At 36.3% G+C, this 72,089-nt stretch overlaps 4 protein-coding genes across 5 annotated transcripts; all 4 read left to right on the top strand.

Annotated features, from left to right (window-relative positions):
• Nucleotides 1-1,703: 1,703 nt before the first annotated feature.
• Nucleotides 1,704-5,490, top strand: LOC139843753 (elongation factor G, chloroplastic-like). The gene is made up of 4 exons (XM_071833900.1): nt 1,704-2,014; nt 2,507-3,921; nt 4,569-5,081; nt 5,171-5,490. The coding sequence occupies exons 1-4, from the start codon at nt 1,756-1,758 to the stop codon at nt 5,339-5,341; spliced, it is 2,358 nt and encodes a 785-aa protein (XP_071690001.1). The 5' UTR covers nt 1,704-1,755; the 3' UTR covers nt 5,342-5,490.
• Nucleotides 5,491-8,518: 3,028 nt separating this feature from the next.
• Nucleotides 8,519-47,976, top strand: LOC139839680 (hsp70-Hsp90 organizing protein 3-like). 2 transcript variants are annotated; one of them, XR_011757025.1, is made up of 8 exons: nt 8,519-9,542; nt 10,091-10,379; nt 11,262-11,347; nt 12,011-12,234; nt 12,416-12,482; nt 12,584-12,643; nt 12,734-12,915; nt 47,954-47,976. XR_011757025.1 is itself a non-coding variant. In XM_071829813.1 (7 exons), exons 1-7 carry the CDS (start codon nt 8,619-8,621, stop codon nt 12,845-12,847), a joined length of 1,764 nt encoding a protein of 587 aa, XP_071685914.1. In that variant the 5' UTR covers nt 8,520-8,618; the 3' UTR covers nt 12,848-12,923. The 2 variants fall into 2 exon arrangements, 1 of the variants encoding a protein (XP_071685914.1); XM_071829813.1 differs by lacking the exon at nt 47,954-47,976 and having other exon boundaries at nt 8,520-9,542; nt 12,734-12,923.
• LOC139839681 (vacuolar-processing enzyme beta-isozyme-like) lies at nt 14,393-45,719 on the top strand. The gene is made up of 9 exons (XM_071829814.1): nt 14,393-14,563; nt 14,812-14,976; nt 15,452-15,608; nt 15,706-15,791; nt 15,895-16,094; nt 44,804-44,852; nt 44,933-45,133; nt 45,246-45,437; nt 45,537-45,719. The coding sequence occupies exons 1-9, from the start codon at nt 14,393-14,395 to the stop codon at nt 45,717-45,719; spliced, it is 1,404 nt and encodes a 467-aa protein (XP_071685915.1).
• LOC139840690 (uncharacterized) lies at nt 46,679-47,513 on the top strand. Its single transcript, XM_071830939.1, has 2 exons — nt 46,679-46,865; nt 46,963-47,513. Exons 1-2 carry the CDS (start codon nt 46,679-46,681, stop codon nt 47,511-47,513), a joined length of 738 nt encoding a protein of 245 aa, XP_071687040.1.
• Nucleotides 47,977-72,089: the final 24,113 nt, after the last annotated feature.

Below are 72,089 nucleotides of genomic sequence, written 5' to 3' on the forward strand. Positions count from 1 at the left end.
TATATATATATATATATATATATATATATATATATATAATATAAATTGTAAATATAAATACGGAGTATAAAAATATATACTTTGGGCCTTTGAATTAAAAAACAAAAAAAAATAGATTGGGCCTTTTAATGAATATGTAAAACTCTTTTGATAGTAACTTTTTATAGCTAAACATAAAATGAAAAAGAATTCTTATGGAAACATTTTAGATGGGGCATGGGTCGGATTAAATAATTGTTATGGAAACATATTATATGGGGCGAATTAATTCTAAACAATTAACGGATCTTGGAGTTCACCTAAACTTCTATCTATAGTTTCTATTATATTGCTATGATGATATCATTATTAGGCTAATTTCTTTGTTAAGAAAAAATCAAAAAGAAAAAGAAAAAAATCTAAGCATGGTGAGTGATGTCATTAATCTAAATAATTTTGAATTAAAATTAAACCTTATTAATTAATTAATTATTATTAAATCTTATTAATAATTATAATTCAACATTTATATTTTAATATTTTAATTTACACTTTTAAAATAAAATGACAATCAATATTATCTCTTATGATTGGATGTGGATTGTTAAATATGTATTTTAGGTGTTTGATGAAATGTTCAGCTGACGAGTTTCTTAGTCGGACTATGTGGTTTCACGGGTCATTAAACTAAATAACTTTAGCATTTACGTTCACTTAATACCTATCATTAAACTGTTTCGTTTAAACAAACCCGTGGTTTCACGGGTCATTTCACTAGTTTTCTCTCATTTCACAAACCATCATTCTCTCTCCCAAACACCCTTTCTCATCCGTCTTCCATTTCTCTCTACACCGTCAATGAAACTCGCTATCATCGGAGCATCTCCGGCGCTGGAAATGGACTCGAAATTATGGCGCAAACTATCGATCGAACTCCTCGAACGAATTCTCTCCTCTTTACCTCTCAAAATCGCTCTCTTCAACAACCACTCACTTTCTTTCACCATCAACCACCGCTACCTTTTGTTTTTCCGATCAATCGTCGCTACCTTTTTTCCGATCAAAGTGTCGTATGTTCAAATATTTTTTCCATACTCCGTATCTATTTATTTATGACTTTCATAGTCTCCTAACTTTAATTTTTTTTATCGTTTCGTTTTACATGTATTTTCTGTAGGTCGGTATAATCTGAGTGTAAGCTCTTAGATCAGAAGTTTTAATCTTTATTTTCAGATTATTTTTTTTTATAAATCTGATTTTTTAGATCTTGTTTTTTATGTTCATGTCTCATTTTTATGTTAATAATAAGCATGTTCATTTTTTATGAGGTTTAGTTTTTTCAGATCTGAGTAGTTGTGGTGGTTGCCGGCATAGATTGTTGCAGGATGTTGCTGGTGAAGGCGGTCTGTTGCCAGATTTTTTCATATCTGAGTGCTTATTATTTGTTTCAATTTTTTTTTTTTGCAGTTTATGGGGTGTGAAAAGACAAAAATACCCCTGCATGTTACTGTTATACTGTAGCTACTGTTATACTGTAGCAATTTTGATGAGGTGGCGATATATTATTGGGTACCGTTGACCATATATATAAATAAATAAATAAATAAATAAATAAATGTAAACTTATCAAATTTATCATACAATATTTTCCTACCACAAAAAATATATCCATTTTAGTTTCTATCCAAAACACAATCCCCCTTCTTATATTACCACTTCAAACTTATCCCCTTCCATAATCTTCCAGTGGCGGAGATTCTTTTCTGATAAATTATAATGGCGGCAGAAGCTGTTGCTCTGTCATCAAACGCCGCCGCAGCTTCAATTTGTAATTTCTCCGGTAACAATGGTGCTTCCTCTACCAGACCACCTATCCGTCGCCTCTTTCTTTCTCCGGCCACCTCCCTCCGTCGCCAACAACAGCGTAATCTTACATCATCATTCTTTGGAACACAACGGTTCAATCCAACCAAATCAATTTTGCGTTTCCAAAAGAAAAACCTTTCGGTTTTCGCCATGGCTGCTGGTTCCGAAGGTATTATAGTTGTTAAATTTAATACAGCACAATTGATTTCGTTGATATGATAACTTAATTAGGTTAATTTTACTTACAATTATCTATTTTAGGGTCTCTATTTATCTTGTTGCCTCATGAATTAGAAATAAAAAGGGCAAATTGTGTTATAATGTATTCAACTTGCACCTTTTGCTATCCTATGTAGTGAATTAACGTATTTTTGACATTTTGTATGTAATAAACTTCCAAAAGTTTTATTTGATGTATCTAGTGAGCTCTTATCAGGTAACGTGATTTTTGAGGACGTGGCAGCAATATATGATGCCACGTCAGCATATAGTGCCATGAGCAACAAGAACATGTGTGAAGTTGAATGCAATCAGTAGTAAATTGACCATATATAAGTGGGAATTTTGATTCTGAATGACTTTAATGAAATTGTTAACAAGATTCTGAATGTAAAAGTTAAGGACTAAATGCTCCTATTTTGTTGATTCTTGTATTGAGTAGATGGAAAGCGTACGGTTCCATTGAAGGATTACCGCAACATCGGAATTATGGCTCACATAGATGCAGGAAAAACAACCACAACCGAACGAGTACTTTACTACACTGGCAGAAGTTACAAAATCGGTGAGGTACATGAGGGTACAGCAACAATGGATTGGATGGAACAAGAACAAGAACGAGGAATCACCATAACTTCAGCTGCAACCACCACATTTTGGAACAATCACCGTATCAACATTATCGATACACCTGGCCACGTAGACTTCACGCTTGAGGTAGAACGGGCCCTACGGGTTCTCGATGGTGCCATTTGTTTGTTTGATAGTGTTGCTGGGGTCGAACCCCAGTCCGAGACGGTTTGGAGACAAGCTGATAAATATGGTGTACCGAGGATCTGTTTTGTGAATAAAATGGACCGGCTCGGTGCAAACTTTTTTAGAACGCGTGATATGATAATTTCAAATTTGGGTGCTAAGCCACTTGTGTTACAACTACCGATTGGTGCGGAAGATACGTTTAAAGGGGTTATAGATCTTGTTAGGATGAAGGCTATAGTTTGGGGTGGGGAAGAATTGGGTGCTAAGTTTTCGTATGAAGATATACCTTCCGATCTTCAAGATTTATCTGAAGAATATCGAGCAACGATGATCGAAATGATTGTTGAATTAGATGATGAGGTTATGGAAGGGTATCTTGAAGGGGTTGAGCCCGATGAAGAAACCGTTAAGAAGTTAATTAGAAAGGGTACCTTAGGTGGTAATTTTGTACCGGTTTTATGTGGGTCAGCTTTTAAGAACAAAGGGGTTCAACCGTTGCTTGATGCCGTTGTTGACTATTTACCGTCGCCACTTGATGTGCCACCTATGATCGGTACCGACCCGGATGATCCAGAAATTGAAATTTCCCGGGTCGCAAGTGATGACGAACCGTTTGCCGGGTTAGCTTTCAAGATCATGAACGACCCGTTTGTCGGGTCGCTTACATTCGTTAGAATATATGCAGGGAAGCTAGCAGCTGGATCTTATGTTGTTAACGCAAACAAAGGGAAGAAAGAAAGAATTGGGAGATTACTTGAAATGCACGCGAATGCAAGAGAAGATGTTACGGTAGCGTTAACTGGCGATATTGTGGCTCTTGCGGGGTTGAAAGATACGATTACGGGTGAAACGTTATGTGATCCTGATAAGCCGATTGTTCTTGAAAGAATGGACTTCCCTGATCCCGTCATTAAAGTTGCTATTGAACCCAAGACCAAAGCGGATGTTGATAAGATGGCTAACGGTTTAATCAAGCTTGCACGAGAAGATCCTTCTTTTCACTTCTCACGCGATGAAGAAATCAACCAAACGGTAATCGAAGGGATGGGAGAATTGCATCTCGAGATTATTGTCGATAGGCTCAAGAGGGAATTCAAGGTTTGTTTTCTTCATTATTGTGTAATTAACATTAGAGTAAACCATACCAATTGTCCTTTTGATTTACATTAAATTTACACCAACCATCCTTTTATTTTTCATGATTACACCAACAGTCCCAATAATTTTCATTAAATTACGTCAATCGTCCTTATCTTTTAAAAATTACACTGATCGTCCCTCACTTACCTAAAAATGTATGTGGATTCCTTGACCACTTTAAGACAGATCGATCTTAAGAAGATCATTGCTGGTCCCTCCTATTAATGCATACTTTGAAAGAGTCAGGGACCATCCACCTACACTTTTATTCATGTTAGGGACCATCAATGTACAGTTTTATTCATGTCAGGGACGATCAGTGTAAGTTTTGAAATATAAGGACGCGTGGTTTAATTTCATTAAAACCACAGGGACGACCGCCATAATTTTCAAAAGATAAGGACGTTTGGTGTAATTTCATATAATTTACTCTTAAAAATATTTCGTTATGTTACTAATCCCGTCTAATACTTTTTGTGTGCTATATATGCACATAAAAGAAGATCAATAGAATTTAATTTAATTTAATATGACAATATATAACGACTAAAACAGTTGGAATATGTTTAAACATTCATTACAACTTGTTGCTTAAAAATTTTCAGGTGGAAGCAAATGTAGGTGCACCACAAGTGAACTACCGTGAAAGCATTTCACGTGTAGCCGAAGTGAAATACACTCACAAAAAGCAGTCAGGTGGACAAGGTCAGTTTGCCGATATAACCGTTCGGTTCGAGCCATTAGAGGCAGGCAGTGGGTACGAGTTCAAGAGCGAGATTAAAGGAGGTGCGGTCCCACGAGAATACATCCCTGGTGTAATAAAAGGGCTAGAAGAGTCGATGACTAATGGAGTACTCGCTGGGTTTCCTGTTGTTGACGTTCGTGCAGTATTAACGGATGGGAACTACCATGATGTTGACTCTAGTGTATTAGCGTTCCAGCTGGCAGCTAGAGGAGCTTTTCGTGAAGGTGTTAGGAAAGCGGCTCCTAAAATTTTGGAACCGATTATGAGAGTTGAAGTTGTGACACCTGAAGAACATTTAGGTGATGTTATTGGTGATCTTAATTCCAGGAGAGGACAGATTAATAGCTTTGGTGACAAACCTGGTGGTCTAAAGGTATGTTTCTTTTACTTCTGTTACGTAACATAAAGCAACGTTTATATCGAACTAGGTTAGCGGCATATTTATGTTTCATTGCACTGCAGGTAGTGGACTCGCTAGTTCCGCTAGCAGAGATGTTCCAATACGTGAGTACGCTAAGAGGAATGACGAAAGGTCGAGCATCGTACACGATGCAACTAGCCAAATTTGATGTGGTACCTCAACACATTCAGAACCAACTTGCGGCTGGAAAAGAAGAAGCAGTGACAGCTTGATCTATTTTTTCCAGTTGTTTTCGTTTAGTGTTTGTAATTTTTTACTACACATGTTTAATAGAACGATACATAAAGCCTCCAATTTTTCATCAGAAATTATACCATGCAATTATGCAACATAAGCAATGTATTAGTTGCTTAATTATCCATTCATAATTTGTGCACATTTCAATTTTAAATACTAAAATAAAATTTACATTATCTATGATCTACTATGATCTATTTTTGGGTTCGTTTACTTGATGTGGCGAGGGATGTGGCCAACACTTTGGTTGGATTAAAGCAACTTGGTTCGTTTGGTGTGTTCGATGAAAACGAATGTGGATCGTATTCTTGGTTTTGTTGCTTGTGGATCATATTCTTGGTTTTCTGGAAGCTGTTAAGGTGGGTTCGGCTAACGAGCCGTGTGGGTTGAAGAGGTTTCAGATTTGAATTCCCTTGATCAAATCCACGATGACGGCATTTAGATTGAGATGGTGGCTACTTCTAACATGTCGGTTCTCCCCAGACCCCGGTAAGGAGTGCACAAAATTTCTTTAGGTCTTCGAGTTGGCTTCATGGATCAAGAAGCTCGATTCAAGAAGCTCTCGACTCTCTAGGCACCAAACTTCTTTAGGGTCTTCGAGTGGGCTTTATGGATCGCAATTGACCGGGGTAGTTTGGATATTAATGTCCCTGTTGTCGATGCTTCCCTTTCGGATGTTGGTGATGCTCATTTATCGGGCTTGGGTTCGGGCAGGGATTGCTCATGTTGTGATGAGTTTAGGATCAATGTTCGAGCTGCTCATAAGGCGTGTCGGATTGTAGAAGAAGAGATTAACGTGTCTTCTGATGTCCCTTAACCTTTCAAGCAGAAGTTAAGTTTTTTAAACACGGCTCCAAGAGCAAGAAAGCTTCTTTAGCAGCGAAGAACCACGACTTTTTCATAAAATAAGCTTGATGGCGTTGCAGGTACCTCAAGCTAGCTTGTGGTTTCCGAGATTCGGTGCATTGTCTTTGGGTTAGAATTTGGCCAGGTTCATTTTCTTGGATTTTCTTTGGTTAGGTATTTCCTTATTTGACGTGTAGTTTGTTTTGTTAAGTCACTCCCTGTCATAACTAAACTATTCATCCTCTTAACCTTTCACATCAGCGCCACATCAACACCAATATTCTATAACTAACTCATAACTAAACACTCCCTATAATGGCTAAAACAATACTCCTATTAATATACAATGTACAAACAATAAAACATCAAGTCCAAACAATAAAAAGTCATTGGGACACACAATTGCTATAACTAACATATCTACTTCCGTTAAATTCATGGTGAGTGCAGGTAACTAAGGCGGGTAACTAATCCGTGCCTATGGTTCATTACGGGTAATGACGGATAACTAGCGGGTAATGAGCGGGTAATTGACTATAGGAGTGGTGGTGTCTTTTAGTTGATTGTTAGGGTGAGGTGTGGTGCTCGGTTGGATAGTTTTGGGGTGGTTTAGGTCCTTTTGTTATGAGTGATGATTCTCACATGTCACTTTTTGATCCATCTACAATTTTGTCTCATGAATTCACAGTTATATTTCTAGAGAGTTGAACTTATATTATTTTATTATTCTAAGTATAATTAAAGGTATAATAGTAAATTAAATGGAATAAAAAGTGGTGTGTGAGGATCAACTTCCGTTTGTTTATTGAATTAGATTCTTTTAATTTTTTAATAAAAATTCCTCTTTTAATTAATTTTTTTTTTCAAAAAATAAAACTCGTAGTACTGATTTTCTTTTTGTTAGTAAATCATAAAAACATACAACAGATCCTTAGATAACAAGTAGTTGCAATGCCTTTAGTTATTGAGGTACCTGCAACGACTTTAGTTACTGATTCGGGCACTATTGATTTAGATAAGGTGGCTCATTTTAATTTAAATTCAGCACCGGTTATGGATGAAGACGATGTTCCTGTTGTGGTCATGGAAGATGTTGGTATGGTTAGTGATAAGCCAACTCATGAAGATGTTTTTGTTATGGGTGTTGCTTGTGATAAGTCAACTCCTGTTGATGAGGTGGTTGTACATCCACAGGGCCGTCTCAGCAATTCAAAGGCTCTAGGCGAAAACAAAAATGGACCCTCACACACGTTTAATTTTTTAATACATATAAAAAGATAATACTTAAATTTATCAATTTGTATATACTTACAATGCATTTAACTATTTAAAATAACAATATTACAACTTTAAATAAAATTTTGGACCCTTCAAACTTTTTGGGCCCTAGGCGATTGTCTATCTTGCCTATGTCCAAAGACGCCTCTGTACATCCTGTGACCAAATCTTTAAAATTACGTTCTAAAAGAGGCAAGAATAAAATAAAGTCTTCAACGGTTGTTCCTTCGATTTGTGAAAAGTACGAGGCGGGATCTTCGGGCTCTAATCGTGTAGGTTTTTTTCAAGATTTGGCAGATCAAGGCTTGATTTCCCAACAAATGGGTGTTCTTATTAGCGATAAGTCATCGGATGTTTTGACCTTGTCTTTTCCAAATCGGCAAGGCAAATGTCGTCGTATTGATAAGATCGATGGGATAACGACAAGGTCGGACGAAAGAAATCAAAAGAGTGCTTCCATGCCCGCTAATCCAGCTTATTTGGTTTCTATTTTCGTTGCTTATTATTATTTGACTCGTATGCTTTTATTTTGTTCGATCGTTTGTGGGTTGGCACGTTTGCTAGGTTTCTCTTTTGTGATTGGTTTGTGATTGGTGTTGTGTTTCCATTGTGGCTTGTTTAGAGTTAGCTAGGTCTATGTTGACTTTTCATTCTACCTTATTTTCTTTTCGCGAGCCATATTTTTGTTTGGTTTCGTTGTATCGGTTTTTGCTTTTATTTATTGACGAAGGATCCTAACTTTAATAGTAATCGTTATTTAAAAAAAAAAAGAAAAAAAAAAAAGATAACAAGTAGAACCGATCCACTCTTTAAAATCCAACAAGTACCCAATAATGTTTTTCAAGTACGGAGTAGTTAATCAATTCTTGTTTAGTAATTTTAATTTTTTATATTATTTTCCATAAATAATACGGAGTAATTACTTTCTAATTCTAATTTTAATTATAATTTAATCTAATCTAATGATGGTGGCCAGAACTCTCTAGAATCTTACAAACGAAAGCTCTCGTTAGTATATAAAACCCTAATTTCTTATTATATCTCCAATCGCCCAAATCGACTTCTATCTCATCGACTATACAAAATTACAACAAATTTACAGTCATCAACTGCCGGCAACATTATCCGATGGCCGACGAAGCGAAAGCAAAAGGTAACGCAGCGTTCTCCGCCGGTGATTACACCGACGCCATCCGTCACTTCACTGACGCAATCAATCTCGCACCAACAAACCATGTTTTATACTCCAATAGATCAGCTGCGTACGCTTCGTTAAATCAATTTTCTGAAGCATTAACTGACGCCAAAAAAACCGTCGATCTGAAACCTGATTGGTCAAAAGGCTACTCTCGGCTCGGCGCGGCTCATCACGGCTTACGTCAATACGACGACGCCGTTTCAGCTTATAAAAAAGGTCTAGAAGTTGATCCTAACAATGAAACATTGAAATCTGGATTAACTGATGCTCAATCAGCAGCTGCTGCATCTAGGTCACGTGATTCGGCACGTGGTGGACCGGCTAATAATCTATTTGGTGATGCGTTTGGACCGGATATGTTGGCTAAGTTGACTGCTGACCCGTCTACACGGATGTTTATGCAACAACCGGATTTTGTAAACATGATGATGGATTTACAACGAAACCCTAGCAATTTGAATTTGTATTTGAAGGATCAGAGAGTGATGCAAGCGTTGAGTGTGCTGTTGAATGTGAAGATGCAAAGTCCTAGTGGTAGTGGTTTTGGAGATGATGTGGAGATGCCGGATTCGCCTCCGAAAGAGCGGAAACGGCCGGCATATGAAGCTGAGCCGGTGAAGGAGAAGAAGCGGGAGCCTGAACCGGAGCCTGAACCGGAGCTGATGGATGATGAGGAGAGGGAGGTTAAGGAGAGGAAAGCGCAGGCGCAAAAGGAGAAAGAGGCCGGTAATGCTGCTTATAAGAAGAAGGATTTTGATACTGCTATTGAACACTATACTAAAGCTATTGAATTGGATGATTGTGATATTTCGTTTCTTACGAATAGGGCTGCTGTATACTTGGAGATGGCTAAGGTATAACTTTTCTTAATTTTTATTTGTTATTTGCTTTTATTTTATTTGTATGTGTTATATGTGTGTGTGTTGATTTGGCTTCATGGTATAATTTGTTATCAATTAAATGATGTAAACATTGGGACCTTTGTGATACATCTGGTAGTGTGCAAATACGGTAGTATGGGATGGAATTTACTATTTACTATTAGTTAAAAAGGAGCCTTTTTCTGATGATCCAATTTTTTTTTCAGTAATGGTTACGTCATACGTGTTATCTTTTCTGATTATACGCGGTAGTTTGTGGTGCACAGATTTGTTTTTTGGTTTGGTACATCAAATCTTCTTTCCTATGGCTGATTCCGTACTTTCTGTTTACTACTCCTTACAACTTTATATGTTCGTTGACCTTATGTATAAAATAATAGGCATTGCTGTTTCTTTGTTCTATTCTTTTTGTGACATTTTCCATCTGTCTTTAATAAAATGTGATTTACATTGGCTTTTGCTATAAATGTGATTATACATCGCTTGGTAGTTATTCAGTAGTAACTTTCTGTTTTTTGCAGTATGATGAATGCATAAAAGATTGTGAAAAAGCTGTGGAGAGGGGAAGGGAGCTTCGGTCAGACTATAAGATGGTTGCCAGGGCTCTGACTAGAAAAGGAACTGCTTTGGTTAAGATGGCTAAAACATCCAAAGACTACGAACCTGCAATTGAGACCTTCCAAAAAGCCCTTACGGAGCATCGCAACCCAGATACCTTGAAGAAGCTAAATGATGCAGAAAGAGCAAAGAAGGAACTGGAGCAACAAGAGTACTATGACCCTGAACTTGCCGAAAAAGAGCGTGAGAAAGGTTAGCATATTATTACTGTAGGTGGTAATTTTGACCTGCTTACTTAGGAAGGGGTTGATACAAAATGGGTTAGTTGGCAAAGCATGGAAAAGCTTAAAACGTAATGTGTCATGCACTCATATTAATCAGTAGTGACTTAGGAAGGGGTTGATACAAAATGGGTTAGTTGGCAAAGCATGGAACAGCTTAAAACGTAATGTGTCATGCACTTATATTAATCAGTAGTGATTTTCAGTGCATTATTACTCGTTGATTTTAGTGCTCAAGTTGGTCTTAAGTTGTGGATTTTTTCAAAAATTGGTTGCCCGTAGGGTATTTCTAGCAAGATTGAAAAGAGTCCGTCTTGACTTTGAGATGGCGTCGAGACTGTCGTTGACCAACGTTTGAGTTTTTAATAAAAATAAATCAGTTATAAATATTATAACCTTAAATATTTTACGCATACGTTTTTAAAATGAATGATAAAAGAATAAGATGGCTTGGTGTTAGTTTAAATAATGTATAGGATAGGATTTTTGTAATGTTTTCTTGATTATAGTATCTTTATTACCTACTATATAAGTAGGTGTATATTATAGCTAGTTTTTTAAATGAGCTTGGGATATTTGTTTACACTAGAACAAGGCTAGACATTTTTGGGCGAAACGGGATGGACTAGTCAACAAACCGTCACATCAGACTTTGCAACCATGTTTTCTAGATCGACGCTACCTAACAGGGCTAATTTAAGCTATGTCAAATAGCACCAGATTTTATCTCTACATGTTTGAGATCACCCAACCTGCTATTCACCTTGTCATCTTACACGTCTAATTTCCTACACATATAATATCACCTTGTCCTTGCATGTTCATGGTGTTTAAATTTACAAATGTTTCTCAGGAAATGAATACTTCAAAGAGCAGAAATACCCAGATGCTATTAGGCACTACACCGAAGCTTTGAGAAGAAATCCCAAAGACCCAAAGGTATTTGTTTCTTTTGACCGGTTTTATATAGTGCTTGTTTTTTGTGTGGCTTAAACTCTAAATTTCATTTAGAGTGTCATTTTCAGATTAGTAGGTGTTTGATTTGAACTCGTGAATCACGATTGGTATAGGCTTGATGGTAATAGACTTAGGAATTGAACCCATCTCCCATTGTGGGTTTACAAGAGCCTCCATTTTGAGGGATTGAAACCCTAATTTGAAACCCCTTCATTTACACCAAACACGTTGGATCATTTCTGTTCTCATTCCTATAAACCCTCAGCTGTGGACGTACGTTGTACCTAGCAGTTGATAGTTGTTACCACTCAACTTATTGTAAAATTAGTGAAATATTATTGCTTCTTTAAGGGTGTTATTAATCATTTTTTGAAGGTGCACCTTAACTATGAAATAAACTTTGTAAATTATGAAGTGAGTCTAGCTTCAAATTTTTTGTTCTACCATTATCCGGGTTCGCCGTTGCATATCCCTATACCAAACACACACGTACTTAATAGTTTTTTCCTGATCAATTGCATATTGTTTCAAAATTTGTGTAAGCGATCAAAATAGAGTCCCTTTGATGACTTATAAAAGAACCTTTTGTGTATCTTTGTTATATGACCATTTTATTATTTGTGTTGGTTGTGGTCTGCTTAATAGGCATACAGTAATAGAGCTGCTTGCTACACAAAACTCGGTGCAATGCCAGAAGGTCTAAAAGATGCCGAAAAGTGCATAGAAATTGATCCAAAATTCTCGAAGGGGTACACCAGAAAAGGTGCCATCCAGTTTTTCATGAAAGAGTTTGACAAAGCCTTGGAGACGTATCAAGAGGGATTGAAACACGATCCTCAAAACCCAGAGTTGCTAGAGGGTGTCAGGAGGTACCCCCACAAACTATATCCTGTTTACTTTTAAAAGTGGTCGATTTGAGTTATATATATATACACTGTATATTTCTTAACGATAAAGGACACGTATGTATAAATAATCTGTGGCCTGTTTTTTCAGATATATCTTGATTCATCTTTGTTTTATGCTTAACTTGTTTGCATGTCATTTCAGCTGTGTGCAACAAATTAACCGAGCCAGCCGTGGAGATTTGACACCTGACGAGTTGAAGGAGAGACAGGTTTGTTTTTATGAAATACATAATTTTTTAAGGTAGCAAACATAATATTCTCTAGTCTTTATAACCATTTTTTTTTTTTTTTTCTTTTTTTTTTTTTGCAGGCGAAGGCTATGCAGGATCCAGAAATTCAGAATATTCTTACAGATCCTGTTATGGCTCAGGTATATTTTGTATTTTTAGTTATGGGTTAGAAATTGGTATCGGACTATTAATATATTGGAAAATGTGTTGACGTTTTTTTGGTTTGACAGGTTTTGAAGGATCTTCAAGAGAACCCCAAGGCTGCGCAGGATCACATGAAGAATCCATCTGTGATGAACAAGATTCAGAAGCTGATCAGTGCAGGAATTGTGCAGATGCGATAATCTGTTTTACTTGTAACATTTTTTTTGCTTGGATATGTTTGGTAAAGAACACGTTAATTGGCTGTGGTTTTGGTGAATCATAGGAATACATGGTTTTTGCGTCTGTTTTGATTATGTTGTGCTTTTATCCTTGAGATCACGTCCAAACAGTCATCTCATGCAATCAAGTATGCTACATCTTACATGATTAGTGAGATTTCGGTATCAACTATGAAGTAAAGTTCAATTCTCGTCCTTATATTGTAGATAGACTGCCATAACATTACCAAGTAATGCTCAAAAACGAGTTATTGTGAACCTATTTTGGCTTCTATAAAGTTTATAGTAGTGGTTAGAGGTGTCCCAATGGCGCTTGTACTCGACACATCCCTTGTGCTCCGTATGAGAATATCTTCTGAAAGTCCTTGGGGCTGCTTTTGGCCATGCCGTGAATGAGAGTCCAATCCTTTATATGTTGTATCCTTTGCATTCGCTTCATCCTCTACTGCACAAAGAATTGGATCCCCTGTTACCAATGACATCATCTATGTCCTCATCTGCCCTCACTGTTCCATGATCCAATCACTTTTTCACGATCCACTTTCTGATTATTACACATTTGAGGAAGAAAGTTTTTCACATTCACTTTGTACATATAATTTTCAAACTGGCGCTTATGTGATAGTCTAATATGTGAGCAAATTTACGATGATTCGGGGTGGTCTTAGGAATGTTACAATGTCATATTTGAAGCCTTGAACTGTATCATTGGACTATGCTTAGAATAGTGTTTAGTGAAAACAATATTCTGAAGAGTCTTACCAAATGGTTGAGCGGTATTTAAGTGAGGTGCCCTTTGCCTTTCAAAATTTTCTTTTTAGGCAAGTCTTTATAACGATTTTTAGGATTTAAATTAGTGCGCTATAATTCTAGTCTAGCACACCCTACTTTAATTTAAAAAGAAAACACTATTTTTACAAGGTTGCAAATGGGACGGTAATGTATCGAAAACCCCACCCAGAATGACTTCCATGACGTGTAGGGGAGTGGAGCGACAGGAATGAGTGTACTTCCATATGTACAAAACTTGTAGCTGCAAGGTAATTTACAAATTATGTACTCGTATATATTTAAGTGGCTAGAGCACTAAGGTTAAATTATGTTGCTCTTGTTATTTCTTGTTAGCCGTACAATATATTACGGAGCATTTACGCAACAATGAAGTAGCTCGTCCTATTAAATATTACCAAGATTAATTACTCGCCAATGGAATAACACGTTTAAGAAAAAATCCAATTGATATCTGTTTCCTTTTGGACATCGATACAATCGTACTTAAAACATCATACTAGAAACAAATAATAATCATTGGAAACGGTCTTTCTTTTATGATATGTTTTGTTTTCAGTTGCATGTATTAAAATCTTTGGTCTCTGAAAACCTTAAAAAATTTAGGGACAGCTAACATTTCTTGTTCGAGTTTTCCTAAACAATATACCAGCATTTATTTAGATGTAGTATATATATGGAACACTTTGAGCTCACTCAATTCATACTCTAATCCCCATGGCTGCTTACCACTTCTTCGTGTTACTACTAACCTTGCTCGTGGTACAACTCTCCGAAGCTTCACGTTCCAGTTTGTTTTCTTTCACCAATGATCAATCGCCTTCTAATAGCACGAAATGGGCCGTTCTTGTAGCCGGTTCAAGTGGCTATTACAACTATCGTCATCAGGTATATGTATATATATATATATATATATATATATATATATATATATATATATATATATACATCCTTGATCATGAGTGTTTGTTTACTAGTATGCATGTAATGTAAACTAATAAGTCATAATTAAGTTAATATATATATATATATATATATACATCCTTGATCATGAGTGTTTGTTTACTAGTATGCATGTAATGTAAACTAATAAGTCATAATTAAGTTCACAAACTTCACGCTTGTATCAATTTCAGGCTGATGTTTGTCATGCGTATCAAATACTAAAAAGGGGTGGCTTGAATGATGAGAACATAATCGTCTTCATGTACGATGACATTGCTAATAACACAATGAATCCAAGGCCTGGTGTCATTATTAACAGCCCGAATGGCTCCGATGTTTACCATGGTGTACCAAAGGTACGTATGTAAACTAGTTTGTCACCAGTTTACGTACGTGCCTATCTTATATTAGCATTAGCATATATAGTAAGTAAAAGTTGGCTTGTGTCACCTAAGTATCTGTAACGACAAATAAGTCTGTTATAATATGGCTGTCACTTAGCATGACTTAAAAGTATACCTGGCAAACGGGTCAAGCTGGGTCGGTTTGGGTAAAGGGTCAAAATGGTTTTGGGTTGAAATGGGTCATGGGTCAAACGGTCAATTTTTTAAATGGGTCCAAATGGGTCAGGATGGGTAACGGGTCGAAACGGGTCCCAGTGGAGCTTTTTTCAAGTTTTGAATTACATTGTCAGGCCTAATTTTTCTCAAGATCCAATTGACTCGAAAGCTTGACCCAATTGACCCAAATTTTGAGAGTATGGGTCTCAATTGCCGGGTATATTACAGAGTATAAGACATCAAACAACAGATTGATTATACACCATTTTAGGATTACACTGGAGAAGCTGTGACAGCAGCCAATTTCTATGCTGTGCTTCTTGGAAACGCGTCAGGCGTGACAGGGGGAAGCGGGAAAGTTTTATCAAGCAAACCTCAAGATAAAATCTTTGTGTATTACACCGATCATGGCGGCCCTGGAATACTTGGTATTAGATTACCACAATTAATTAATCTGATTTCGCTCGTTATACATCAATATACTACTTCATTACTAACATTAGATATTGGTGTTAATTATGATAGGGATGCCTACCTCAGCTTTTGTTTATGCTAATGATTTCATAAATGTTTTGGAAACAAAGCATGCAATGGGTACCTATGATGAGATGGTATGTAGGAATGAACTTATAGATACATTTAAATCTTCATTTATAGCTAACCATCAACAACTACGTACGACGAAATTAATCATTAAAGTATTATAAAACGTAGGTTATATACGTAGAAGCATGTGAAAGTGGAAGTATTTTTGAAGGTCTTATACCCGAAGATCTGAACATTTATGTAACAACTGCATCGAATGCAAACGAAAGTAGTTGGGCCACATATTGTCCGGACATGACCCCTCCCCCACCACCCGGTTTCGACACTTGCTTAGGTGACCTGTACAGTGTTTCTTGGTTAGAAGACAGGTATTTTTTAGTACTTCCTTAATCCCAAAATAAATGTTTCAGTTTGACTTTTGAGGTATTTTCTTTTCAACTTCGACTTTCAAATATTTTTGTTTGTGTTATATATAATATTTATTAGTGCATAGTTTACCAATGAAAAACACATTTGAAAACTAGTCTATTCGTATAAATTTCATCAGAACTTATATAAAACAATAAAAAATATTTAAAGTCAAAGTTGTGAAAGAAAGACTTTAAAAAGTCAAATGCAACAGTTAATTTGGAACAACGGGAGTACATTTTATTTTTAAGGACAGACATTATATTGGCTTCATGAAATTAAGTCTTCGGATAGCTACGATCGCTGACTGTATTTTTTGTAACTTTATTCTCTTAGTGATGCTGAAGATTTAAACACTGAAACACGCTTGAGTGCAATAGAGGAGGGTTTTATTAGTTCAGCGGCGTTAACCTCCGGTCCGGTTACCGTGATAAACCTAGCCGAGATGATGATCTCGGGAGGGTGGCTAACGGCCGACCGCCGGCCAATGGACGACCCCGATTGGCGGCCAAGGGAAAAACCCTACCGAGAGTGGTAGGTAAAATACCCTAGCATAGAATGTGTCCCTAATTGATGGATGTCCCCTCTATTTATAAGAGGGAATTAGGGTTTGGAGGAAGACTTAATAGCGGCCCATGGACCAAGCCCAACTACTAGGCTCGATGGGTACCGCCCATCATCAAGTCCCCCAAGTTCGGTGTGACATATTAATGTCATATCGAAGTTACAGATATGCCACCGCAAATAACCCATCACATAATCTACCCTGGATAGTAACTATCCTGCATTGAAGCGAGTTGCGAATCCGCGAAAACTCATGCAGTAACGTGTCATATACTCGTGCGATGCGCAATCACAACTGTGAAGTCATGCACAATACACGATGAAGCCATGTAGTAATGTGATGACGCGGTGTAATAAGTCCTTGCGCTTAATGCAATGTTAACCACAACTTACAACCACACATCCTTGCGCTTAATGCAATGTAGCGATGTGAGCATGCTAACTTCCACTACCATCCGCGATGCACAAAGCAGCGATGTAGCAAAGACAAAACTGAAGGGATGCTGATAGTATACCATCACTCCCCCCAGTTCGGTATGAAATGTGAAAACATGTCATGGCGCACTATAAATAAGACCACGTTAAAGTGACATCATGTAACAAGTAGCTGATCAGAACTCGTAGTTGTATTCAAGGCATCTCAGACTCGCGGAGTCCGATCTCAGAGTCATACTGAGGCATCCCTACCACATATTTGTGGGGGGTATCAAGTAACCATGCGCTTACGCAGCGTAATCATGGACATTTATGCATTTGATTGTAATTGCCTATGTAATGACCCGGAAATTTCCGACCAAATTTAAACCTTAATCTTTATATGTTTCCGACACGATAAGCAAAATCTGTAATGTTGAGTCTTGAAAAGTTTGAAACTATATTCATGTAATCAGTTAACCATTGACCATCCATTTGTCCGACGATTCACGAACATCATAACTTGTATTAATTATATACTTATGTATATATACGGATATATATGGATTATATCTATCTTGAATATATGATAATTAAGTATCTCATTAAATATATTAACAATGGATTATATACATAAAATGAGACTGCTAACTTAAGGACTTCGAAATGATATATATATATATAAAGCTTAACGACGTTATAACTTCTAACTTAAAATAAATATATATGTATTGTATTAAGATGTATTTACTATTGGAATATACTAGTAGGAAAACATCATTTTCAACCTTTTATCATGGAAAATGACATCTTTGTTATTATATATGATTCATGAAACATCTTTATATATTTTATACCCGTATTATACTCATACTATACACAGCTTCTAGAAGTATTTACTATTGGTATATACCAATAGAAATCTTCAATTATTTGTGTAATATGTCATTCATGACATAATATATTTTAACTTATCTTAGATATTTTCACTAAAAACCAAATTTCTTATTTTAACTTTTAAGATTTACTTTTAATAAAAATACAAAATACTTTTTCTTATTTTAACTTTTAAGATTTACTTTTAATAAAAATACAAAATACTTTTTCTTATTTTAACTTTTAAGATTTTACTTTTAATAAAAATACAAACTACTTTTTCATATTTTAACTTTTAAGATTTTACTTTTAATAAAAATACAAACTACTTTTTCATATTTTAACTTTTAAGATTTTACTTTTAATAAAAATACAAACTATTTTTTTCTTATTTTAACTTTTAAGATTTTACTTTTAATAAAAATACAAACTACTTTTTCATATTTTAACTTTTAAGATTTTACTTTTAATAAAAATACAAACTACTTTTTCTTATTTTAACTTTTAAGATTTACTTTTAATAAAAATACAAAATACTTTTTCTTATTTTAACTTTTAAGATTTTACTTTTAATAAAAATACAAACTACTTTTTCTTATTTTAACTTTTAAGATTTTACTTTTAATAAAAATACAAACTACTTTTTCATATTTTAACTTTTAAGATTTTACTTTTAATAAAAATACAAACTACTTTTTCTTATTTTAACTTTTAAGATTTTACTTTTAATAAAAATACAAACTACTTTTTCATATTTTAACTTTTAAGATTTTACTTTTAATAAAAAATACAAACTACTTTTTCTTATTTTAACTTTTAAGATTTACTTATTTTATTTTATTTTATTTTTACCTAACATTTTCAACTATAAATACCACATACATTTCTCATTTCAAACTTACACCTTAATCTCTCATTTCTCTCTCAAAATACTCTTAACTTCATACTTGATCATCTCCAAGCATTTTCTCCATCATTTAGCTTCAAAAACAACCCTTAATCATCATAAGAAAAATCACACAAGAAAACTTCAACAATCCTTCCAAAAATACAAGTTTGCTTCCAATCTTCAATCCAACTCCACCATTCTTTTGGTTCTAGGATTTTTCTCATCTCTTACAGTAACTTTGTCCAAGAAACTTGAGGTAGTAACCTTATTCATAACCTTATTCAATTCATATTTATATAGCTATCTTATTTTGTGTTGTAAAATTTTAACAACAAGAACATAGTTTGAATGATTTCAAGCTTGTTCGCAAACAAACATAATCCTTCTAACTTGACTTTTAAAATACCTCAACACATGTATTATGACAGTATGTCAAGCTAACATAAGGATATAAAACTTGTAAACACGAAGAACACCTTAAAACTGAACATACGCCGTCATAGATCAACGGGGGCTGTTTTGGGTTTGATTTTAAAAACCTATCCTAAACTTTGAATTAAAAGATTTCCTTTGGTGAAAAATCTTATTTTATATGGATATGAAATATATCCAAAACCCATGGTTAAACTCTAATTGGAAGTATGTTTTTCAAAAGAGTCATCAAGATGTCGTTCTTACGACGAATATGACTATCTTTTTGTATTTGACACATAAGCTGTATTTTCGACTATAAACATATTCTTTTTCTGTTTAGATTAATAAATAACGGTTCGATACAAAACTATGGCAAGTTGAATCATTCAAAACGGAATTGTAACGAAGAAATTTTGGGTAAAACAAAATTGGATATTTTTGTTTATTTTTAGCTACGATTTTGATTAATAAAAATGGACGCTAACCTTATCCTAGCTAACTTACCTTGTATCCTACATGTATCTATACATTTCTTGATCCCGAACTTATGGAAATACAATTTATGATAGTCGTGATTAAGTTCTACGATAATATATTATAGTCTTAATAAAAATCGTAAGGCACCATATATATATATGACTTGATCTTAATTGTTAAATAGATATTGACCAATATATAAATATATAATGAATTAGGTTCGTGAATCCGAGGCCAACCTTATGTGTGTTCAGTGATGTTATATGTATTTTTACTACAAAATGCAGTATGGTGAGTTATAGTCCCATTTTTACTATCTAAATTATTTTGGGATGAGAATACATGCAAATTTATAAATGTTTTACAAAATAAGCACAAGTTCATGAAACTACATTCTACGATTGTTTTGTTATACCGGATATCTGTACTTATTATTATTATGCTTGGTAATCTAATAATTAGTGAAAAACACTAATTGACGCGAATCCTAAAGGTAGATCTACGGGCACCAACCACCCCCATTTTCGAATAGTGGAAATGCTTTAGTACTTCGAAGGGTCCTTGTCATACATTTGAATAGTGGAATGTATGATGCCAGATATCTTAAGCGCTCTATGTTAAGGTCGGTTACCAGGCGAATCATCGTATGAATGATTTTTGCAGTTGTAATGATCCTGCGCATTTAAATGAAATCTTGTGGCTTATTAAATGTTATGATTGTTATATAGAAACTAAACCTATAACTCACCAACAATTTTGTTGACTTTTTAAAGCATGTTATTCTCATGTACGAATTAAGTCTTCCGCTGTGCATTAGCTCATATTAAGGATATTATTTGGGGCCATTCATAACATATATCAAAAGACGTTGCATTCGAGTCATTGAAGTTCATTAGAGATTATTATTAAGTAAATGGCATATTAGGTCATTTGGATATTATGAAATGTTAAGCAAACATGTCAACTCTTGATGTAATGATAGATTGCTTTTTAAGAATAAATGCAACGTTTGTAAATTGTATCATATAGAGGTCAAGTACCTCGCAATGTAATCAACTATTGTGATTCGTTTATAATCGATATGGACTTCGTCCGGATGGATTAGGAGCGGTCATTTCAGTTGGTATCAGAGCGGTGGTCTTAGCGAACCAGGTCTTGCATTAGTGTGTCTAACTAGTAGTTGTTAGGATGCATTAATTAGTCTGGACTTCGACCGTGTTTGCATGTCAAAAGTTTTGCTTATCATTTTAGTCGGAAATCATTTGCTTATCTTCTTAGGAAATTGCCTGCTTATCATTCATAAGTCTAGACACGTCTTACTGCATTGATAGTGTATAGACAAAATTCATATCTTAGCGTATCTATTACTATAGACTTTGCCTGACAGCTTCCGTAGATTCTCCGTAATTTATGGGATTTTGGTATTATATATACATATGTTAATTATGTATTGAAGAGTACCAAACCCAACACCTACAATCTATTCCATGCCAAAAATTCATTTCCCCGACTATACGAGATGGATTCCCCATCTAGTTCAAATTCCTCAGACTCCGACAACTACGCCGATATGGATTTTCATTCGAGCTCCGAAGGCAGCGTCACCGGAATGGATCAACCAATTTCCCATCATCTATTTTGGATGAATTGGGGATGGGTTCGTAGTATACTAAATCACTGGAGACAAGAAGAAGGTGATCCGTTCCATCCACCAAATTACCCTCTTGACGATGAACCTGAAACGTTTACCGGCGAACCTGTTCGAGAAACTATTTTCTCTCTCATTCCTAGAGTATCTCGTCACGATTACATACTACTCCCTATTTCGAATCTTATTCATCCGCTCGCTTCAACCGTCAATCATCCCGATGTACAACCAGAAGCTAACAAACTTCGCGCTCGCGTAACGGATTTGGAAAAACATTGTGCGAAGGATACCAATATTAGCAGCAGCATCGACAGCATGACCAGTACCGCCAGTAACATCGACTTCGCCATCTTCGGTACCAGCATCATTACCAGCATCATCACCAACATCACGGCATCACCATCATCAACGCCGACAGTACCCTTATCACCCTCAATCACCACCGTGTCGTAAACCTCAACATCACAATCTGTACCTCGGATATCAACATCACACACCTCAATATCACCATCCGTACTTCAAGTATGATCTTTGTTCTATATATTGTTCTACATCGATTACCTTCGCTTTACGTAAAGTTCTATCTCATTTATCTTCGCTCGACATGGCGATTATATAATTTCTAAAGTTTTAGAGATTATGTAATCTAGCGTTAACAATAAATCAAATTTCAAATGAGTTTAATATTCTATTGACTCATTAAATTCATAATTACATCCGAAGAAAATATATATGCAAGTATATTTTCATAAAGTTTGTAATTAAAAATTCTTTCGTACAAACTGTTAATGATGAAAAATATTTTAACGGGTAGGTAGTACCCGAGAAATATTTAGATTTCACATTAATAAGTTACACTGTACATTCTTCGAATCTGATTAACGGTCATTTGCTATCCTACTTACAATCACCAATATACGTATCCGTTCACCCCAGATTAACCATTTCCATTTAAATTTCATATTTGGATTTTGATCTATCAGAATCCAACAAGTGGCATAAAGAAGAAAACATTGGACAAAATAAAACTTGTTAGAAACAGACGAATTAACTAATTGAAATATTGTTAGGAATCCACGCTAACTGTTCCGGCTAACTGTTCCCAGCTAACTGATTAACATTTATTTTATCGCAATTTACATTCTCGCAATTTTAATTTCTGCACTGTACATACTGTCGGGACACATGTACAACAATACGTCGGATTAATTCTGAGACAACACGTTGTATAATGGGTCATGATATATTTATTTATTTTACGCATTTTAAATAACGGGACACGTATACAAGGTTTCAACTTATCATATTGACCCATCTATATACATATTTTGGAACAACCGTAGACACTCTATATGTGAATATGGGAGTTGGCTATACAGGGTCGGAGTTGATTCCAAAATATATATATACTTTGAGTTGTGATCGACACTGAGACCGGTACACAGGTAACGATACGTATTAAGTAATTCGAATACTATATATCTAATTTATATATGAATTTATCGGACTATTGGACTGCTAACTTTAGACAATTAAAATGAGTTAAAATGCTGATTATAACATATGAAACTAAACAATTCTTCAAGTTTGCCACTTGATTCTATTTTAAACCTCATTCGTATCTTGACGACTACAATTCGCATCCACAACTTTTCATGATTCTTGAAAACACCTCGATCGAGAAGTTGAACCAGCCGCCCTTTGTCTACGAAAGAAAGATTTATGCATACAGTTATGCATCTGAAAAACTTTCGAAACCGAAGTTATAGTTAAATCACATCCGCGTCGAATTCCTTATCATCCATTAGCAAAAACAATCATATGATTCCTTTTCAAGAAGCTAATTTTGTCACAGCTCCACTTCGACTTCTCAGTGAGACTACTCCTATTATAACCTCGATATTTATACCTTGTCCTTTTGCCGTCATTACCAGAAAACCTTTTATATTACACAACATCATCAGCAGACGTACCAGCAACTCGTTATCTCTTTGGCGAAATCCGCAATTAGTATTTTGAAAATCTCGCAGAACTTCTCCAGTTATACCTATAGCGTCTATCCCTAAGAATTTCATACATCGAATGTGAAGTTTCTGAAAAACACCCTAAACTGCGAACTAGTTCTTGAAATGCTGATGAAGCAGCAAAAACCGTAAACGACTTTAACAGTCAAAAGTTTGACGATGGTTGGTAAGCTCAGAAAAAGAGAAGGTTTGGAACTGAAAAACAGATTGAGCAAAGTATGAACGAGGCCATGGACAAATCGTGAAAACTAAACCTGACTTCAAAGAATCCAAACGATTCAGTGCCTGCTGAAATCGTTAGCAAGAACCTTATTCCTTATCCTAAACCTTTTCAGATGATATTCTTCATCATCATCTTATTTTAGATATTATAAAATATCTTCCTATCTTCAGTTATACACATTCTCCATATTTCTGGAAATAATTTCACAACTACTCTCATATGAGATCACGTATTTCTCCGTAACATCTGCGTTACAACATAAAAGAAACTGTGTTAGTTTCTAAGTTCTAAAACCTTCGAGTTTAAATATGAATGTTTTGAAGTAGTGTTGGGAACTGATGCATGAATTAGTATAATATAATGAAACTTGATCAACTTCATTATATTACAGTAAGTCATGTTAAGTTTCTAATAGAATGTGATGATTCACAGTACCATCATCATGTGCTATGTTACACGGCTCTTACATTCTATCCAATCTCCAAATATATTAAGAACATATCATCTTGATATTTCTATCTTTCCAGGATATTCTGGTAATCTGACAAACCAAAAATCGTGCCATTACCATTTCTTTCTGAAAGCATTAGCTATGTTCATTCCAAATTTCATACCTACGAATTCCGGACTATTGCTTGCTTGACTCGAGGACGGGAAGAAGAAACGAAGGGACAAAGCCCCGAAATAGAAATTGGAGTGTAAATCGCAGTAAATAGGAAAGAGCATTAACTATGAATGACAATGATTATAGAAAACCGAAGCAAGGACATCGAAGTATAAGGGAAGATATAAAACGCAACAACCACCCAGAGACTACAAATCGTGTATATCAATACGTATTGCAACGTAAAGACACGGGAGAATTAGAAACATTATAATTCCAAGGAAATCATAAAAGTGAATAGATTCTTCTGGCGGCAGATGAAAGAGAAGAATGAAAGATATGAAAGTTAGAAGTATAATAAGAATCAGGATTGGATGGAGCATATTAAGGAAGGAGTAGAGAAAGAAAGAATAGAAGGTGTAAAGAATAAGGAATGAAGGGATGAATTTATAGAGAAATAACCGACAGAGAAATCGAAACAGATTGCCGCATTAAATCAAAGAAGATCCTGATCGCCGAAAAACCAAATCTTATTACATAAGATTTTCTTTAAATCCCTTAAATCCCGAATATCAATCCTAACCACGTCATTAGTTCAAACAATTCCATATTACTCATTTCACTCTTTTGTGATAGCTTAGCTCGTATGCTTCACATGATCGAAACATTTTATCTATATCTATTAATAATGATAAAACTCCATTATCACCTCATATTCGTCATGAAAACATTCTTATTGTTATCCATGACAACCTCTATCAAATTTCGGGGACGAAATTTCTTTAACGGGTAGGTACTGTAATGACCCGGAAATTTCCGACCAAATTTAAACCTTAATCTTTATATGTTTCCGACAAGATAAGCAAAATCTGTAATGTTGAGTCTTGAAAAGTTTGAAACTATATTCATGTAATCAGTTAACCATTGACCATCCATTTGTCCGACGATTCACGAACATCATAACTTGTATTAATTATATACTTATGTATATATACGGATATATATGGATTATATCTATCTTGAATATATGATAATTAAGTATCTCATTAAATATATTAACAATGGATTATATACATAAAATGAGACTGCTAACTTAAGGACTTCGAAACGATATATATATATAAAGCTTAACGACGTTATAACTTCTAACTTAAAATAAATATATATGTATTGTATTAAGATGTATTTACTATTGAAATATACTAGTAGAAAAACATCATTTTCAACCTTTTATCATGGAAAATGACATCTTTGTTATTATATATGATTCATGAAACATCTTTATATATTTTATACCCGTATTATACTCATACTATACACAGCTTCTAGAAGTATTTACTATTGGTATATACCAATAGAAATCTTCAATTATTTGTGTAATATGTCATTCATGACATAATATATTTTAACTTATCTTAGATATTTTCACTAAAAACCAAATTTCTTATTTTAACTTTTAAGATTTACTTTTAATAAAAATACAAAATACTTTTTCTTATTTTAAGTTTTAAGATTTACTTTTGATAAAAATACAAAATACTTTTTCTTATTTTAACTTTTAAGATTTTACTTTTAATAAAAATACAAACTACTTTTTCATATTTTAACTTTTAAGATTTTACTTTTAATAAAAATACAAACTACTTTTTCATATTTTAACTTTTAAGATTTTACTTTTAATAAAAATACAAACTATTTTTTCTTATTTTAACTTTTAAGATTTTACTTTTAATAAAAATACAAACTACTTTTTCATATTTTAACTTTTAAGATTTTACTTTTAATAAAAATACAAACTACTTTTTCTTATTTTAACTTTTAAGATTTACTTTTAATAAAAATACAAAATACTTTTTCTTATTTTAACTTTTAAGATTTTACTTTTAATAAAAATACAAACTACTTTTTCTTATTTTAACTTTTAAGATTTTACTTTTAATAAAAATACAAACTACTTTTTCATATTTTAACTTTTAAGATTTTACTTTTAATAAAAATACAAACTACTTTTTCTTATTTTAACTTTTAAGATTTTACTTTTAATAAAAATACAAACTACTTTTTCATATTTTAACTTTTAAGATTTTACTTTTAATAAAAAATACAAACTACTTTTTCTTATTTTAACTTTTAAGATTTACTTATTTTATTTTATTTTATTTTTACCTAACATTTTCAACTATAAATACCACATACATTTCTCATTTCAAACTTACACCTTAATCTCTCATTTCTCTCTCAAAATACTCTTAACTTCTTACTTGATCATCTCCAAGCATTTTCTCCATCATTTAGCTTCAAAAACAACCCTTAATCATCATAAGAAAAACCACACAAGAAAACTTCAACAATCCTTCCAAAAATACAAGTTTGCTTCCAATCTTCAATCCAACTCCACCACTCTTTTGGTTCTAGGATTTTTCTCATCTCTTACAGTAACTTTGTCCAAGAAACTTGAGGTAGTAACCTTATTCATAACCTTATTCAATTCATATTTATATAGCTATCTTATTTTGTGTTGTAAAATTTTAACAACAAGAACATAGTTTGAATGATTTCAAGCTTGTTCGCAAACAAACATAATCCTTCTAACTTGACTTTTAAAATACTTCAACACATGTATTATGACAGTATGTCAAGCTAACATAAGGATATAAAACTTGTAAACACGAAGAACACCTTAAAACTGAACATACGAGGTCATAGATCAACGAGGGCTGTTTTGGGTTTGATTTTAAAAACCTATCCTAAACTTTGAATTAAAAGATTTCCTTTGGTGAAAAATCTTATTTTATATGGATATGAAATATATCCAAAACTCATGGTTAAACTCTAATTGGAAGTATGTTTTTCAAAAGAGTCATCAAGATGTCGTTCTTACGACGAATATGACTATCTTTTTGTATTTGACACATAAGCTGTATTTTCGACTATAAACATATTCTTTTTCTATTTAGATTAATAAATAACGGTTTGATACAAAACTATGGCAAGTTGAATCATTCAAAACGGAATTGTAACGAAGAAATTTTGGGTAAAACAAAATTGGATATTTTTGTTTATTTTTAGCTACGATTTTGATTAATAAAAATGGACGCTAACCTTATCCTAGCTAACTTACCTTGTATCCTACATGTATCTATACATGTCTTGATCCCGAACTTATGGAAATACAATTTATGATAGTCGTGATTAAGTTCTACGATAATATATTATAGTCTTAATAAAGATCGTAAGGCACCATATATATATATATGACTTGATCTTAATTGTTAAATAGATATTTACCAATATATAAATATATAATGAATTAGGTTCGTGAATCCGAGGCCAACCTTATGTGTGTTCAGTGATGTTATATGTATTTTTACTACAAAATGCAGTATGGTGAGTTATAGTCCCATTTTTACTATCTAAATTATTTTGGGATGAGAATACATGCAAATTTATAAATGTTTTACAAAATAAGCACAAGTTCATGAAACTACATTCTACGATTGTTTTGTTATACCGGATATCTGTACTTATTATTATTATGCTTGGTAATCTAATAATTAGTGAAAAACACTAATTGACGCGAATCCTAAAGGTAGATCTACGGGCACCAACCACCCCCATTTTCGAATAGTGGAAATGCTTTAGTACTTCGAAGGGTCCTTGTCATACATTTGAATAGTGGAATGTATGATGCCAGATATCTTAAGCGCTCTATGTTAAGGTCGGTTACCAGGCGACTCATCGTATGAATGATTTTTGCAGTTGTAATGATCCTGCGCATTTAAATGAAATCTTGTGACTTATTAAATGTTATGATTGTTATATAGAAACTAAACCTATAACTCACCAACAATTTTGTTGACTTTTTAAAGCATGTTATTCTCAGGTACGAATTAAGTCTTCCGCTGTGCATTAGCTCATATTAAGGATATTATTTGGGGCCATTCATAACATATATCAAAAGACGTTGCATTCGAGTCATTGAAGTTCATTAGAGATTATTATTAAGTAAATGGCATATTAGGTCATTTGGATATTATGAAATGTTAAGCAAACATGTCAACTCTTGATGTAATGATAGATTGCTTTTTAAGAATAAATGCAACGTTTGTAAATTGTATCATATAGAGGTCAAGTACCTCGCAATGTAATCAACTATTGTGATTCGTTTATAATCGATATGGACTTCGTCCAGATGGATTAGGAGCGGTCATTTCAGCCTATCATCGCGAATTAAGACAATTTAGACAAAGTGCGCATAAGTTAACCAAAACTTATGCACAATTTCGGGTGCTGCGTAAAATAAACCAATATTTTAACAAAAAGCCCGTGTGCGAGTCCGCACGAAGCGTGTTTATACTCATAAGTTACATCATCACTTGCTCTGTCACGTACTAGGGGTGCACTTAGTTGTGTGTGTCATAACCCATCCTTAACCCTAAGAACGAGTTAGATAACGTATGATTTCATTGCGAGGTATTGACCTCTATATGAGACATTTTTAAAAGAAAACTGCATATATTTTACATTACAAACCACAAATCTTATTTTTGATACAAGCTTTAGACGATAGAAAGATGATTATCGTTTAGCGATAATCTTCGACTTACAAACTTTACAAATAATGATAACAACACGATTTCTAGTATATTTTACAACACAAATCCTCGGGTATGCAGTTTTATTTTTGACACAAATATGCGTACGCAAGATCCTGCTCAAATTCAACATAATGCAGCGGAAACTTCTAATTATCACCTGAGAATAAACATGTTTAAAACGTCAACATAAAGTTGGTGAGATATAGGTTTAGTGCCGGCAGCAATATATATATAGACCACAAGATTTCATATATAAACAGTTTAATAAAAATATTCTAAGTGGTTGAGCACTTGGTAACCATACTTAACATTTAATCACGTCGCATATTCCCTTTATTATGAAATCTTACTACACCGTACCAAGTGTAGTCACGAAACGAAGTACTGTGCAACCGTTGAATACTGGTCGTCCAGTCCGGTTGGGGTTGTCAGGCCCGATAGATCTATCAACAGGATTCGCGTTTACAATACCGCTGTAAATATTAGTTACCAAGCTACAGGGAAGTATGCCAGTGGTACAACTCAACGTAGAATATATTTTTCAGTTACTTGTGTCCATAACGTAAAACATAAAATATATGTATTCTCATCCCGAAATATTTAGAGTTTAAAAGTGGGACTATATACTCACTTTCGTCTTGAAGATATGTAATTTCGACTTGGTCTCCGATTGATATCACGAACCTATCCATATATAGTTTATCAATATATTTCTATTTTAAACAATCGTCACATATATATACTTTTTATACTTTTAATAGTTTTAATAATTTCTTAGTCCGTAGTTAGCAGTCCGATGTTAGTAATTCAATTTTAATGGTTCATTTTTAGGTGTTTAATAAACCCCCAATGAAATAAATAAAAACCCCCATCGTATATGTATTGGTCGAGATTAATCTTGACCCATGGTACCGGTGTTGTCAAATGACGTGTTGCGTACATAAAGTACCGGTGTTGTCAAATGACCTGTTGCGTACAATCATGGGATCTTATGATTAATCTTCTCGTATTGTTTACGGGTGATCCTGAACCATATAAAATTAAATTATGAGTACATATATATAAAATATCATGTTATTTTAAAAAGATGTGATTTATTTAATTTTCTCCAATTATTTTCGTAGCCAAACTAGTCTTAGATATCCGATCTCGTTTTGGTCATAGTTTCTTCGTTACAACTCCGTTTTCGTTGATTCAACTTGCCACTTCCTTGGATCGAGTCCCTCTTTAAGACTATGAACTGTAAATACCTTAGTTTGTATTCGAAATCACAGGTCATAGGTCAAACTTTAGTGAAACTTATGAAGTTAATCATTTTCCATCATGTAAACAACCTTAAATGATTATTTTTCTAAAAATACTTATACTTTGAGTTAAATCATGAAATTTTTATGTGTTATCATATTCATAGTAAAAATCATTTTTCCAGTAAATAAACCTCCAATTCAAAGTTTAAGATGGTTTTTAATTATCCAACCCAAAACAGCCCCCGGTTGCACTCCGACGTCATAAAAACAGTTTTTAAGGTGTTCTTTGAAAAACCAAGTTATACCTTGTTAAATTAGCATATTTTTAAGTTATATTACAGGTCTTGAAGTATTTTAAAAGTTAAGTTAGAAGGATCTATTTAGTTTGCGAACAAGTTTGAAATCATTCAAACTATGTTCTAGTTTATAAACTCTTATATATATAGCTATAAATATATGAATTGAAAAAGAGTTGAAGTAGAGTTTTTACCTCAAGTTTAAAATGTAAAGTTGCTGGAAAGAAGTAGTAAAATAAAAGTTGAGAGAGTTCTTGCAAGTGTGTGTGAAAATTGGAAGTAAAATTTGGAAAATGAATGTGTAAAAATGAGTTAGAAATGGTGCTTATTTATAGGCTTGAAAATTTGGTTTTTAGTGAAAATATCTAAGATAAGTTAAAATTTATTATGTCATGAATGACATATTATTCCAATAATTGAAGATTTCTATTGGTATATACCAATAGTAAATACTTCTAGAAGCTGTGTATAGTACCCTAGATATACGTATAGGATTATTGAGGAAACGGAACGAGAATTCAAATATAACTATCTTTTGTAAATATACTTATATTGTTTTATGTATAAAAGCCCTTTAAAAATGATTAAATACATTACTTATACGATATATGTATAAACATTATAAATCATCAGTATTTATGTCAAATAACGTTACGTATGGTTATTGTTTTGAAAACTTAAGTTAGTAGTTTCAAAATATACTTATGAATTTTTGTTATTAATACAAAATGAGATATTAAAACATCCTTAGATCATGTTAAATATGTATGTATAATTATCATATATTGTATAGTTCGTGATATCATCGGTCAAACTAGACGGTCAAACGTTGTGTAAAACTCTTTTCAAAAACATAAGTCTCAACAATTTGGATTGCTTATCATGTTGGTAAGGTTTAATTTATGTAAATATTAATCTCATAAGTATAGAACGATCGGAAAAGTGCGGGTCGTTACAGTACCTACCCGTTAAATAAATTTCGTCCCGAAATTTTAAAATTGTACCTATTTTGCGTCATCGAGAAACAAGTGTGGATACTTTTGTTTCATCTGATCCTCTCGTTCCCAAGTAAACTCAGGACCTCTTCGAGCATTCCAACGAACCTTAACGATTGGTATGTTGCTCTGCTTGAGCTGTTTAACTTCACGATCCATGATTTCGATTGGTTCTTCGATGAATTGTAGTTTCTCATCGACATGGATTTCTTCAAGAGGAATGGTGAGGTCTTCCTTTGCAAGACACTTCTTAAGGTTTGAGACGTGAAAGGTATTGTGTACTCCGGCGAGTTGTTGCGGTAACTCGAGTCGATAAGCTACCGGTCCAATGCGTTCGATGATCTTGAACGGGCCTACATATCTTGGGTTCAGTTTACCTCTTTTACCGAAACGTATTACACCTTTCCAAGGTGACACCTTTAGCATAACCATGTCCCCAATCTGAAACTCTAATGGTTTCCTTCGGACATCGGCGTAGCTCTTTTGGCGACTTCGGGCTGTTTTCAATCTCTCTTTGATTTGTACTATCTTCTCAGTAGTTTCGTGTATGATCTCGGGACCAGTTAATTGTCGATCTCCTACTTCATTCCAACAGATAGGAGATCTACACTTCCTTCCATACAATGCTTCGAATGGTGCAGCTTTAATGCTTGCATGATAACTATTATTATACGAAAATTCTGCTAACGGTAGATACTTATCCCATCCGTTTCCAAAATCGATCACACATGCCCTGAGCATGTCTTCAAGAGTCTGAATCGTTCTTTCACTCTGCCCGTCGGTTTGCGGATGATATGCGGTACTCATATCTAAACGAGTTCCTAGTGCCTCATGCAGTGATTGCCAGAACTTTGAGGTAAATCTACTATCACGATCGGATATAATGGAAATAGGTATTCCATGCCTTGAAACAATTTCCTTTATATACAATCGTAATAGTTTCTCCATTCTATCCGTTTCCTTTATAGGCAAGAAATGGGCAGATTTGGTAAGACGATCAACAATCACCCAAATGGTGTCGTATCCCCAGGCAGTCTTTGGTAACTTCGTGATGAAATCCATGGTAATACCATCCCATTTCCATTCTGGGATTTCTGGTTGTTGAAGTAACCCTGATGGTTTCTGGTGTTCTGCCTTGACCTTGGAACAAGTTAAACACTCCCCAACATATGTTGCAACGTCTGTCTTTAAGTTAGGCCACCAATAATGTGTCTTAAGATCTTGATACATCTTTCCAACTCCAGGATGTATCGAGTATCTTGTCTTATGTGCCTCGTTCAATATCAACTTCCTTAATCCACCCAACTTCGGTACCCAAATACGGTTTGCAAAATATCGAATTCCATCTTCCCGTATAACGAGTTGCTTCTCATACTTCTTCATTATTTCATTTCCTATATTTTCTTTAGTAAGTGCTTCTCGTTGAACTTCTTTGATTTGTGAGTTGAGATTCATGCGAATTTTTATGTTCATCGCTCGTACTCGAATTGGTTCTCGTTCCTTTCTGCTTAGTGCGTCAGCCACCACATTCGCTTTCCCGGGATGATAACGAATTTCACAATCATAGTCGTTTATTAACTCGACCCACCTACGTTGCCTCATGTTCAGCTGTTTCTGATCAAAAATATGTTGAAGACTTTTATGATCAGTAAACACAGTGCATCTAACCCCATATAAGTAGTGTCTCCATATCTTTAACGCAAACACGACTGCTCCCAGTTCTAGATCATGCGTCGTATAATTCCGCTCGTGAATCTTCAATTGTCGAGATGCGTATGCAATAACTTTCTTTCGTTGCATAAGAACACAACCAAAACCTTGTCGCGAAGCGTCACAATATATTTCAAAATCATCGTTCCCTTCAGGTAACGATAAAATAGGCGCCGTAGTTAACTTCTTCTTCAGTAATTGAAATGCGTTCTCCTGCTCCGAGGTCCATTCGTATTTCTTCCCTTTTTGCGTTAATGCTGTCAACGGCTTAGCTATTCGGGAAAAATCTTGAATAAACCTTCTATAATAACCGGCTAAACCCAAAAATTGGCGTATCTGCATTGGTGTTTTAGGAGTCTCCCATTTTTCAATGGCTTCAATTTTTGCTGGATCAACCTGAATTCCTTTGCTACTAACAACGTGGCCAAGAAATTGCACTTCTTTCAACCAGAAAGCACACTTAGAAAATTTAGCGTATAGCTGTTCTTTTCTCAACAACTCTAATATCAACCTTAAATGCTACTCATGCTCTTGCTCACTCTTGGAATAGATAAGAATGTCATCAATGAAAACGATAACAAACTTATCTAAATACGGACTACAAACTCGATTCATGAGGTCCATGAATACAGCTGGCGCATTCGTCAATCCAAACGGCATGACCAAAAATTCGTAATGACCATAACGTGTCCGAAAAGCAGTTTTCGGAATGTCCTCTTCTTTGACACGTAGTTGATGATAGCCCGATCTTAGGTCGATTTTCGAATAAACACATGATCCCTGGAGTTGATCAAATAAGTCGTCAATTCTCGGTAGTGGATACCGATTTTTGATAGTTAACTTATTTAATTCACGATAATCTATACACATCCTAAAAGATCCATCTTTCTTTTTAACAAATAGAATCGGAGCTCCCCACGGTGAAGTACTTGGTCGTATGAATCCATGATCCAGTAATTCTTTTAACTGACTCTGAAGTTCTTTTAACTCGGACGGTGCAAGTCTATATGGAGCACGAGCCACTGGTGCGGCTCCTGGTACTAAATCTATTTGAAATTCTACAGATCTAAATGGAGGTAATCCCGGCAACTCTTCCGGAAAAACTTCAGGAAAATCTCTTGCCACAGGCACGTCGTTGATGCACTTCTCTTTTTCTTTCTTTTCGACTTTATTAACATGTGCTAAGATAGCATAGCACCCTTTCTTCAAGCACTTTTGAGCTTTCAAATAACTAATGAGTTTTAGCTTTGAGTTACCCTTCTCTCCATAAATCATCACCGGCATTCTATCCTTACAAGGAATGCGAATTGCCTTCTTGGCACACACAACTTCAGCTCCTACTTTGGACATCCAGTCCATGCCGACTATTACATCAAAACTTCCTAATTCTACGGGTATTAAGTCAATTTTAAATGTTTCTCCGGCTAAATTTATTTTACAATCACGGCAAATTTTATCGGCTTTAATTAGTTTACCATTAGCTAACTCAATCATGTACTTAGCATCTAGAGGTAATGATGAACAATTCAATTTAGCGTAAAAGCCTCTACTCACGTAACTTCTATCGGCACCAGTATCAAATATAATAGATGCGGATAAGTTATTAATGGTAAACGTACCCGTAACAAGCTCCGGGTCTTCACACGCCTCTCTAGCATTAATAACAAATGCTCTTCCACGTGCAGATCCATTATTCTTCTCTGGATTCGGACACTGGCTCTTATAGTGACCTTGTTTTCCACACCCATAACAAGTAATGGTAGCCAAAGCAGTTCTATTTGCATTGGTGGCAGGAGTCTTGGTACCATTTGTATTTGTAACGAGAGCCCTACAATCTTCAGCAAGATGACCCTTTCGATTACATTTGTTGCATACCACATTACAGTAGCCAGAGTGATGTTTGTGGCATCGGTTGCATAAAGGATTTTGTCCTTTGTAACCAAAGCTTGAACCACCACCTGCACCTTGTATGGTTTCTTGTTTCTTAAAAGATTGTTGTTGGTTACCTCGATCATAATTTCCATTCCACTTTCTTTTGTTACCTGATACCTTCACATCAGTATTGGATGCTTTCTTATCCATGATGACCTGATCCATTAGCTCGTTTGCCATGGTTATAGCTTCATGAATTGTATTAGGTTTCGATGCTGTAACGTTTGCCTTGACCTTTTTGGGCAAACCATCTTTGTACATTTCAATCTTCCGTTCTTCGGTTGGAACCAATTCAGGACATAGCAAAACTAATTCCATGAATCGCTGATTGTAGTTGGTGATTTCAGTACCAATAACCTTCAGACTTCGTAACTCATCTTCCAACTTCCTAACCTCGTTCCTTGGACAATATTCGTTGATTAACATTGTTTTGAATTCTTCCCACGGAGTATCATAAGCTACATCTCCTCCTACAGCCTTCACATAATTTTTCCACCACGTGAGTGCACTATCTTGTAAAGTGCACGATGCATACATGGTCATGTCCTTTTCAACACAACCACTGATTTTAAACACAGTCTCCATCTTTTCTATCCACCGGGTTAAACCGATTGGTCCTTCTGTTCCACTGAATGATGAGGGCTTGCAAGCTTGAAAAGTTTTGTAAGTGCACCCCACACGAGGATTTGGGTTAACTGCAGCACCTCTTGCAGCCTCGACCCATAACATTCTATCGTTCACTCGCTGATTGATGAGTTCCTGGATTTCTTGTTCCGTCATTCGGTTCAATCGCGCCATATTCTTCTATAAGAATGAAAAGAAAATAATTATTCACATGGAATATTATAGATGTAGTGTATATTTACAGTACATTATAGCTTATTAATAATATGAACCAGGTATTATTATAAAAGCCTTTTCTTCTTATTAGCGTTTTATAATTATATCTAGGGTAGTACCTACCCGTTAATGTCCATACTTAATAGCTTAGTACAGAATCAATTACTACCATCTAAATAATACTTAACCATGGAAAATTATTGCATTTCACACTTCACTATTTTACATATGCTTATCTTATATCGAACATTAAGCAAACCACACTAATAATATTATACAAAACATTATATGATCCCATGGTTTAATACGGCAGCGCATCGTTTGGTCTATTTTCTAGGACGTTTAGGTTCAAGGAATGGCCTAACGCTTATCCTAGCTGTCTGCCTATATTTTAGCTGTGGGGCTGAAGAACTGAATGCCGGGACAGCACGAATAGGAATAGCGGGAATAGGGGTGGTAGTGTCTAGTGGAGTTGGTGCCACATCATCCTTACTAAACTCGGGATTTGAATTTTCTAATTCATTAGCCTTTCGTTTCTTTCCTAGTTCGAACTCGTCTTTTGTAATTTCATGTATTTCTTCCTCGGGTTCACTTTCCTCCTCGGGTTCACTTTCCGGGTTCTCTATAGTCGGTTCATCCGGAATTTGTGAGTCTTCCCCAAAGATATTATTTTCGTCATCGGATAGGTTAATGACTGGAACACCATCTGAAGATTCTGGTTCGGAGTCGCTGAATGTGATAACAAGTTTTGAGCCCGACATCTATCATACAACAACTAACCCATTAGTACTACATAATATTTACATATAAATTTTAACCAACAATGATAAGCAATGGTTTTTAAATCAGACCCGGTCAAAGTCCAGACTTACTAATGTATCCTAACGACTTATCGGTTAGACACACTAATGCAAACCTGGTTCGCTAAGACCACCGCTCTGATACCACATGTCATAACCCATCCTTAACCCTAAGAACGAGTTAGATAACGTATGATTTCATTGCGAGGTATTGACCTCTATATGAGACATTTTTAAAAGAAAACTGCATATATTTTACATTACAAACCACAAATCTTATTTTTGATACAAGCTTTAGACGATAGAAAGATGATTATCGTTTAGCGATAATCTTCGACTTACAAACTTTACAAATAATGATAACAACACGATTTCTAGTATATTTTACAACACAAATCCTCGGGTATGCAGTTTTATTTTTGACACAAATATGCGTACGCAAGATCCTGCTCAAATTCAACATAATGCAGCGGAAACTTCTAATTATCACCTGAGAATAAACATGTTTAAAACGTCAACATAAAGTTGGTGAGATATAGGTTTAGTGCCGGCAGCAATATATATATAGACCACAAGATTTCATATATAAACAGTTTAATAAAAATATTCTAAGTGGTTGAGCACTTGGTAACCATACTTAACATTTAATCACGTCGCATATTCCCTTTATTATGAAATCTTACTACACCGTACCAAGTGTAGTCACGAAACGAAGTACTGTGCAACCGTTGAATACTGGTCGTCCAGTCCGGTTGGGGTTGTCAGGCCCGATAGATCTATCAACAGGATTCGCGTTTACAATACCGCTGTAAATATTAGTTACCAAGCTACAGGGAAGTATGCCAGTGGTACAACTCAACGTAGAATATATTTTTCAGTTACTTGTGTCCATAACGTAAAACATAAAATATATGTATTCTCATCCCGAAATATTTAGAGTTTAAAAGTGGGACTATATACTCACTTTCGTCTTGAAGATATGTAATTTCGACTTGGTCTCCGATTGATATCACGAACCTATCCATATATAGTTTATCAATATATTTCTATTTTAAACAATCGTCACATATATATACTTTTTATACTTTTAATAGTTTTAATAATTTCTTAGTCCGTAGTTAGCAGTCCGATGTTAGTAATTCAATTTTAATGGTTCATTTTTAGGTGTTTAATAAACCCCCAATGAAATAAATAAAAACCCCCATCGTATATGTATTGGTCGAGATTAATCTTGACCCATGGTACCGGTGTTGTCAAATGACGTGTTGCGTACATAAAGTACCGGTGTTGTCAAATGACCTGTTGCGTACAATCATGGGATCTTATGATTAATCTTCTCGTATTGTTTACGGGTGATCCTGAACCATATAAAATTAAATTATGAGTACATATATATAAAATATCATGTTATTTTAAAAAGATGTGATTTATTTAATTTTCTCCAATTATTTTCGTAGCCAAACTAGTCTTAGATATCCGATCTCGTTTTGGTCATAGTTTCTTCGTTACAACTCCGTTTTCGTTGATTCAACTTGCCACTTCCTTGGATCGAGTCCCTCTTTAAGACTATGAACTGTAAATACCTTAGTTTGTATTCGAAATCACAGGTCATAGGTCAAACTTTAGTGAAACTTATGAAGTTAATCATTTTCCATCATGTAAACAACCTTAAATGATTATTTTTCTAAAAATACTTATACTTTGAGTTAAATCATGAAATTTTTATGTGTTATCATATTCATAGTAAAAATCATTTTTCCAGTAAATAAACCTCCAATTCAAAGTTTAAGATGGTTTTTAATTATCCAACCCAAAACAGCCCCCGGTTGCACTCCGACGTCATAAAAACAGTTTTTAAGGTGTTCTTTGAAAAACCAAGTTATACCTTGTTAAATTAGCATATTTTTAAGTTATATTACAGGTCTTGAAGTATTTTAAAAGTTAAGTTAGAAGGATCTATTTAGTTTGCGAACAAGTTTGAAATCATTCAAACTATGTTCTAGTTTATAAACTCTTATATATATAGCTATAAATATATGAATTGAAAAAGAGTTGAAGTAGAGTTTTTACCTCAAGTTTAAAATGTAAAGTTGCTGGAAAGAAGTAGTAAAATAAAAGTTGAGAGAGTTCTTGCAAGTGTGTGTGAAAATTGGAAGTAAAATTTGGAAAATGAATGTGTAAAAATGAGTTAGAAATGGTGCTTATTTATAGGCTTGAAAATTTGGTTTTTAGTGAAAATATCTAAGATAAGTTAAAATTTATTATGTCATGAATGACATATTATTCCAATAATTGAAGATTTCTATTGGTATATACCAATAGTAAATACTTCTAGAAGCTGTGTATAGTACCCTAGATATACGTATAGGATTATTGAGGAAACGGAACGAGAATTCAAATATAACTATCTTTTGTAAATATACTTATATTGTTTTATGTATAAAAGCCCTTTAAAAATGATTAAATACATTACTTATACGATATATGTATAAACATTATAAATCATCAGTATTTATGTCAAATAACGTTACGTATGGTTATTGTTTTGAAAACTTAAGTTAGTAGTTTCAAAATATACTTATGACTTTTTGTTATTAATACAAAATGAGATATTAAAACATCCTTAGATCATGTTAAATATGTATGTATAATTATCATATATTGTATAGTTCGTGATATCATCGGTCAAACTAGACGGTCAAACGTTGTGTAAAACTCTTTTCAAAAACATAAGTCTCAACAATTTGGATTGCTTATCATGTTGGTAAGGTTTAATTTATGTAAATATTAATCTCATAAGTATAGAACGATCGGAAAAGTGCGGGTCGTTACAGTGTGGTAAGGCAATGCTAACTAAAAACATACCAATGTTTTTATACTTAAGAGTTTCCCCAAGTAAACCAATACTTAGGATGAATTAATATGCACAAGCAAACCAATGCTCGTATTTTAAGTCGACTTGGCAGCCTTCTAGTCTGCGTGGCGCTTGGCTAGGGGAAAACCAATTCCCTTCACCTGCCGTTATATTCTAGCCTTGTAACCAAACAGGCTTCTGCCGCGCGGGGGCTAGAGGACACCCCTTAAGTAGGCAGGAACCGCACAATAAACTATTGATAAAATATGTGCGAGAGATTTATTGCACTTTGAAAGTTATCATATCCGCGACGAGCTAATACTTGCCATGAACACTAGAATTTTTAGGACAACAAGATTCCACTCTTCAGTTCGTAAACCGTATGCAATCCTAGCAAGATTGTGAGTAATGTGGGGTTTAAGGATCTTAGGATTTAACTCTCCGGTCCGGATACCGTGAATAACCCAGATCAATATGATGATATCGATGGGGTGGTTAAATGTTAAGTCCGCTATAGATAACGTTCGTCGATCGATGGCCCCGTGAAGGTTGTAGGTTAACGTCGCAATATACTGACCTGTTAACCTTATCCACAAATGATGATGATGATGGTCTACGTAACTCGACTATCGATTCGATAGAGTATGATCTATGTAATATTGTGTCCTCCGTCGAATGATTGCAACCATGTAACAAACCGGGAAAAACCCATATAGGAAGTAGGCAATCATGAAGACAATTGTAGGCAAGGAAGTAGGCAAGAAGCCATATGAAGAAGAGGTGTATCGTGGTTGTAAAGAACATAAGCTAATAATTTGGGTGATCAAGTCCAACTAGCTATATATTACATCTCATTAATGTCTTCGCATGCCAAATAAGATGCGGCCATGGATTTATGCGGAGCTACCATGGTCTTATGCAACGTGCGTAATGCACAAATGAACTACGTCGCCACAGGCTTACGCGGAGCCACCTTGGCGCAAAACGAAGTGTGTGCAACACATATGCAGCGTGTTGCGTGTTGCACATCGCATGAATAAACCGCGGCCATGGACTTACGCAGAGCCGCCATGGCGCAAAGCAAAATGCGTAAAGGTACTTCCGGCTTAGGGTCTTCGCTAAAAGAAACAAACCTTCCCTATCAGTTGAAGCCATATATCCTGGTAGCCCCCATTTCAATACTACTAAGTATTTAGTGGTTTTGAAATCGAACATTAAGTTGACACCACCTTCAAGGGTGATACGAAAAACGCATTCGAAACGATTTTTTATTGAAAAGAACCGCGTGAAGCATCGTGCAAAGAATTGCACACAAATGGGTGTCCGTAGGACTGCTAAAAAGACCGCGTTGGTGCACAAATAACCGTTCAATGAACTGTGCAAGGTACACGACACCTAACCCGCAACCATGGGCTTATGCAAAGCTGCCATGGTGCAATGTGCGCGAAGTACGAATATAACTGCGGCCATGGGCTTATGCGGAGCCGCCATGGCGCAATGTAAAGTTGCTCTAAGCATGAACAAACTAAAACGTACAATAGAACCACGAGAAGTGTGAATGGTGCTATGCGGGATTAATGCCATGAATGACACTCAACGCGTAAAGTAGTATGGAAAGATACCGTGTATTGTTGAAGCATGTTGCGGAATATTTGCGTCATAACTCTATGCTTTTACCATAAAGAAGGTAATGAAGTGCGTCAGTTCCGACAAACTAGTATAGTCAACGACAACACAACGAAACATGAAACGGGAGCGACCCGGTGTTATATAGAGGCATAATGATGCTCCTCCCAAAGGGGAGATATTCCTAAGAACACATATTGTGCAACTGGCCACCAAAAATAAGTTGTACGGCTGCACATGACAATGGAACACATCTTTCCCACTACTAACCTAGCATAATGCTAGCCACCATTTCAATACTACTAAAGTATTTAGTGGTGTTGAAATCCAACATTAAGTTGACACCACCTTTGGGAGCGATGAACGTGTATGGAACAAGAATTAAAATTCTACGATTCACCATTGTAAAGTAATGGAAATGTACAACGCATAGTGCCCAAAAGAAACTATGCAAAACACATAAACTGCAACCATGGCCTTACGCGGAGCCACCATGGTGTAAATGCGAAGTGCGCACAACACATTCAAAGTGTTGCGGAATGCACACAAAATCATGCAACCATGGCCTTACGCGGAGCCGTCATGGTGCAAAGGAAAAGTGCGCGCAACACATGCAAAGTGTTGCGCAACGCACATAAAAACTTGCGACCATGGACTTATGCGGAGCCGCCATGGTGCAAAAGAAAAGTGCGCGCAACACGTGTAAAGTGTTGTGCAACACACAAAAAATCTTGCGACCATGGACTTATGCGGAGCCGCCATGGTGCAAAAGAAAAGTGCGCGCAACACGTGTAAAGTGTTGCGCAACTCACAAAAAATCTTGAGACCATGGACTTATGCGGAGCCGCCATGGTGCAAAAGAAAAGTGCACGCAACACGTGTAAAGTGTTGCGCATCGCACAAAAAATCTTGCGACCATGGACTTATGCGGAGCCGCCATGGTGCAAAAGAAAAGTGCGCGCAACACGTGTAAAGTGTTGCGCATCGCACAAGAAATCTTGCGACCATGGACTTATGCGGAGCCGCCATGGTGCAAAAGAAAAGTGCACGCAACACGTGTAAAGTTTTGCGCATCGCACAAAAAATCCTGCGACCATGGACTTATGCGGAGCCGCCATGGTGCAAAAGAAAAGTGCACGCAACACGTGTAAAGTGTTGCTCATCGCACAAAAAATCCTGCGACCATGGACTTATGCGGAGCCGCCATGGTGCAATAGAAAAGTGCGCGCAACACGTGTAAAGTGTTGCGTAACACACAAAAAATCTTGCGACCATGGACTTATGCGGAGCCGCCATGGTGCAAAAGAAAAGTGCGCGCAACACGTGTAAAGTGTTGCGCATCGTACAAAAAATCTTGCGACCCTGGTGCAAAAGAAAAGTGCACGCAACACGTGTAAAGTGTTGCGCATCGCACAAAAAATCCTGCGACCATGGACTTATGCGGAGCCGCCATGGTGCAAAAGAAAAGTGCACGCAACACGTGTAAAGTGTTGCGCATCGCACAAAAAATCCTGCGACCATGGACTTATGCGGAGCCGCCATGGTGCAATAGAAAAGTGCGCGCAACACGTGTAAAGTGTTGCGTAACACACAAAAAATCTTGCGACCATGGACTTATGCGGAGCCGCCATGGTGCAAAAGAAAAGTGCGCGCAACTATAGCAAATAAGCTGGCTATGCTAATAGATACACCGCAAGGGTCCATGCAGAATACTTTGGCTATGCTAAATTGATCCTCGTGATTAAAGCTTCGCGGATTAGCATCGCATATAAGCATCACAAATAAAGTATATTAGAATATATGGTGATATATTTGAACCGACCATGATAATTGTGGTATAGGCCACAATCTCGTATTATATATTACCGGATCAAATGAAAACGACTTGTGGCTGATATTTAAAAATGTTAAATTATTAACCATACTCAGAATGTTTATCGTGAAATATATGACATTGCACAATGCAAACGGTGTCAGGTAAACATCACAGCCACGTATTCGTGTGGTTTTCAATAACCGGGTATATATGTTCAAATCTTAACAACACAAGTTATGTCCGCAATTGGGATGCGTAAAAGAATCCGCGAATAGCTGCGTAAAGGACACAAAGGACTGCGCAAATTAGCCATGAGGGCTGCTGCAAATCAACCGCAATGGTTCCAGCAAAACGTCGCGAAGGCTGCCGCATATCACAATGAAGACTGCTGCAAATCAGCCCCAAAGGCTGCTGCAATTAAGTTGCGAAATGTGGTGTAAATCAGTCTGCGAGACTGCGCAAAGGCTGCTGTAAATTAGCCTCAAAACTGCGCAAAGGCTTGTGTTTTCAAGGCGATAATAGATCCCACCCATGACTACAACCAGGCTTCGCAAAGGGACCCACAAAGGTGCTCAAACCCACGCAAAATCTACGCAAAGGCCACACAAAGGGATGTAATCAGGCTGCGTAAGGCCGCGCACAGAGGCGAGCAAAAGGCTGTACGAGAGCGCGCAAAGAACCACAAATGGGGGCGCGAAAGACTGGAAAGCACTGCACAGAGTACCGTCCGAATAACCGTGCGAATGGATGCTCAAAGAGCTGCGTAAAGTGCGCAAAGGACTGCACAAATTAGCTGTGAGGCCTGCCGCATAACTGTGCGATGCACAAGCGAGGCACGACAGCGACAAAGGCTGATTAAGTCCTCGTGAAAAGAAAGAAAAAACCTCGCAAAATAAGCCTCACGGGTTAAGCTTCAAACCTCAATTGAAATTTCATAAATAATGGTTAATCTATAATGAATGAAGAGCACGTCAAAAAGCTTATATCTCTCCCTTTAATAGGGGTATATACAGTGAGGTTTATTCTAAGAATAAATTGCATTTATCCCTCAAGATCAATTCCAATTTCACAAATATTTGGTTATTAAGTCGCTAAAATCTACAACCAATTATCGTATGAATGCATCTCAAAGATTTCAAACAACACAACTGTGACAAGCCACTACACGTAATGACAAAAGTACTCCGTGTTATTGTATAAGTGATTGTGAGATCCGACATATATATATATAAAAAAAGAACATCAATAAAAAAAAAAAAAAAAAAAAGAAAGCTTACAACCGGATCCGATGATACGAACGTTAGAGTCTTTGTTCGACTCTCAATGAAAGCACCACTTGATCATGTATATTTCCGTCTAGGGCTAAGAACATGCATGAGAGCATTAGAGGGGGTTTTATTAGATTCAACGACGTTAACCTCCGGTCCGGTTACCGTGATAACCCTAGCCGAGATGATGATCTCGGGAGGGTGGCTAACGGCCGACCGCCGGCCAATGGACGGCGCCGATTGGCGGCAAAGGGGAAAACCCTACCGAGAGTGGTAGGTAAAAACCCTAGCATAGAATGTGTCCCTAATTGATGGATGTCCCCTCTATTTATAAGAGGGAATTAGGGTTTGGAGGAAGACTTAATAGCGGCCCATGGACCAAGCCCAACTACTAGGCTCGATGGGTACCGCCCATCATCAAAATGCAACAGTTAATTTGGGACAACGGGAGTACATTTTATTTTTAAGGACAGACATTATATTGGCTTCATGAAATTAAGTCTTCGGATAGCTACGATCGCTGACTGTATTTTTTTGTAACTTTATTCTCTTAGTGATGCTGAAGATTTAAACACTGAAACATTGGAACAGCAATACTTGAAGGTTTGAATCAAGGATCTCCATCTTTTAAATAATTCTTCGTTCTTTTATTTAAACGGCTCAAAATCACAAACTATCTGCAGGTGAAGACGAGGACATTAAATAACAACACTTACGAGGGATCTCATGTGATGCAATATGGCACACAGCGTATCAGCAACGAGACCGTTTCGGTGTATCAAGGTTCTTTTACTTGGAACGGGACCTCGAATCCGTTCCAATCATTCGAGTCAATGGGTGTTGTCAACCAAAGAGATGCAGATGTTTATTCAATGTGGCATATGGTATTTTATTACAAAAGACTTGGATCTATTGATCCTTTGTATAATAAAATTATTATTTTTTTATGCCATTCCAAAAAAAAAAAAAAATTGATGTAAATTTTTTGTTCTAAAGTACAAGAGATCAACCGGAGATTCACAACAGAAAGAAGAATTACTAAAGAAAATTAAGGAAATAACGGCGCATAGGGCACATTTGGATAGTAGTATCGATATAATCAGGGGCAAGTTATTACAAGGAGAAAAAGCAGTTAAGCGTACCGAAGGAATGGCCCTTGTGGACAATTGGGACTGTCTTAAAACCATGGTAAACGATAAATAACTTGATCTTAAATCTTAATTTCTCCTTCGTTATATCTTCATATTGGATTTTTGGTTTAACTTTATGAACGTTTGAATGAATAAGGTGCGAACGTTTGAGACGCATTGTGGATCATTGACTCAGTATGGTATGAAACATACACAGACGTTTGCTGACGCGTGCAACAATAATATTAGCAAGGAAGCTATGGATGAAGCTGCAAAGGCATCATGTAGCTCGTACAACATGGGACAATGGGATCCTGCAATTGTTGGTTATATTGCATGATTAATAATGCTACTAATGCTATAATACATTGGATGAGATATATATATTTGTATTTTCGTACTATTAGCTCTAGTATAGAATAATGGTGACAATTAATAAGCAACTAATACTGATGAGAATCAGTGATGAATAAGATTCATAATTAAGCTGATCAATGCTGGAATTGTGCGGATGATCTGTTTTTGTAAACACTTATTTTTCTTGGATGTGATTGGAAAGAACACGTTAATTGTGTTGGAGTAATTGGTTTGTAGGTTTAATATTTAAGTTAGTACTTTAGTTACTGAAATAATAAAGTGTTAGTATTAGTTTTATTAAATAAATGGTTTGCTAGATGGTTTGAAATGGTAGTATTTTGTTGACCGAAAATCATGGAAGAATTGGTAGATGCACGTTGGTTTAAAGATTGTACCGGTTCTAAAGGTAGCTAAGAGAGTAGTGTGTTAGTTCCTACTTTTTTGCTGTAGCTTGGCTATATATAGCCTCCTTTATTTGTTAATGAAAAGTGTACTCTCATTCCAATATTTCTTTTTGTTTACAATTCTTTTCCCTCTTTAGCATACAACAAATTACACAGCCTGTATTTTCTTGTTTCTTTTGTGATCTGATAAGGACCTACCTTACACTTGGTATCTAGAGCTTAGGCTTCATGAAGAAAGACAAGCAGTAGAAGGCTGATATGTTAACAGTTAATATCAGCAGTAAATCTACGTAGCAGTTAGTTTCAGCAGAAAATAGCAGTTAATTGCAGTCAATAGCAGTCAACATTTGAAGCAGAAATCAGTCCGGGCAGTAACAAGAAGAAGAAGCAGATTTGCAGTCATTAAATAGCAGAGAATAGTAGCAGTGAAGCGAGCAATTACAGTAAGCAGTATATATATAAAAAATAGAAAGGTAGCAGATAACATCATAGCAGTAGCAGCAGACAAGACGCACGAAGGAACAATTCTTGAAAAGAAATGGCAGAAAACGACCGATCTCTAACCGTTCGTGAGCAAGGAACCGTACCAATTCAATGTCCTAAATTAACCGAGACCAATTACACCACATGGTCTATTATGATCGAAACCGTGCTAAGGGCATATGGACATTGGGATGCAATAACCGAAGATGAAGTTGATGAGAAGAAAAATTATACTACCAAAGGTATAATTTATCAAACCCTACCGGAAGATGTTCTTTTGCAAGTTTCCAAACACAAGAATGTAAAAAGATTGGGAATCAATCAAAACTCGATTTGTAGGGGCTGAATTGGTTCAAAAGGCAAGGTTGCAAACGTTGAGAAACGAATTCCAGATGCTAAAAATGAAGGACAACGAATCAATCAATGACTTTTCGGGCAAGATAAATAGTATCGTTGCTAAATTCAAAAGTCTTGGTTCTACTCTTGAAGAGGAGGTGATTGTAAGAAAGTTTCTCAATTCGGTTCCAATGAAATACTTGCCAATTGTAGCTCCCATTGAACAATATTTGGACCTTGCTAAAATACCATTTGAAGAGGCGGTTGGAAGGGTGAAAGCTTATGAAGAAAGATTTCAAGGTCATGAAGAAAAAGATGAAGAACAAAATAAACTTTTGTTGGCAAGTGAACAAAGGTATGGTGAAAGCAGTGGACGCGGAAGGGGGCGTGGAAGGAGCTATGGTCGAGGCCGAGGAAGAGGCTCGGGTCGAGGTGACAAGAGTGGTTTTAGGTTCTATGAGTGTGGAGAGTATGGACACTTCAAAAATGAATGCACAAATTGGAACGACAAAGAAGTTAACTTGATTCCTGAAGAAGAACCGACACTCCTTTGATGAAAATACAAACCAATTAGGAGGGTGATTGTTGGAGTAATTGGTTTGTGGGTTTAATATTTAAGTTAGTACTTTAGTTACTGAAATAATAAAGTGTTAGTGTTAGTTTTATTAAATAAATGGTTTGTTAGATGGTTTGAAATGGTAGTATTTTGTTGACCGAAAATCATGGAAGAATTGGTAGATGCACGTTGGTTTTAAGATTGTACCGGTTCTAAAGGTAGCTAAGAGAGTAGTGTGTTAGTTCCTACTTTTTTGTTGTAGCTTGGCTATATATAGCCTCCTTTATTTGTTAATGAAAAGTGTACTCTCATTCCAATATTTCTTTTTGTTTACAATTCTTTTCCCTCTTTAGCATACGACAAATTACACAGCATGTATTTTCTTGTTTCTTTTGTGATCTGATAAGGACCTACCTTACAAATTGGCTGTAGCTTTAATTTGGTGAATCATAATTGAAACTTGTTGGTGCATAATCCCAAATTCTATCATTGTAATATGTTCTATTCGTATTGTGTTTGATATTTTAATCGTGTAAGGATATTGTCATTTATACATTGTGTTTGGTTTGATTAAAAGTAATGACATAAAATGGTTCGATCTATTTGGTTGGCAGCTCAGAACATCGACCGATGGTAGAGACCATCGGTCGAGGGACGAACACCACCGATCGTAGGTCAGAGACCACCGGCCGATGGTCACTGTGATGGTATATAAATATGGGTGTCCGATAAAATTGTTAGGTTACACACCCTACACCCTCTTGCCGTCGTATTTCGCTGTTACTATTGTCCCAGACCATACCCCAACCGAATACAATCATTAAGGCATCGATTATATCAACATTTAGTTGGTTAGATTGATCCCAAGGTGAACTTAGTATTCGATTCATCCTAGTTTAGTGTTTTCCGCCTCTAATCTAGTTATTACATTTGATCTAAGATCCTAGTACGTCTACAAAGTGGTATCAGAGCTTCGGCTTGTTGATCTAAACGTTTTTAAATCGAATTCATAGTTTTTGATATTAGGGTTTTGGTCAAAACGGGTTTTTGATTAAAAGTTGATATTTTTACGTCTTAATATCGTGTTTTTGTGTTTATTTGTGTTTCTGAGTGAGTTTCCTAGGTTTCTATCGGTTTGGTTTACGTTTAGAACGTCAAAATCGATCAAAATCGAAGTTCTTAGCGAAAACCCTAGTATTTCCTGCCCAGTATAGTTAAGAACAACCCTCGGCCGATCGTCTTTGACCATCGACCGTTTGTCTCGACCTTCGACCGTTCGTCAGACTCAATCGACCGATCGTCTCATATAAAACCGGAGGACAGTTTGTCGTATCATAGAACCGTTTGTCTTTACCATCAATCGTAAGTCTCTAGTCCATAGGCCGATCGTCTCCTACCATCGATCGATAGTAACTTCCATCGACCGAAGGTCATATAATACTTAGACTTAGCTACTAAGTTTACACCATCGGCCGTTAGTCCAAGACCTCCGACCGATTGTCAACGACCTCCGACCGATTGTCTTACATTCGGTCGATACTCTTTTGTGACAGAATCTTAAGACTGCATTCAATTAATATAAATTAATTAAAATGTCTGACACAAACGAACAAGTGATAAACGAATGCAGTGCATTAGTAATTGCACCAGGACTACAAAATTGTTACTTAATGAAAGTGAATCTGGATCCACGAATAAAGTCCCTAGACTCGAAAACCTTAAAGATTTTTTGGACTGGAAAACCAGATTTGTAATCTATCTAAATGGTATTGATTATAGACTTTGGGAATGTATTGAGAATGAATATGTGTGGCCTAGTGGAGGTGATGGTGAACCCAAAGAAACCACACAGTTTAGTCCTACAGAGCGTGAACAGTAAAATCTAGAGTGTAGATGTTATGCTCAACTAACTCAAGCTTTGTCAAAAGAGATTTTTTAACAATTCAAAAATCGCAACAAGACTTCATATAATATTTGGTTGGCACTTCAATCTGCAACAAAGGGTACAGCTACTTATCGTGCCACTAAGGGTAAGGTTATGAAAGATGAATGAAGGGTGTTTGCAGCTCTTCCATCAGAATCTCTTGGACAAACTTTGGAGAGATATCGTTTATTGGTTGCTGAAATGGCAGATTATAGGATTGAGGTACCAGATGATAAGGCAATCAGGGTATTGAAAGATGGTCTTCCAGAAAAGTGGGACCATGAGATTGAGAAGATTCAGAACAGGTATATAGCTTCAGGTCATACTCTAACCTTGACAGCGTTTACGTCTAAGTTGATGGAGAAGGATATTCAGGTAGAAGCAAAGAGAAAGAGACTTGGTTCCGTAGCTGCTGCATCCACTATTGGGTCAACTTCAGGTACTCATGCTCCATTACAGACAACATACATTACAGCCAATGCTTCACAAATGTCTGCACCACCGTCAAAGTCCGGTTACTTTAATGCTAAATCACAAGCTCAGAATTCTACAAGTAAGATGATTGAGTCATCCCCGATTCAACAGACTCAGACTCCAGTGTTTCAAACTGAGAATATTAAGAAGAGGTCTATCGAATCTATTCAGGAAGATATGGCATTGGCAGGTATCGTGGTTAATTCTTACAACGACATGATTAGTGGTCAAGTAATTAATGGTCATCTTGAAAATGAAGACTACGATCAAATTGATGAGGACGAGCTTGAGAGGATGGATATACTTTACGGTATGGGTAGTATTGTGAGACGTGCTAGAAAGTATTTGAAGAGAACAGGGCAAAGAACGTTGAGTTTAAATCGCGATTCGAATTTTGGTTTCGATATGTCAAACGTTAGGTGCTACAATTGTGATGAATATAGTCACTTTAAGAAAACTTGTACGAGACCAACCAAGCCTGGTTTTCATAATCCTTTTCACAATACAACCATTTCAGTTACTCCACAACATGTGATTTTTGAGAAAGAAACTTCGACTTCTGGTCAATCTAAGGCATTGACTACCACATATGCAGATGAGGTGTGTGATTAGTCCATCTCGGTAGACGCAGAGAAAGCTAATGTTGTGTTTGTTGGTAAAAATGAAGCTGAAATTGAAGAAGAAAGAATTGTCAGGAGAAATGCGGGTTGTATAGGTAAGGATAATCCGAATTGCACGTGCTATGTGTGCAAATGTGATGCTAGGTTGAAAAGGGCAGAAGAGCTTATGAAGTTATGTTTTAGGAAGAGAATTAAAGATCAGCTGTATGATAAGTTTCGCAAAGCTAAGGACTTATCAGATCTTGAGTTTACTACTGATTCGTCTGATGATGATGAATCTTCAGGAATGAGTTGTCATGTTGGTACTTGGTTCAGGAAAGAGTTGGAGCACTTGCTAAACAGTGATTTTAAGAGTGGTGATGAGAACATAGTTACGGTTCAGAGTTCAGATAGTTCTGATAAAGGTGAGGGCAAAGGAGGTTATGAGGCTGATTACTCGGATAGTACGAGCTCAGAGTCTGAATCGGTATCAGATGCAGATTCTCAGGTTGGAAGAAATGACTATGCATTCATGGCTAACACGTCCGGTAATGATAAGGTATGTAATGACTCAGTTTATAATTGTTCTAAATGCATTGATTATGAAAAGGAGATTGAGAGACTTGAATGTGTTATTTCTAAGCTTAATGAGATACCTGTTACGTATGAAACCTGCCCTAAGCTTAGAATTGAACTTAATAGCCTAATTTTAGAGAATCAGACTAATTAAAAGAACTATGATGATGCACTTTTCTACCTTAATAAACAGAAAGACTATGTTGATGTAATTAAGTCTTTAGAAAATTAGGTAGGTCACTTAAAAGCCACTATTATAGATGATGAAAAAGTGATTACCATGTATTTGGGACAGATAGAAACTCTTAAGGTAGAAAAGGATTCATTTAAGTTGAAATATGAGTCTGAAAAAGCTAGGATTGATAATTGGCAGAGAATGTCATATGTAACTCAAACCTTTATTCATCCTAACAAGCAGGGCTTAGGCTATGATCAGGTTGCCCCACCTCTGATGAATGAATATGTTAACAAACCAGTTGAGAAAAGTAAGGGTCCGGTTGTAGAACAAGCTTATGGTAAGTCTGAGGAGACATTTGTTAAGAGTACTAGTAAGGTTGTTGAGAGTAAGAAACCCTTAGAGGTTGTCTATGAGACGGAGTCTGAAACTGATGTCGACACCGAGAAAGACAACAAACCTTTTGTGCTAGTGACTAAGCCAGTGACAATCCTCAAGAATCCTAAGAACAATAGTAATAGAGGTGAGAGTCATAAGACTCCGACAAAGAGTGTGGAAAAGACAAAACAAGTTGGAAGGAAGACTACTTTGTCCACTCCTATTAAATTTGTTAAAGAAAGCAGTGCAGTGAAATCGCAGGTAAATGATCCTAAAGTAGAACTACCACCAAAAGGTGAGAGTTTTAATTCTGGTAATGTGTCTAAGTATGTTCCGCCTAGTCGTCGAGAGACTGTTAGGCAACAAGTATCGTCACCTACTAAGACTAGACAACATGCTGAACCACCGAGGAGACAATTTTCACCTATTAGACGCAAATTGTTTAATACTCATGATTTTGATAATGTTAACTGTTTCAATTGTGGGATGTTGGGACACAGGGCTGTAAATTGTAGACCCATTCGACAGACACCCCGTAGGAAGGTTGATCTTAGTGCAAATCGTTCTTTCAACAGAAGATCACCTTCACCAGTGTATAAATCTACATTTGTGAAACAAATGAAACAAAAGTTTTTCAAACTAATGATTACTACAGGAAACCATTACCGAAAAATACGGTTTTGAAATGAAAATCAGATGCTCGGGGTGTTCAAGGTTCTGAAGGTCCTTCTGGATCTAAGGGGCAATGGGTGAAATTGCCAGTGGTTGGCATTGACGGGAAACCCACTGCCATTAGGGCATGGGTTTCCCTTTCTAACTAATCCTCTTATTTTAATGTGCAGGTCACCTACAATCCACGATGCAGTACTTGGATTGTTGATAGTGGGGCGTCCAGGCACATGACAGAAACCTGTCCTTGCTTTCAAATGTGAAAACAGTGGATGGAGGACCAGTTTATTTTGCAGGCAGTGAAGGAGGATTTATTACTGCGTAGGGTGTTATAGCAAATGAGAACGTCAGCTTTGATAAATTCAATTATGTGGAGCAGATGTCGAACAATCTGCTTTCAGTTTCACAAGTTGCTGACAAAAAGTATACTGTTGCGTTTGATGAAAATTATTGTTATATTTTGAGAAAAGAGTTTGTAATTCCGGAAGACATGATTCTGATGACTGCTCCAAGGTGCAAGGATCTCTATATTCTTGATATGCGTAAGGCTCATGTTAAAGCAGCAACAGGCCATCAGGCCTTCGTTTCTAAGGCTACTGAACAGGAGTCGATTATTTGGCACAGGCGCATGGGTCATCTGAGTATAAGGAAGATGAATAATCTAGTCCACAATGGATTAATTGATGGTGTGAATGTTAAGAGTTTTCATATTCCTGAAGGTTGTCTTCCGTGTAAACAGGAAAAACAGTCTAAGAAATCACATACTACCAAAAAGCATCATTCAGTTAATATTCCATTGGAGTTGTTGCACATGGATCTCTTTGGTCCATTTAACTGTAAAACTCTCACTGGAGAGTTATTGTTTGGTAGTTACAGATGAGTACTCCCGTTTCTCGTGGGTTGTGATGCTGAAACACAAGTCAGATACTTTCGAACATATTAAAGTGTTGATTCTAAAGCTCGAAACTTTGTATAAGTTGAAGGTTAAAAAAAATTCGTACTGACAATGATATGAAATTCAAGAACAATCAGATGCTGCTGTTTTGTAATGAGAAAGGGATACAACAACAGTTCAGTCCTGCTTATACACCACAGTCAAATGGTGTTGCTGAAAGAAAGAATAGGACTTTAATTGAAACCGCAAGAACTATGCTAGCTGATTCATGTTTACCAATCGTTTTCTGGGGAGAAGCAGTGAGTACAACGTGCTATGTGATGAACAGAGTTCTAGTGGTGAAGAGACATGGTAAAACGTGTTATGAACTGTTGCATAAGAGAAAGCCTAATATTAGACATTTCGAACCTTTTGGTGCTCCTTGTACTATTCTGGTACGAGATGCTGGAGGGAAATTTAATTCAAAGGTTGTCTCTGGTATCTTCATGGGATATGGGAATCCGAACAAAAGAGTCTATAACACTGAGTCTAGATGTGTGGAAGAACGTTATGAGGTTGATATCCAACGCAATGCTCCGCCTCGTGTTAGTAAAGGGTTCGCATGGCAGTTTGAGTATGACAAGTTATTTGATTCTTTCAATCTTCCACCAGATGTTACCGATGAAGAAATATTAACTCAGATGTTGTTCCACTCACAAAATTCTACTGAGAATGTCATCTATATTCCAACGCAGGTTCAGAATCCGGTTTCTAGCTTGCAACCGAGTCCGCAGAGTGTTAGGAGTAATATTGAGTCAAATGTGGACGAGGTAGTTGATACTGATGAAGACAGTGAGCTTGAAGAAGAGGAAGAAGTTGAACGAATACGATTGACAGAGGACCATCTTAATCCTCTTTATAATCAACTACCAACTGTAACAGTGCCTGAACAGCCAACTGAAGCAGGAGGTGTACGTAGATCCAATCGTTTTATTTGCCTCCTAAACGGCTAGATGATTATTACGTGGATACACGGGGAATTCCTCATATTAATATTCCCTAAACTACGACTAATGAGGCATCTACATCTGAAGCTCCAACAACATCATAGGTTCCTGTGGTAAGTGAAAGTTCAACAGCAGCAGAAGATGTTCAGAAAGAAAGTGCGAATATGGTGACAACTTTCTATTCCCCGTTGAATAAGACATGAAGAGTTTTTGTGCATGCTCACTCATGTTATGTGTGTCAAATTGAGCCTAAAGATGCCTATGAGGCATTGAAGTATGATGAGTGGGTAAGTGCAATTCATGAGGAGTTGTTACAGTTTAAACATTTAAAGGTTTGGAAACTAGTCAATCCACCACATGGTTGTGTGCCCTATGGTCTTCGATATCCTGAAGCGATTTTAAATGGAGACAGAAAGACCAGCAAAGACTTCGTTGTCAGTTAATCATGGGATCTCACCTGATTGTGAGGGTGCTAAAGTTGATCCTACTTTATACAGGACAATCTTAGGTTCTCTAATGTATCTTACAGCTTCTCGACCAGATATTATGTTTGCAGTTTTCATGTGTGCTCGTTATCAGGCGAATCCTAATGTTCATCATATGTTCATGGTTAAGAAGATTCTGAGGTATCTGAAAGATACACCGAGCTTAGGGTTATGGTATCCGTGTGAGGATGGTTTTGATCTCACAGCTTATAGTGACTCTGACTATGGAGGTTGTAAGAAAGCTTTTAAGTCAACATCAGGGGGTTGTCAATTTCTTGGTAGCAAACTAGTTACCTGGCAGTGTAAGAAGCAGACAGCAGTGGCTCAGTCCACTTGTGAATAAGAATATATTATCGCGGCCAGCTGTACATCACAGGTTATTTGGATTCAACAAAAACTACGTGACTACGGTTTGCAAATTTCTAATACTCCTATTTATGTTGATAATATTGCTGCCATAGCTGTCACTAAAAATCCCATAAATCATTCTAAAACGAAACATATAGGGATTAAATACCATTTCATTAGAGATTGCTATGAGAAAAAGTTGATAGATGTAGTGCAGATATACACTACAACCCAAAGGGCTGATCTCTTCACTAAAGCTTTTGATAAACCATGCTTTGATTACTTGTTAAAAGAGATAGGTATTAAATTGCTTAATGACGTAGTTCCTGAAACTGAGGTTTGATATCGGCTAAAAAGTCACGTTTTTACCCCCGATATTGAGTCCCAAAAAGCATAAAGTTTAACGCTTTGTCGGAAAAATAATCGTTTTTCGGTTAAACTTGTAGGCAAAGTAATTACGAAGACGATGCAAAAAGAATCAAGAGAATCGGAGCTAAAACGAAGATTCTAGAGCGAAAACAGTGAAAGTCAAGAAATCAAGTTACGATCCAAGGAACAAAAGGCTGACCAGACCAAATACGGCTTGCCATACGGCTTTCCGTATGGGTACGGCTTGCCAAATATGGGCCACCATGCCTGTTTCCAACCCGGATACGGCCTGCCAAATACGGCTTGCCATACGGCTTGTCGTACGGCTTGCCAGCTGTATCCGGCAGAATTTCAATGTCTATTTAAAGGGCTTTGTTCACTCATTTCAACACACACCTCTCTTCACTCTCTCACTACAATACACTTTCTCTCACTAGAGCTTTCAAGGCCTTCTCACCTCCGAGCGGGAAATTAAGTACCCGGAGGCGAACGCCGAAGATTGTACTAGGAGCGGGCTAGAGGTTGTCAGCACTTGTAATGGTTCAGATCTCGTCTGTAAATGGTGAACGCTTTCCTTAATTTAATAAAGTTATTATCTTGAGTTGCTTTCATCTTGCATGATTATCTATCTGTTACAATTGTTTATCATATGTTGAATATTTTATCTGAAACTTGTTATGTTGTTATGCTGAAACCTTGACGGTTTAGAAGTTTAATTTACGGATCACCCTTTCCGCTTATTCACGTGGCTATAACCTAGTATTAGGACCTAATCAACCCTAGGATACCTGGTAAGTAGTTATGTGTGCTTAACGTCACAATAGGGATATAGTACCTACGTACGAATAAGTATTTGTTCGTCATAGAAGAGCTGCCCATTTAGGTTGTGATTAGAGTTAGCAATAAAGAGTTCAGTGAACATTAGCTTACTCAGAAGCTTGATTCGCGTCAGAAGCAGTGTTCTTGAGATGCTGTAAGATGATCCGGGGTTGAATAAGTGATCGCAAAGGAGAGACTTCTATCCCAATTAGCAGTACCTTAGGATATCTAAGATTGCACATCTGTTAATGTTGAGGCATAGCAAAATAATCTAGTGGTAAGATATTGCTTTAGTTAGACCAACTAGGATTAAGAAAAGCTGAGACGGTCCTTTATAGGGTAAACCACTTTGTTCATGTACCTAGGATTCTATCTATAAGGTCGTTAAACCTTTCAGGTTAACGTTGGGAGTAGGGATTACCTGTCTTAGCCAGAATCTTCAAAGCCTAAACTCTTAGTGACAAATCAGTTAGGTTCATAGCCCAGTTGATTGAGGTTTAGTGTTTATCCTAGGAAGTTAAACTCTTGCGATAATTCCCCTTCAGAATTCTATTCATCATACCTATCTTTACTTTTTCTGTCTAGTTACTATTTTATCTTACTTAGTTAACCATAACCTATCACCTCTTGTCACTAGGGTTAACTGTATAGGCACTTTTGTCCCACGTTACTGAGCAAACATACAAAAATACGTACCTGAGTTATATTTACCACTTACTCGTTAAAAAGGAAGACAAGTAGGTGAATTATAGCTTGGAACCCCAGCTAAATATAAATAAAAAAACAACCACTACTCACCCCTATGATAGCTGATTCTGATGTGCCACGGCCTAACGACACCGCGAAAATAAAACCGTCCGTTTCGGCCATATCACGGGGTAGGTAAGTTTTTGGCGCCGCTGCCGGGGACTTATTTTCTGTCTGTTAAGGTAATCGCTGATTCTATCAAAATATCTGAGATTCTTGGGTGGTGTCTAAGAAAGACAATTATACACGGACGTTGGTTATTGGATTTTCCGAACAGTCTCCAATTATATTGGAACCAAAAGGATCCTGCCTCTCCGGTTGTCTGCCTGGCCACTTGTTTCGAAGATAGATTGACAAGAATCACACATGCTTAACAAACAGAGAGTTTGTCGGTATAGGATTTAAAGTCGCCACTATAGTAAACCCTTTTCAATTATAAAAACCATAATTAATATCTTTCTTGTGTTTTTCTTTCTGTAGTTTCCAGTTCAAACTTAACCGAAAGTGAGAATGGCAGTTGCTCTCCCACGACTTCGGAAACCGGCGAAGTTTTTCTTTTTAAACCAAAAACAAATCTAAACCCTGATGAGTCTCATCAAGACTTAGTTCTTGATTCTTGTAGCCCAAGGAGCCGGATAATTTCATCTGACTCTGAGATTTCATTGCTTTTGGATAAGTTTTACTCAAATTCACCAGGATTCGACCCTCTTCAAGATCCAAAAGGGAGGCTCAGTCTTAACGAACTTCTGATAATGGAAGATGAGATAAGGGAAGAATATCCAACTATTTTCAACTATCCAGACTTGTTCGAATTTGATCCTAAAAAGATACGAAACCCTGATAAAACAAAAGCTCCGTTTATTGGAAGCCTGTTAAATCCTAGTAGAAGGTTAGACGTCTATAGAGAATTCGTTAGGCACCTCTATTCCTCAGACTTTCCATTTTCAACATTTCAACTCAATTTGTTAAAAGAGCTGCGTTCTCAGACTCGTTCTCTTCACAAACTGTTAAAAGAATGTGGGGATGACCTTTTCGTCAAGTATCGGGATGCAGAAATAAATTTCAAATTCGATTTAGAGTCATTCGTCGCTTTTCTCCCTCACTTCACCAATAAGGAAATTTCTCCAATCCACATCAACCGTTACGTCTCGGCAGTGATCTCTGAATTAGAATTTTGGAGCGAAAGCAAGATACCTAACCCTGTTTCAACCTACGGAAATCGAGATTTCTTTTACTTTGATCCAGCCTCATTTCTTATCAAAAGATTAATTGAAGTTTTTCCGGACGAAATAATACATCAGAATTTCTTCGCAAAAAGAAAGGAAGTATATTCAGAACTCGTGCAAATCCTCACTATGTCAAAATTTCCATTTACAAACCCGCAAAGGAAGATCATTCGAGAAATATCTTCAAACTTTAAATTTACTATCGGTGATCCTGACTGCGTGGAAGATCTTTTATTCCAAGACACAGTGGCAAAACTTCTTTTTGAACTAAATTATAGAGATACTGGGCCACGAGACGGAATTTCGAATACTAAAAAAGTTAAAAGGGCATTGGTAAAACTTATGGACGATATCGGAGATTTACAGAAACGCGAGTGTAAGATGTTAAGTGATTTCGAAGTATTTTCAATACACTCCGCGGATCTACTCTGGATGGTCAAAGAAGCTTTAAACTTGTCTTTCTTTCCGCGTCATTTCTGGAATTTAGTTGTGGAACCTGTGTAATTTGAAATTTTAATAATAGTAAAATATTTTAATTTTTGTTTTAGTTACTTCCTTTTTTATTTTTCTTTTATTTATTTTACTTTTTGTCTCAGAAAATACAAAAACGCAAAAATAATATAAAAATAACCGGATTAAAATCCGAGGTTTTATTTTATTTATCTTTTCTTAAAACCCTTTAATTTTTAAAATGATAAAAACTTAAAAATTGTGCGAGTCGGGTCGGGGAAATAAGCCCGCGTGCCACACGGGCCTTTTTCTTTCTCTTTTCCTTCTCTTTCTTTCTCCTTTCCCCTTCATTTTTTTTTGAACTCTCTTCTTCCTCCTGCTCCCTAAACCCGTCGCACCACCACCATCCACCAATCCTTCATTTTGCAACCATTTTTGACGAATCAAAGCTCGAATCTTACTCTCTCAGGCCTCCTAAACTCGATTCTTGCGTCAATTTCGAACGAAAGGTACTCTTTCTTGATGAAAATTCGATTTTTCTCTAAATATCAATTTTTGACTTTTTAGGAAAAACTTGATTTTTGACTCAATTTTGGATTCCTTTGTGCTTAGAAAGATAATGTGATTGCTTTGTGTTAGTTTTTAGGCTAGATTGAGGCAATTTGGATAGTTTTTGGCTCACGACTCGTCACTTGAGGTTTTAAGGTGAAAATTGTGTGGAATTCGTGGAAATTTGATGTTTTGCTAGCTTTGTTAGGCTTAGTGATTCATTAGGATTGCTTAGAATCTGAATTTGGAACAAAGTAGGCTAGTTTGCTTGATTTTGAATTTTTGTTCAAACTACACGTTATTAGGACTTCGGTTTTTCCTATAGTTAAAACGTTTTTAAAACTTAGGATTACCTTAGAACTAGTTCAAATGATGAAATCAATGATTTGCTCGTGAAAATGTAGCCTAATCTTTGATTTTCCTTATTTTGTACGTTTTGAACAAAATGAATATTTTTCGGTCAAACGGCTTTAATCTTTGACTTTGACATGTTATAGCTCAACTTTGATGTATGAAAATATTTAAGGTAATTAAAATTGGTCTTTCGGATCATTTTCTGTCTCTTAAGGTAATCGCTGATTCTATCAAAATATCTGAGATTCTTGGGTGGTGTCTAAGAAAGACAATTATACACGGACGTTGGTTATTGGATTTTTCGAACAGTCGCCAATTATATTGGGACCAAAAGGATCCTGCCTCTCCTTTGTCGGCCTGGCCACTTGGTTTGTTGAATAGTTTGAGCGAAGCTTTGTTACCGAAATACCAGGGAATCAGTAGCCAGAACCAAAAACATATTCCACCGTAGGTAGTTAATTAATTAAATTAGAATACCTTAGATTGATTTAGGACAATTAGAGTACCTTAGATAACAGTAGATTACCTTAGATTAAATTAGTATTGCCTTAGATTAAATTAGAAGTAGCTTAAATTAGATTAATTAGTTTAGTTTATTATAATTTAGTTTATTTGCGAAAAATTAAAAACAAAAAGGCATACCCAGTGTATGACCCAAACCCGATCTAGACCAGGGCAGCTGTTATTCGTACCTGATCCAGACGCAATAATCTATAAAGCGCGCAAGGAAGCACGAATCAGAAACCAAATGGCGTTACGCGTGACTTTAGCAGAAAATACCAAACCCTCGATTGAAGGTCGAGGAGGACCAATCAGATTTCCGGAGATTCAAGGACACTCGTTCGAGTTAAAATATCACATCATTCAGCTCATTCAAAATAGCTGTCATTTTCATGGATTACCGAATGACGATCCTAATTCTTACCTTGATAAATTCATATCTCTTTCGAACTCCTATAAACAGCCAGGGATAGGACAAGATATAGTCCGGCTATACTTGTTCCCCTATTCTCTCACTCATCATGCTCAAACTTGGTTTGAAGGACTGGAAAAAGATTCCATCACGTCATGGACGGAGATGGCTACTAAATTCCTAACCAAATATTTCCCTCCTTCTAAACAAACCAAGCTAAAGAATGACATTATTAACTTCAAACAAAGTTATGATGAATCTCTTTACACTGCATGAGAGCGTTTTAAAACCCTGCTGAAGAAGTGCCCTAATCACCAGTTAGAACGGTCAGCCCAAATCTGTACCTTCTACAATGGTCTTACGGTAAATCATAGGACGACGATCGATGCAACAGCTCAAGGGAATCTGATGAATCAAACCGCAGATGAAGCATGGGAATTGCTCGAGAACATGACGATGCATCATCATGACTGGAACAGTGGTGAAACAACTTCATCATCTGCCCCGCTCTCCGCACTTAACAATCAAACGGAGGCCATCAAATCCCTCACGGACAAGATGGAATCTCTTGCTAAGCAGCTAGGAGAATTGAAGACGCAACCGCAGCAGGTTAACCAAGCCCATGCTTGTGTAATTTGTACCAACCCGCAACCCACTGAAGAATATCAAGTTGAGTACGAGAATCCTGACGGTTCAGTCTGTTTCGTTCAATACCCAGCTCGTCCACCAAATCCCGGATTCAATCAAGGACCACCAAGGGTTAATCAATTTCAGCGAAGCAACCAACCTTTCCGATATCGCTATCCACCTTATCCAGCCCAACAATCTCAATTGACCTACGATCAACCACTTCCACTCACTGGTCCCCCAGTTGAGGAAAATTCCCCTACCACCCAGATTACAAAAGCAGCTAACCCCACTCTCGGAGCTGATGAACAATTAACTCGGTTCATTCAAGGTCAACAACAGCTAAATTAAAGAACTGCAGCCAGGCAAGATCAGACGGAGATACTAATGAGAAATCAATTGGCTCTGCTCAAAAGTTTGGAAACGCAGCTCGGACAGTTATCACAATGCCTTGAAACCCGACAGCAGGCAAGATTGCCAAGTAATACTATCCAAAATCCCCACATAGAAGAAGCAAAGCAAATGAATTCCGTAATCCCAGAGGAAGAACCAAGGAGAAGGTCAGCTAGGCTCAAGAACAAATCAACGTATACTCAGAAGCTGACTCCTGAAACTCCAGCTCGCGTACCTTATCCTGGGAGGTTACAAGGAGAACCATCCAAGCTTGACTCTTTCAAACTTGATGGAAGATTTCTGGACACCATGTCCAAAGTTCCCAACCAGAAGAGATACATCCGAAGGCTTCTTTCTACCAAGGAGAGGATACCAGACTCTAACAAAATTCCACTGAGTGAAGAATGCTCTGCATTACTCAGAAACTCCCTACCACCTAAGCTAGGAGATACGGGCCGATTCGTATTCTCGTGTTCAATCTACCAATCTGGAACCCTTCATGCACTAGCAAATTTAGGAGCAAGTATCAACCTAATCCCCTACTCTCTCTACAAGAGATTAGAGTTAGGAGACTTGTCACCTAACAAAATGACAATCCAACTTGCCGATCATACAATTAGATATCCTAAGGGCATAGTTGAGAACGTCTTGGTAAAAGTCGACAAATTCTTGTATCCTATGGATTTCGTAGTTATGGATATCAAGGAAGACCTACACACACCAGTAGTGTTAGGAAGACCTTTTATGAATACGGCTAGGACTGTCATTAATGTGTACAATCAAACCATGATCTTACGATCACATGGGGAAAGCGTTACCTTCAAAATTGACCGACCAACCGATATTTCTGGACAGGCAGAGATGTTTGCTATTTCCACTAGACGGGTCACTTCCGATGACGAGTCATTACCACCAGCCGATGATATCGAGATGGGTGTCGAATCACAGCCAGTAGACGACCCAGAAATGGAAGAAGAGGATCCCAGCGAAGAAATAGAGGAAGAAGAGGAATCTGAAGAGGAAGAGAAAATGGAAGACGTAAAAGAAACTGCGACATTACCCGTTCCAAGCACCGAACGTCATGAAGAAGTAATGAAGCTTGAAACGGCAGATCACAGTTTAATCATCCGCTTCAAGAAGAAGACCGTGAAGGCTGAGGTTAGGGACATAGAAATTGATCCTGCAAGTATCAAAGTGGAGAATCAGAATACTAAAGAGACCCGTTCATCAGACGCATCCTCAGAGGAGCAAGATACCGATGATGACGAGGAAGAGCATAATGAAGACATTCTGAATAACTCGCACTCTCCAACCGAAGAAGATCAAGGGGAGCCGGACTCTTCCTCAGATCGAATTCCAGTTATATCCACACATGCAGACATGATCACCTTCATCAATGATACTGATGATTTTGAAGACATTCTCGAAGCCATCCGAAAGTCAACCATTGATTTTTCTCTACGCTTATCAGAACGAATCACGGCTATCAGAGAAGAGCACCGCCTCTATATCCAAAGAGACGACAATGATGTTGAAATCCTAGAAGAGCGCATTTAAGACTTTATCAATTCTCTTCACGATCATATCTATTACGAAGAAAGGCAGCGAGAGCATAATTCAGTGGTTCGCACTATTCTCGAAACAAGATTCTGTCGAGATCAGAAGATCATTTACTCTAAGGTTTACAATGTCTTAGCCGGATCTGCACTTCCATTCTCACGGAACGAACGAGCACTATTGACTCTCATCCGGAAGCATATGGATCTTTCCACCGGATGCCCGACTTATCACTCTGACTTGCAGATGATCGAGGATATTCACAGCTTTTTCGCTCTTTTGGATAGAGATAACTTTGAAAGCACACCAGACAGGCTAGTGATTTACGTAACAATTGATCACCATGCTTGATTATCAAAGAGTTACAAGACGCTGTTATGGAGGAAGCAAGGCGAAACAATCCGTTCTCTCATCTTGAACCAGACCGAGTCAACATTGCCACCTATGTTACGAAGCAGCTATCACGTATCTTCCACGAATCCACCGATCCTAGTTTCATATTCAAAGCTGGATGTCGGGAGATATACTCAAAGACGGTGAAATTGATACTCGGATCAGGATTGCTGTTCACTTCCTTTCAGCTTCGTCTCTTAACTGATCTGCGCAAAGCTACCGACTCTTACTGTGGAGATCACCGTTCCAAAGACTTCGAAATTCTAAAGATACAGTTTCTTACATTGTTTGAGGACCTCAGAAATGAGCATCCCGTCAGAGAAATCATCAACACCAGCACTGCTACCGTGATTGACATCCATGGGTCAACCAGCAGAGCTGTGGATCATATTCTCATCGGACTTCAGGACTTATCAAGAGCAGAAACTGCGCACTACTTATCTTTCAGAAGATCTTCAAGAGAAGTACCGGATCTGTTACCACTTTTGGTCCGACACTTTCTCAGGATTTATCCACCAAGACTCACATTCCCCAGAGAAGACCAAGATTACTACCACCAGCGAGGAATGTTTGCTTTTTGAAGCATCACTACGGTCGAGCCAACGACCTTAAACAAAAGCGCTTCTCGGGAGGAGACCCGTGCAATAAAGTAGAGTAGAAGAATAAAGGATGACAAATGAGCCGATAAAGAAGCAAGGAAACCAGCCAATCAAAACACTAGACAAATACTCCCAAATCTTCAACTAAACTCCTAAGTGTGGGATACACTAGGAACATTGAGGACAATGTTCGTCTAAGTGTGGGATGTTGGTATCTTTTTATGCTATATCATAATAAACCATTACAAAGATTCCAAGTCCTTAAGCCAAATTTCAAAATTTTACCCCTTTTTCGAAAAAGTATTTTTGAAAACCTAAACGTTTGTCAATAAAAATAAGGCTGAAGTAGGGTGGAATTCTTGTTAGATTGAAATCTCTAATAGAGCATTGCATGACTAAGGCATTATTGACCTAAATTGATTATGGTGAGGCACCCCAAATAAGACCAGCATTCATCTTTAATGCTTCACTATTTTCCGTTGAGAGTGCCGATGTCTGTGCTCAGAATCAGAACTTGCTCTAGATCTACATCCCCAAGCAGCGAAGCGTGACTCGGTTATAATCAAAATAGCTTCCCATTTGTCGAACATAAACCTTCCGCACCTCCATTACTTCTACTCCACCACCACATCCACATCACCTTTATTGTTTATCCAGAAAACCCAAAAAATGAGATTCCTTTCGGAAATCCAATGTTATAAACCTCTCAAGTATCATGGCAAAGGTCTTGAAAAAGTTTACCGGCAAAAAGTTTCTCGAGAAGAGTAATCTAAAAAAAAAATTCATAAAGTTCTGAGAAAAGGAGCAGAACTAAGAAAGAGAAACGCCGAAGAAGAACTCGACCGAAAATGATTATCAAATGAAGAAAAGTTCGAAAGTGCTTCTAAAATACTTCAGCACTCCTATCTATCCGAATAAAGTCTTAAAGACTATATTACCTTTTTATATCACCCCTCAAAAACAACTTCACCACCACTCCAAATTCCCTCTCCATCATTGACAAATGGCCTATAAAGCTGAGATTATTACCGTTTTCGCGTTAGCAGCAAGGATTTGAGTCTTTATCAAGCCTATGACGATGGGTGTAGCATGACTGGCTATGAGTGAACTTCATTTCTTAGACCCAAAGGGAACCCTAAACACTTGAGTGATTTGAGTGACCCGTGAAAGCTAGCCTATGTCATGTAACCTCCTCGCATGCTTGCAGAGATAATTTCAATCCTAACATAGATGACTCACCTTATCTTTTTGCTCTTATAATAAAAGAAAACCGCTTAGGCTATTAGGAAAGAAACGCCGAAAAGGTTTTTAAATGAGACTTTGCTTGAGGACAAGCAAAGTCTAAGTGTGGGATATTTGATATCAACTAAAAAGTCACGTTTTCACCCCGGTATTGAGGCCCAAAAACAAGGAAGATCCAAACTTTGTCGGAAAAATACCTACTTCGTTGGTTAAAATTGAAGAACAAGTAAATACGAAGACGGTGCAAAAAGAATCAAGAGAATCGGAGCTAAAACGAAGATTCTAGAGCGAAAATGGTGAAAGTCAAGAAATCAAGTTACGATCAAGGAACAAAGGCTGACCAGGCACCGAGTACGGCTTTCCATACGGCTTACCGTATGGGTATGCCTTGCCAGATACGTGCCACCAAGCGGCCTGCCAACCCGTATACGGCTTGCCAGATACGGCTTGCCGTACGGCTTGCCGTACGGCTTGCCAGCCGTATCTGGCAGTTTTCCATGTCTATTTAAAGAGCTTTGTTCATTCATTTCAACACACACTTCAATTCACTTCTTTCTCTCTCTTGTACAATATTAGTCATACTCTCAAGGCCTTCGACTCCGTGCGGAAAACCTAGTACCCGGAGAAGAACGCCGAAGATTGTATTAGGAGCGGTCTGGAGTCTTGAAGTTGTCACTTTTGTATTCAGAACTCGTTTAATCTACTGATACTTCTATCCCTTATCTTATATAATGTTTATTGATATTATTGCCATGATTAGCGAGTAGTTATCTTTAGTGTATGCTATGATGTAAGCAGTTATAATGCCGAAATAATATTATGGCTTGTGTATGTTGTCGAAATGCTTTCCGATTATGCTTTAAACTCAATCGCTTTTCCAACTAATAGAACGTAGTTATAGGCTCTGTTATTGGGAAGTCGCGAACCCCGATTCAGAGTACACTATCTGTGTCACCCCTTGGTAAGAGAAGTCTCTCGGATACAACGTAAGATCGACTGAGGCACACCGGTTGTAGTAAGTCTATCAAACTTTGGATTTCGAGTGAGGACTCTTTCATAGTGAAACATCTGACTAGACCCCTAGTACATTGTCGGTCCTAGACCATGCTGGTGTAGTCACAAAGCATATAAACTTCGTACGTGCACGCTGAAGCACAGCGGTTATTGTAAGCTGTACCTCTGCTAAGTAAGGCCATGGAACACGGTCAGTGTTGACCAGTACACTGCACCATAACGCGGTCTCAAGCATTGCACCCCGCTTGAGGGATTCTTAGTTAATTAAGGAACTGTTTGTTTAGACGCATAAAAGATTGGACCGTTAGGATAACCGGACGTGTTCATGGAAGTTATCTAGACTTGGCCATGGTGTTCCTTTATGGTTGAACTCTTTTTAGGGCCTAACTATCTTTTACCAATCATTAACGAAAGACAAAATTACTCAAGTCGTCCTTAAACTTATACCAAAATCACTGGCGTCGTCCTTAAAGTTTTTTTTTTGCTGGGGTCGTCCCTTTACTTTAAAAAAATAACGCTCGTCGTCCTTCCGTATAGTTGCCGTCTCTTTTTCCGTTAAGCTGAAGTCATGTGCCAAACATGTGAGGGTAATTCCGTCATTTAGTCTCCTTTTTAGTTTTCCATGAAAGAAGACATGTACCACATGTTATATCCTTTGTACCCTTTCCCACCCATTTCATCTGCAAACTTCATCTTCTCCTTAAAATTTCAAACCCAGATTCACTTCACTGACTTAAAACATTAAAACAAAATTAAATAACAAACCCAAATTCACTTGCTCAAAATCAAGACAAGAAACCAAATTATTTTTAAAAAATCAACCCAAATCACTTCACTAGTTCTTTGTTACTTCATTTACTCAAATTCTTCAAATCACATATTTCCTACCTATTATTTCACTTACTCAGATTTTAAAAGGGGAGAAATACTGATATTAACACAGTAAATTCCAACGAACACCAAATTCAAACACTAAAATGCAAACACTTGTAGATTAGAACTATATAATGTAAAGAAAAAAAGAGGTAGTACTTGCAACAAGTCTTATTAACTTTAACTTAACTAAACTGAGATCAGATGCACCTCAATAACACAATTAATTAGCCACATTTTCATCCACTAATGTTCATTAAAAATTTATATACAAAAAAATATACACATACATATTTGAAGGTATATTAGTAATTCAGTAATAGGTAACAATAATGGAGATACCTAGCAACTAATTTAATGATATAAACTGTAGTGACCCGAACTTTTCCATGTTTATATATATTAATTGAGATTGATGTTTACATGATTAAATGTTTCCAACATGTTAAGCAATCAAACTTGTTAAGACTTGATTAATTGAAATAGGTTTCATATAGACAATTGACCACCCAAGTTGACCAGTGATTCACGAACGTTAAAACTTGTAAAAAAAACTATATGATGACATATATATGGTTATATATATAGTTAACATGATATTATGATAAGTAAACATATCATTAATTATATTAACAATGAACTACATATGTAAAAACAAGACTACTAACTTAATGATTTTGAAACGAGACATATATGTAACGTTTATCGTTGTAACGACATTTAATGTATATATATCATATTAAGAGATATTCGTACATCATAATATCATGATAATATAATAATTTAAAATCTCTTTTGATATTATAAACATTGGGTTAACAACATTTAACAAGATCGTTAACCTAAAGGTTTCAAAACAACACTTACATGTAACGACTAACGATGACTTAACGACTCAGTTAAAATGTATATACATGTAGTGTTTTAATATGTATTTATACACTTTTGAAAGACTTCAATACACTTATCAAAATACTTCTACTTAACAAAAATGCTTACAATTACATTCTCGTTCAGTTTCATCAACAATTCTACTCGTATGCACCCGTATTCGTACTCGTACAATACACAGCTTTTAGATGTATGTACTATTGGTATATACACTCCAATGATCAGCTCTTAGCAGCCCATGTGAGTCACCTAACACATGTGGGAACCATCATTTGGCAACTAGCATGAAATATCTCATAAGATTACAAAAATATGAGTAATCATTCATGACTTATTTACATGAAAACAAAATTACATATCCTTTATATCTAATCCATACACCAACGACCAAAAACACCTACAAACACTTTCATTCTTCAATTTTCTTCATCTAATTGAACTCTCTCAAGTTCTATCTTCAAGTTCTAAGTGTTCTTCATAAATTCCAAAAGTTCTAGTTTCATAAAATCAAGAATACTTTCAAGTTTGCTAGCTCACTTCCAATCTTGTAAGGTGATCATCCAACCTCAAGAAATCTTTGTTTCTTACAGTAGGTTATCATTCTAATACAAGGTAATAATCATATTCAAACTTTGGTTCAATTTCTATAACTATAACAATCTTATTTCAAGTGATGATCTTACTTGAACTTGTTTTCGTGTCATGATTTTGCTTCAAGAACTTTGAACCATCCAAGGATCCATTGAAGCTAGATCCATTTTTATCTTTTCCAGTAGGTTCATCCAAGGAACTTAAGGTAGTAATGATGTTCATAACATCATTCGATTCATACATATAAAGCTATCTTATTCGAAGGTTTAAACTTGTAATCACTAGAACATAGTTTAGTTAATTCTAAACTTGTTCGCAAACAAAAGTTAATCCTTCTAACTTGACTTTTAAAATCAACTAAACACATGTTCTATATCTATATGATATGCTAACTTAATGATTTAAAACCTGGAAACACGAAAAACACCGTAAAACCGGATTTACGCCGTCGTAGTAACACCGCGGGCTGTTTTGGGTTAGTTAATTAAAAACTATGATAAACTTTGATTTAAAAGTTGTTATTCTGAGAAAATGATTTTTATTATGAACATGAAACTATATCCAAAAATTATGGTTAAACTCAAAGTGGAAGTATGTTTTCTAAAATGGTCATCTAGACGTCGTTCTTTCGACTGAAATGACTACCTTTACAAAAACGACTTGTAACATATTTTTCCGACTAGAAACCTATACTTTTTTTGTTTAGATTCATAAAATAGAGTTCAATATGAAACCATAGCAATTTGATTCACTCAAAACGGATTTAAAATGAAGAAGTTATGGGTAAAACAAGATTGGATAAGTTTTCTCATTTTAGCTACGTGAAAATTGGTAACAAATCTATTCCAACCATAACTTAATCAACTTGTATTATATATTATGTAATCTTGAGATACCATAGACACGTATACAATGTTTCGACCTATCATGTCGACACATCTATATATATTTCGGAACAACCATAGACACTCTATATGTGAATGTTGGAGTTAGCTATACAGGGTTGAGGTTGATTCCAAAATATATATAGTTTGAGTTGTGATCAATACTGAGATACGTATACACTGGGTCGTGGATTGATTCAAGATAATATTTATCGATTTATTTCTGTACATCTAACTGTGGACAACTAGTTGTAGGTTACTAACGAGGACAGCTGACTTAATAAACTTAAAACATCAAAATATATTAAAAGTGTTGTAAATATATTTTGAACATACTTTGATATATATGTATATATTGTTATAGGTTCGTGAATCAACCAGTGGCCAAGTCTTACTTCCCGACGAAGTAAAAATCTGTGAAAGTGAGTTATAGTCCCACTTTTAAAATCTAATATTTTTGGGATGAGAATACATGCAGGTTTTATAAATGATTTACAAAATAGACACAAGTACGTGAAACTACATTCTATGGTTGAATTATCAAAATCGAATATGCCCCTTTTTATTAAGTCTGGTAATCTAAGAATTAGGGAACAGACACCCTAATTGACGCGAATCCTAAAGATAGATCTATTGGGCCTAACAAACCCCATCCAAAGTTCCGGATGCTTTAGTACTTCGAAATTTATATCATATCCGAAGGGTGTCCCGGAATGATGGGGATATTCTTATATATGCATCTTGTTATTGTCGGTTACCAGGTGTTCACCATATGAATGATTTTTATCTCTATGTATGGGATGTGTATTGAAATATGAAATCTTGTGGTCTATTGTTACGATTTGATATATATAGGTTAAACCTATAACTCACCAACATTTTTGTTGACGTTTTAAGCATGTTTATTCTCAGGTGATTATTAAGAGCTTCCGCTGTCGCATACTTAAATAAGGACAAGATTTGGAGTCCATGCTTGTATGATATTGTGTAAAAACTGCATTCAAGAAACTTATTTTGTTGTAACATATTTGTATTGTAAACCATTATGTAATGGTCGTGTGTAAACAGGATATTTTAGATTATCATTATTTGATAATCTACGTAAAGCTTTTTAAACCTTTATTGATGAAATAAAGGTTATGGTTTGTTTAAAAATGAATGCAGTCTTTGAAAAACGTCTCATATAGAGGTCAAAACCTCGCAACGAAATCAATTAATATGGAACGTTTTTAATCAATAAGAACGGGACATTTCAGTTGGTATCCGAGCGTTGGTCTTAGAGAACCAGAAAATTTGCATTAGTGTGTCTTATCGAGTTTGTTAGGATGCATTAGTGAGTCTGGACTTCGACCGTGTTTTCTTTAAAAATGATTGCTTAACATTTTTGTTGGAAACTATATATTTTTAACATATGAATATTATGTGATATATTAATCTCTTAACGTGTTTGATATTATGTGATAGATGTCTACCTCTAGAACAAGTCCCATTGACTCACCTAATAATAATGAAGAGTCAAATGTAAATTGGAATGATTTGTGGACTGATTCACAAGTTCCCGAAGAGGAACCGGAAGAAGAGTCGGAACCGGAAGAAGAATCGGAACCGGAAGAAGAATCGGAACCGGATGAAGAAATAGAACCGGTGGGGGAAATAATAAAACGGTTAAGTAAAAGAAAATCCTCAACCAACCGACCAAAGTTAATTATGGTCAATGGTGTTTCCGCCAAGGAAGCAAAATATTGGGAGGATTACCAATTCTCCGATGAATCGGATTCCGACGAGAATTCCGATGATGTTATAGAAATTACCCCAACTGAATTTGAAAAGGCAAAAGAAAATAATAAGGGAAAGGGCATAAAAATAGAGAAATCTAATTCCAACCCCGATGAACTTTATATGTATCGTCAACCCCCGAAGTCCTTAAGTTGTAACAATGACCCGAGAACCTCTAAACCACCAGGTTTTTCTAAACCAATGTGGACAACGACGGCTCGTATTAGGGGAACATCATATATCCCTAGAAACTTGGCAAAACGAACCAAAACCGAAGAAGAAGAAACGAGCGAGTCAGAATAAGATAGTTGTATTCGTGTGGTGTAATATATGGAATATAGTGTTCTTATGCTTTATGATATATGTAAAAATTGCTTGTATTAATAAGTATTTTTTTTATGAATCTAACTCTTGTCTATTTTACAGTTTAAAAACACAAAATGGATAGACAACCCAATATTTTAAGAGACCTACCTGGAGACATGATTGATGAAATCTTGTCTAGAGTCGGCCAGAATTCTTCGGCACAACTATTTAAGGCGAGATCAGTTTGTAAGACATTCGAAGAACGTTCCAAGAATGTCTTGGTTTATAAGAGACTTTCGTTTGAAAGATGGGGATATCACATTGGGAAACCCATAAGTTACGATGTGTTTACTTTGACGCATATATTGCGGGGAACCCAAATGCTATTTTACGCAACGGGTTAAGAAATTATTTTGACTCAATATATCCGAATATTGGACTTCGTGATTTAGAAAAAGCGGCTAACATGCAACATAAAGAAGCATGTTATGC

The sequence above is a fragment of the Rutidosis leptorrhynchoides genome, chromosome 4 (assembly GCF_046630445.1).
Source record: "Rutidosis leptorrhynchoides isolate AG116_Rl617_1_P2 chromosome 4, CSIRO_AGI_Rlap_v1, whole genome shotgun sequence".
NCBI classification, from domain to species: domain Eukaryota; kingdom Viridiplantae; phylum Streptophyta; class Magnoliopsida; order Asterales; family Asteraceae; genus Rutidosis; species Rutidosis leptorrhynchoides.

Coding starts and splice junctions, on each gene's coding strand:
- LOC139843753 (XM_071833900.1), top strand. CDS start 1,756: ATGGCGGCAGAAGCTGTTGCTCTGTCATCAAACGCCGCCGCAGCTTCA. Junction 2,015..2,506: donor CATGGCTGCTGGTTCCGAAG/GTATTATAGTTG, acceptor TGTATTGAGTAG/ATGGAAAGCGTACGGTTCCA. Junction 5,082..5,170: donor ACAAACCTGGTGGTCTAAAG/GTATGTTTCTTT, acceptor ATTGCACTGCAG/GTAGTGGACTCGCTAGTTCC.
- LOC139839680 (XM_071829813.1), top strand. CDS start 8,619: ATGGCCGACGAAGCGAAAGCAAAAGGTAACGCAGCGTTCTCCGCCGGT. Junction 9,543..10,090: donor TATACTTGGAGATGGCTAAG/GTATAACTTTTC, acceptor TGTTTTTTGCAG/TATGATGAATGCATAAAAGA. Junction 10,380..11,261: donor CGAAAAAGAGCGTGAGAAAG/GTTAGCATATTA, acceptor AATGTTTCTCAG/GAAATGAATACTTCAAAGAG.
- LOC139839681 (XM_071829814.1), top strand. CDS start 14,393: ATGGCTGCTTACCACTTCTTCGTGTTACTACTAACCTTGCTCGTGGTA. Junction 14,977..15,451: donor TTTACCATGGTGTACCAAAG/GTACGTATGTAA, acceptor ACACCATTTTAG/GATTACACTGGAGAAGCTGT. Junction 44,853..44,932: donor TGGAACAGCAATACTTGAAG/GTTTGAATCAAG, acceptor AACTATCTGCAG/GTGAAGACGAGGACATTAAA.
- LOC139840690 (XM_071830939.1), top strand. CDS start 46,679: ATGGCAGAAAACGACCGATCTCTAACCGTTCGTGAGCAAGGAACCGTA. Junction 46,866..46,962: donor GAAAAATTATACTACCAAAG/GTATAATTTATC, acceptor CTCGATTTGTAG/GGGCTGAATTGGTTCAAAAG.